The sequence below is a fragment of the Mustelus asterias genome, chromosome 7, assembly GCF_964213995.1.
Source record: "Mustelus asterias chromosome 7, sMusAst1.hap1.1, whole genome shotgun sequence".
Lineage (NCBI taxonomy): Eukaryota > Metazoa > Chordata > Chondrichthyes > Carcharhiniformes > Triakidae > Mustelus > Mustelus asterias.
The window spans coordinates 68,652,335-68,724,423 of record NC_135807.1 but is presented as its reverse complement, the minus strand read 5'-3'; the positions used below and the strand labels follow the sequence as shown (position 1 = coordinate 68,724,423).

At 42.1% G+C, this 72,089-nt stretch overlaps 1 protein-coding gene across 1 annotated transcript; it reads left to right on the top strand.

The window, feature by feature from the left end:
• Positions 1 to 26,241: 26,241 nt before the first annotated feature.
• Positions 26,242 to 53,631, top strand: bpnt2 (3'(2'), 5'-bisphosphate nucleotidase 2). The gene is made up of 5 exons (XM_078216201.1): positions 26,242 to 26,846; positions 33,676 to 33,838; positions 45,078 to 45,173; positions 47,707 to 47,868; positions 51,526 to 53,631. The coding sequence occupies exons 1-5, from the start codon at positions 26,499 to 26,501 to the stop codon at positions 51,798 to 51,800; spliced, it is 1,044 nt and encodes a 347-aa protein (XP_078072327.1). The 5' UTR covers positions 26,242 to 26,498; the 3' UTR covers positions 51,801 to 53,631.
• Positions 53,632 to 72,089: the final 18,458 nt, after the last annotated feature.

Genomic DNA, 72,089 nt, shown 5'->3' with positions numbered 1-72,089 from the left:
TTCTTAACCAATGAAATGTAAGGATTGAAAATACACCAAGGAAGGGCTGAGAAGGAGAGTGAAATCATTGTCAGAAAGAGAAATAAAGATGGAGAAAGAAAGGTTGGATTAAGAGAAAGATGAAAAAGAGACAAAAATGAAAAATAAGCAAAAAATATATATTTAATTCTACGTTTTTTTTTCAAATAATTCACAACCTGAAGGGATGTCACTCTGCACTTACAATTGTTCAACTTCTGAGTAAGAGGTTGATTGGCAGTCATTAACTATGATCAAATCATTAAAAGGATACTTTTGCTGTGAATTACTAGACTTAACATTATGTTCCAAGTTTAATGTGCAAAGGCAGCAACTTTGTGAAAATTACAGAAAAGCGAAGCACGCATTTTCTTGCAGCTAATGGTGAAGTGGTAAAAATCGACATCAAAAGGATGCATCCTCCTGGCTTTAGGTCATATGAGGAACAGTGTACATTGTTCAGATGTTGTTTTCTCTGAGCAAAATCTGGACTATTTCTCCAATGTGTTACTTGATTTACCATTCACCTCCTGACAAAATTAAAAATTAAAAATTGCACTGATCCTGATCTTGCTGACTGAGCCACTGTGCTGGGAGCAGAAAATTAGTCATACATTTCTTTTAATTAGTAATGCCACAGAAAATCAATTATATTACAATGCACTGTGTGCGCCATGGTATCTTGCTTCTTACATGTATCTGATTACGACTGCAGGTAATGGCAGTAGGAAGAAAACAATACAGACCCTTTGAAAGAAAATGTGGAAGTTGATTGTAATAAAATGCAGACTGCTCTGTGCATGTCAGCAACATTTATTATCAGTTATCTGCTGAAGCACGTGGCCATAACCTCGGAGCGATGAGTGATCAGAAGAATAAACTAAATAGAGTATACCTAACAAGAAATAACTCAACTGTCTGGCTGGAATGTGATCCACAGAAATATTGGCCAGGAATATTAGAATCTTTTTCCAAAATAAGTCTTTGGCCTTAATTTTAAGTTCCTGATATGCTGGATGGGAACCCAGTAAGATGTGAGACACTGAAAGTACGTTCAGTGCGCTTGTCTGTTTCTTTGAACCCAACCACTGCATTACTATGTTATTTGTGTTTTCCAACCAATTTGCTTGAGTGGGTGTGATGACAACCCACACAAGTTGATTTCAACTTCAGTATTTAAAAAAACATTGCCAACACAAAATTTAGTTGAGTCTGGAGTGGAGAGAAATATGATGGCCAGGATTCTCCCAAAACAAAACTAAGTGCTCAACAGATGGGAAAATGGGAGAATTTCCTGTCCGTTTCTTGGGCATACTTAGTTGAACGAATCTCCAGCACTATGTGCATCACAGAGTGCCTCAGAGAGATTCACGCTGGTAAGGGGGGTAGTGGGGCCTTATCCGGTCAGAGGCTGGCAGCATGCGCCAATCTGTCAGTGCAGAGATCAACACATGTGCACTGGCTCCCCCATCGCCTGCCTCCCGATTGCTGGCCTCCTGATTTCTTTTGCAGGCCCCCACCCCCTGATCGCTGGCCAACCCGACCAACCCTCATGGCCAGCCCCAACTACTGATCGCCCCCAGTGGGCCCCATCCCCATTGGGCCCTTCCTCTTCTGGCCCCGCCCCCTTGGCACTGCCCAGTGCCCGATGGGTAGTGCCAGAGTGCCAGGCTACCACTGCTATGCTGGCACTGCCCAAAGGGCATCCCCCCTGCCCTCGACCTCCCAGGAGGGACTCAATGGCCCCTGTACCCACCAGTGGGGTGAGCGTACCTGTTCCCCATTGTTGGGGAACAGTTGATACCCTGCTGCTGGGAACCTTTCCTGGCAGAGGCGGGGGAGACACTAGCGGGCCTGCTAATCATATGGAAATGAGCCCAGCGACAATTTACGGTGCAGGGCTGATTATGTCAGAAAAAAGAGCCTGCAAGTCCCGCTACAGGCCTCCTGCTGATCTCTCCCAGTCCGCTACGCTACGCGAGCTGGGAGAATCCTGGCCGATGAATTAACAGAATTAAGTGCAAAGGTTGAACCACATTTTGGTGATGCCTCACCGGATCGATGTTAGGCATTGTAAGGGCCTGCAAGGAGAAAAGTGTTCCTGAAAGATGAGAAGATGAAGATTGCCAATGAAAGGAAGAAGGTATGGCTGGAGGTTGCCCATGAAATCAGCCACACGCTTGTGGATTCCAGGCCGAAGGAAGTTTAATGACGATAAAAAGACAGGAAATTTGAGTAGAGTGGAATATTCAGCCAAATCCAGGTATGTGTATCATCCCCTCACTCTTAACGTTTCAAGCCTACTCCAGCACATCATTCCTCATACCAAATTACCTTGTCAAGTTCAACCCATCCCTCTTTGTGCACTTCTGTACATCCCCATTTGTTGACCTTGCACTGACAGTCATTCTCCTCTTTTATTCATTCATGGGAAATGGGCATCGCTGGCTGGCCAGCATTTATTGCCCATCCCTAGTTGCCCAAGGGCAGTTGAGAGTCAATCACATTGCTGTGGTTCTGTAATCACATGTAGGCCAAACCAGATAAGGACGGCAGATTAGGGAACCAGATGGGTATTTTCGACAATCGACAATGGTTTCATGGTCATCATTAGATTCTTAATTCCTCTTTACACAATGCCATGTCTCTCCCTTATAATTACCATAAATTCTCTCCATCCATCTGTGCAACACACGCTATTACTCACACTTGTGCGGGAAAAAAGAACACCAAACATAAGGGAGAAACAGAGAACTGGAGGTGGTATTTCAACCATTTCACCACTCACAGTTGCAGGAGAGGTGGTGTTGAACATCAATGTAGTCTCAGTGTGCATGAGCTTCAGAGATGGAGTCCTCCCAGCTACCTGGTGACAGAATTAAATAGCAGATAACCAAATAACAGATATTATTAATTTTGACCAGATGGCATCTTGCACATTTTTGGTAAAATAGGCAAAATGTTTGCTCCTCGGAAAGTATCCTTTTCACTTGTGATGAATGGCCAGCATACATGCCACACAGCCCCATTCTCAGACAATAATATGAACAGAGAGGATTCTTCACTGCAGTGGATGATTTACTCCCATTTATGATGGGAGTGTTAAGACCAGGTTAGGAGAGGTAAGCTGGCTCCTCCCTTTGCCTCATGACTGGGTTGGTGTATTTTAAAAATTGATGTGATATTGTCAATTCAATATGTATTTAACAGTATGTAAGTTGGTGTAAGAGTTAAGCCAACCAGATTCCTTGAATTAACAAGTTGGGAGTTTGTTGTGTCACTAAAATTCACTCACACTTGGCCCTGTCAGTGAGTGACCTGCCCAGGTAGAAGGGTGATTGATGACTCGCTGTGAGACAAGCTGTGATGCTGCGCAGGTGCTGCCGAAGTCTGACTCCTGCCTATCTTCTGACTGCACACAGACGCCCAGGCTTATGTCTGAGTGAGGGTTGGGGGCAAAATCATTTGACTCAGTGCTCTGGGGGAGGTGGGCTGGGCCAAGGGTTAAGTGGGTAATGAGGCTGTCATTCCAGGCTGTCGGTCCATATGGATCTCCATGGCCCTCACTTTTGAGATTGCTTGGGGGGCCATTAAGGATGCTGAGTACAGATGGGGTAGGAAACTCCCTGTGGGAAACGAATCAAAGACAGAGGAGCTGTGGCTTTGAGGTGCAATATTTTTTAATGCTGCTTATTTACAGTGCGAATAACCCTATCCCTAATGACTGTGTCTGCCTTCACCTGTGCCCTCTTGGTACCCCTAGATCTTCTTAATCTTGCATGGCCTGGCACTACGTCTAGGTGGCCCCCTAGGATGCACATTGGAGGTGGAGCTGGCCTGTTGTGTTTCGTGCCCTGTGGCCTTTGATGCTCTTAACATGTGTCCTCTGATGGACCGGGACCTGGGGGACCCCCGTCGACCTTTGGGTGTCATGGATGCAGCCATGCAATCCTGTTCAGACCACTGCCTGTGAGATGAACCATTCACCAGGTCCCCGTTGGTCCAGACCTGTTGTAAACCCCACCATCGTGTCAGTGGCAGGGGGGTTCCTAATGTGGGGGGATCATACTGTCGGGAAGCCCGCTAAAGAGGTGTAAATAAATGGCAATGGAGTTCCCGACCTTACATTGTGGGGGACAGGGACAATCTGAATGGGCAATCCCACTGGCTGGGGACTCCTGTTGGATTCTCTCTTCCACTGGCTTTCCCCTTTGCTCAAAAAGGGATGGAGTATCCCAGCCTACATTTTAAATATTCTGGAGCTCACTTCTAGAGGCAAGATTTCTAAAATAAAAATAGGAGTAAACAGACTTATGATTCTAATCCCCTCATCTCATTCTACCCCTGCTCCTACTCTCCAATCTCCATTCCTCTCTCCACATGTCTTTCCCACTCCATCAGACCCTGGAGCCATCTCAAAATATTGATAGACCTTGGCACTCAATATTCCGGTCTCTGAGGCCTCTTCCCATTACTCCCAAGTTCCGATGCCATTTCCAGTGTTAACTAAGTCACGGTAATGCTTGGCCATGGTCATTTTTTTTTGCATAACACCAAAGTCCTTCTGAAAACCTTTATGAATAATGCCATGGGAAATCTATAATTTATTTGTCAAACTGACTATAGAAATGTCTGAGCTTACATTAAACAAACTTGTATAACAGGGTTGGGGTTTAAAACTTGCAGTGGTGTTCGTTCAGGCAACAAAGCATACTTGTTGGCTGCCAGCTTTTTGTATTATGTGGCCAAGGAACAGATGTGGTTTAGGAAAGCTAAACAATTTCTTCTGCCATTGGTCTGTCTATGTACATATTTTGTCAACCCATTCTCTAATTTTTGAAATGCTTTGTCTCATTTCATTGTCCCTCTTAGTTGCTACATTGAGTGCCAAAGTTCAGCAGTTTACTTTGGGTTGCTGAATCCAAATATTTTGTGCCACAAAGAATTGGCTGCATAAAATAGACTACTTGGCCCAAATGGTTTAAGCTCATGAATATATTCCACATAAGCCTCTTTCCACTCTCAAGTAAATCTGCCCACCTGGCCCGAGAACTCTCTGTTCCTTTTTCCCTCAGATATGAATCAAGCCCTCAAATGTGTAATTTATTAGATTTATTGTGTCATAATAACCCTATTCAGGAAGATGACAGAAGAGACTGTTCCTTGCTGTTCCAGCAACTTGTTTTGCCCAAATGTTGAACAATGTGATATTGCCCCTTTGAAGAATGGTTTGTCATTTCTCTCCCTAATTGATCAGCATTCCTGCTTCAGTTACATATTGTGTTTATACTTGGCTAAGTTACCGTTAGTTTGAAACGGACAATTGTTTCTGAAATAAAACGTCAATAAGAGCCTACACTTGAATATTGAAAGTGCTTTATGCATGGAGCTACATTCAAATGCAAAGGAAAGCAATGTGTCATTTTAATGAATAGTTTATCTGAGATTAATGAGAGGATTCTCATTTAGTGGTGGCTCTTTATGAAACAGCTACAGGGAATGTTTGAATAAATAATCTCCATATTATATTGATTTCAGCATTTTGGGAGTAAAACAGCAAACATTAATATAAGCAATATTGACAAAATTGCTTGCTTATCCACAGTACATGGAAAATGCCCATATGAGTAATTTATTGCATGATTGACCTGTGCTCATAATGCATGAATGATGAAGCTGCAATTGCATTAGGTTGGTCAAGGCACAGCTGAAAGAGCTTTTAGAAACAATAAGAATCATGTAACATCCCATTTATTCAAATCAGTACGGAGAAATACAGATACAGTGTGGGTTTTATTTAGTATTTTGGACCATTTGTTTAATATTAAACATTTTCTTTTGCTGAATTTATATTCATTAAGGTTAGGGACGCCAGTGCTGGGAAACAAAACAATTTCCTATTTGATTCCCTTGGTGTTGATATCAAGGATTCTAGAATCAAGAACAACTTGGTTGGTTACAGGATAAAGATCTCTGTACTTTCCCCCAACAAGATGTCTTAATCACATTCTCAAGTGTATGTTTTCTGCTGAATCTCCCTGAAAGTAAATTTTGCTTGGGAAAAAAGTAATAGGATTCAGAAACTGTCCTACATGAAATGTTTGAGTTGGAAGGCTTGCTTTGGTGTCTGATAAAATGTGCAATTAATGCAGTATGGAATTGTTTGGCTGTTCTTCTGCAAGAAAGACAAATACAATTTGACTAAATATTTTAAAATTCATCCCCAGCCATTTTCCCTTCATACGTGCGGTGCTTATACTTGTTCACATACCATTTTTATCTGCCATTGGTCTTTCCACATACATGTTGTTTCCAACTCATTCTATAATTTCTGATTACAAGTCCTCTGATATCATTCCAAGTTTGGGTATTTAATACTGAAGTTCAGCCATTTGCATTGAGTTTCCCTCTTGTGGGAGAGTCCAGAAGTAGTGGGCACTGTTTTAAAATTAGGAGGTGCCCTTATAGGACAGAGATGGAGAGAATTTTTTCTCTCAGAGGTTTGTGCGACTTTGGAATTCTCTGCCTCAGAAGGCAGTGGAGACGGAGTCATTGAATATTTTCATGGCAGAAGTAGATAGATTATTGTTGGGCAAGGAAATTAACAGTTATCCGGGGTAAATGGGAATATGGAAGTCAACACAAACATTTCAGCCTTGTTCTTATTGAATAGCGGAGCAGGCTTGAGGGACTGAATGGCCTACTTCTGATACTATCTCGTATGTTCATATGTATGTTGTATGTTCTGAATCCAAGTAATGAGATAATTTATAAAGAACAGTGGCCCCAACTCCAAGCCTTGGAGAACCTCTCTTAAGTTATTGGCATTTGTTTATAATGATTACTCTTCTCATTATATTTTACATGGACCCAGATCATCCGGTTTTTGGATGGTTGGAGAGTGGACATACCCCAGAAAATGCACAGAAAATTGGCCTCTTGGAAGCCCCAGCACAAGGGCTCCTTGGGAATTATCTGGGAAGTTTAAACCTCTGATGGGCAATTTGCATGCTCCCCGAACCATCTGCAAAAGTCTCCAACACTGAGTTAGAGTCGGAGACGTCTGATGATTTTGACTTACTTGCCTGGATAGTTACCCAGGAAATGTCAGACTGAGAAAAACCTAGTCTCATCCCTGGGTATTTATACAACTGACCATCCCCCCCAATCACTCACACTGATCCCCTGACACTACCTCCCAATCCCCCTTACCTGACCTGACTAGCCCCCAACCTGACTTGACTAGACCCCACCATCCAACTCCCCCCACCAGCCCCCCACCGACTTGAGACGACTAGCCCGTTACCCAACTTTACTAGCCCGCCACAAACCGACAATCCCCCTGATCCAACTGGACTAGGATCCACTACCTGACTACTCTCCCATCTGACCTGATTACCCTCCTGTTATATATTAAAGTGGTTGCAGGATTGCTTTAAGAGCAGGTCACATGATTTGATGGTGATGTCATTGGGGTTTTTCAGAAGCTCCTGCTTTTAATTTCAGTTTCTACTCTGTACCGGCCAGAGCTCTTAGAATAAACCTGTTATGTGTTACTTTGAATCTATGTTTACAAACTACATCTTATTTCTTTTTATACAAAACCCACAACCACTGACCTGACAAGACCTCCGGACCTGACCACCCTCCTACCCACTCACCCTCCTGCCACCCTTCCGACAACACAACCAGCCACCTACCCACCAGTCACTGTACCACCTTATCCACCTACCACTGTAGCCAATTGCTACTCTATCCACCTGTCACCCTACCCAGTTAACACCCTTTCCATTATCCTGCTACCCTACCAACCTGCCACTCCATCCTCTTATCTACTGACATTGCAATACTCTTATACCTTGGCATTGGTGACCATTTGCCAATCCTACCCCCTCCTTCATCCTATCCCTTATCCACCCTAACCTACTTACAAACTTACTAGGAAATCGGGATTCTGACCATGAATGAAAGATTCAGGCCACAATGTGGAATTTCATGCAATAATGTACATGCTTTATAGCTAAGTTGTGTGTTATGATTTGCACTTCCATTTGTTTAAGTTTATTTATTAGTGTCACAAGTATGCTTACATTAACATTGCAATGAAGTTACCGTGAAAATCCCCTAACCGCCACACTCCGGCGCCTGTTCCGGTACACTGAGGGAGAATTTAGCATGGCCAATGCACCTAACCAGCACATCTTTTGGTCTGTGGGAGGAAACCAGAGCACCCAGAGGAAACCCATGCAGACATAGGAGAATGTGCAAATTCCACATAGTCACTCAAACCAGGAATCGAACCCAGGTCCCTGGCGCGGTGAGGCAGCAGTGCTAACTACTGTGCCACCGTGCCGCCCATACCTGAAGTTACAAAATTGATGGAATGGAAAGGAGGAGAGATATCCTTTATTTATGGGGACCAGGAGGTCCTACAGGTACAGGTTTAGAAGGAAATGAGAGCAGACAGTCACCAAGGACAATGCTAGGAGTCAACCTCAATGCAGTGCCACAAGAAATTCAATGAACTCACATGAGCGGCAAAGGTCAGTGAATACATCTTCAAATTCAATTCCTACCACGTGCACTGCTAGCCATTGCTCAAACCTTCATAGTGCCATCACTCACTTGCCAGTCATCTCTGGCAATCAGCACTCATGGTCCACAGTCATATATTCCACCATGCTCTCATACACTTTAAGAGCAATGCACATGATTTGAATGCGATTTCATTGGAATTTTTCAGAGGCTTCTGCTTTTAATTTCAGTTTTTACTCTGTACCAGCCAGAGCTCTTTGAATAAACCTGTTATGTTTAAGCCTCACACTCACAATTCACAGGTTGAACACACTGACAACTATTCCACCAGCTAAATCACCCAAACAGATTCATGACGCTCCTGACACCAACCCGCCCCCCCCTCCTCTGTTGCAGAGCAAAGTGACATTACAGTGTTCATGTAAGCCTACTTGTGACACTAATAAATAAACTTAAACAAATTGGCCAGAATGAACAACAGACCTGAGGATTGGGAGCAGTTCAGAATTCAGCAAAGGAGAACCAAGGGATTGATTAAGAAGGGGAAAATTAAGACAGGAAAAAGTACGAGAGTAAGCTTGCAGTAAACATAAAAACTGACTGTAAAAGTTTCTATAGTTATGTGAAGAAAAAAAGGATTGGTTACAGTCAGAAACAGGGGAATGTATAATGGGGAACAAAGAAGTGGCTGATTAACTAAATATATACTTAGGTTCTGTTTTCACAAAGGAGGACACAAATAACGTACCAGGAATGTTGGGGAACATTGGGTTTAGTGAGAGGGAGGAACTGAAGGAAATCAATATTAGTAGAGAAATGGTGTTGGGGAAATTGATGGGATTGAAGACCCCAGGGCCTGATAATCTACATCCAAGGAAGTGGCCTTAGAAATAGTGGATGCATCATTGGTGGATATCTTCCAAGATTCTATAGATTCTGGAACAGTTCCTACTGCTTGGATGGCAGGTAATGTAACCCCACTAATTAAAAAGGGAGGTAGAGAAAAAACAAGGAATTATAGGCCAGTCAGCCTGATATCAGTAGTGGAGAAAATTCGAGAGTCCATTATCAAAGATTTTATAGCAGAGCAATTGGAAAACAGTGGTAGAATCAGACAGAGTCAGCATGGCTTTATGAAAGAGAAATCATGCTTGACAAATCTACTAGAATTCTTCGAGGATGTAATTAGTAAAGTTCTTGGGGAAGAGCCAGTGGATATTGTTTAGTTGGACTTTCAGAAGGCTTTCGACAAAATCCCACATAAGAGATGATTGTGTAAAATTAAAGCGCATGGGATTGTGGATAGTATATTCAGATGGATAGAAAACTGGTTGGCAGCCAGGAAACAAATGAACAAGTCTTTTTCCAAATGACAGGCAGTGACTAGTGGGCTACCGCAGGATCGATGCCCAGCTATTTACAATATATATTAATGATTTAGACGAGGGGGATAAATGTACTATCTCCAAATTTGCAGATGACACAAAGCTGGTTGGGAGCATGACCTGTGAGGAGGATTCAGAGATGTTTCAGTGTGATTTGGACAAGCTGAGTGAGTGGGCAAATGCGTGGTAGTTGCAGTATAATGTGGATAAATGTGAGGTTATCCACTTTGGTAGCTAAACCAGGAAGGCAGATTTTTATCTGAATGGCTATAAATTAAAAGAGGGGAATGTGTAATGAGACCTGATTGTCTTCGTAGACCAGTCGCTAAAGGAAAGTGTGCAAATGCAGCAGGCGGTAAAGAAGGTAAATAGTATGTTGGTCTTCCTAGTGAGAGGGTTCGACGACAGGAGCAAGAATGTCTTGCTGCAATTATACAGAGCCTTGCTGAAGCCACATCTGAAATATTGTGTGCAGTTTTGGTCTCCTTATCAGAGGAAGGATGTCCTTGCTATAGATGGAACGCAGCAAAGCTTTACTGAACTGATTCCTGGGATGGGGGTACTGACATATGAGAAGAGATTGAGTCGGTTAGGATTATATTTACTGGAGTTCAGAAGCATTATGGAATCCATAGAATCCCTACCGTGCAGAAGGAGGCCATTTGGCCCATCAAGTCTGCACCGACCACAATCCCACCATAACCCCACATATTTAGCCTGCTAATCCTTCTGACACTAGGGTCAATTTAGCATGACCAATTAACCTAACCTGCACATCTTTGAACTGTGGGAATAAACCGGAGCACCCGGAGGAAACCCACGCAGACACAAGGAGAAAGTGCAAACTCCACACAGACAGTGATCCAAAGCCGGAATTGAACCCGGGTCCCTGGAGCTATGAGGCAGCAGTGCTAACCACTGTGCCACCATGCCACCCCAAATGAGGGGGCATCTCATAGAAATCTATAAGATTCTAACAGGATTAGACTGGATAGATGCAGGAATGATGTTCCTGATGGCGGGATGTCCAGAACCAGGTTTCATAGCCTAAGGATACAGGGTAAACCTTATAGGACTGAGGTGAGCAGAAATTTCTTCACCCAGAAAGTGGTAAGCCTGTGGAATCCACCCACAGGAAGCAGTTGTGGCCAAAACATTGTATGTTTTCAAGAAAGAGTTGGATATATCTCTTGGAGTGAAGGGGATCAAAAGATATGGGGAGAAGCCGGGATCAGACTACTGAATTGGGTGATCAGCATGGTCATAATGAATGGTGGAGCAGACTCAAGGGCCGAATGGCCTACCCATGCTCCTATTTTCTGTGTTTCTGTTTCTGGAATGTATAGAAGAAGGAGACCAGTCCAAAAATCAAGGAAAGAGCAAGACATTAAAATTAAGATGCCCCTTTAATGAGCTCTGTGCCTAAGCTTCAAACTTGCGCACATTAACTCATTTTAATAAGATAAGTTTGACCAAAATCTACTTTCTCAGTCCACCAGTGCCACTGTATACGAGCACTGCAATTGTGGTTACATTTCCATGCAATCTTCTGCTTGAGTATAACCAAAAGCTTGCTTGATCAACAACCTAATCTAACAGTAAACCTCATGTATCTCGTCTTAGCCATGGCTTTTATGCTCACACACAGGATACATAAGTCATTAGTACTTCGTATATGGTAGCAATATAAATATGACATGCCATTGTAAAGCACAGGCATATATCTTCATATGTTAAAGTTTAGAATGTATGAATCTAAGAAGATCCTAGTTATTATGCATGTTGTTACAACAGCTAATAGGTGAAGAATATTAAAAACAAAAGCTTAACTGATGATTTGATTTGATTTATTGTCACATGTATTAGCATACAGTGAAAAGTATTGTTTCTTGCTTGCTATACAGACAAAACATACTGTTCATAGAGAAGGAAACAAGAGTGCAGAATGTTGTGTTACAGTCATAGCCAGGGTGTAGTAAAAGATCAACTTAATGCAAGGTAGGTCCATTTAGAAGTCTGATGGCAGCAAGGGAAGAAGCTATTCTTGTGTCGGTTGGTATGTGACCTCAGACTTTTGTATATTTTTCCCGATGGTACGTGGGGTCCTTAATTATGCTGGCTGCTTTGCCGAGGCAGCAGGAAGTGTAGACAGAGTCAATGGATTGGAGGCTGGTTTGCATGATGGATTGGGCTACATTCATGACATTTTGTAGTTTCTTGCGGTCTTGGGCAGAGCAGGAGCCACACCAAGCTGTGATACAACCAGAAAGAATGCTTTCTGTGGTGCATCTGTAAAAGTTGGTGAGAGTCGTAGCTGACATGCCAAATTTCCTTAGTTTTCTGAGAAAGTAGAGGTGTTGGTGGGCTTTCCTAACTATAGTGTCGGCATGGGGGGACCAGGACAGGTTGTTGGTGATCTGGACACCTAAAAACTTGAAGCTCTCGGCCCTTTCTACTTCTTCCCCGTTGATGTAGACAGGGGCATGTTCTCCTTTCACCCTTCCTGAAGTCGATGACAATCTCCCTTCGTTTTGTTGACATTGAGGGAGAGATTATTGTCACCGCACCAGTTCATCAGATTCTCTATCTCATTCCTGTACTCTGTCTCGTTTGAGATCTGACTGACTACAGTGGTGTCGTCAGCAAACTTGAAAATCAAGTTGGAGGAGCATTTGGTCACACAGTCATAGGTGTATAAGGAGTATAGTAGGGGGCTGAGAACACAGCTTTGTGGGACACCGGTGTTGAGGATGATCGTGGAGGAGGTCTTGTTGCGTATCCTTACTGATTGTGGTCTGTGGGTTAGGAAGTTCAGGATCCAGTCACAGAGGGAGGAGCCGAGGCCCAGGCCATGGAGTTTGGAGATGAGTTTCGTAGGAATAGTGGTGTTGAAGGCTGAGCTACAGTCAATAAATAGGAGTCTGACATAGGTGTCTTTGTTATCTAGGTCTTCCAGGGTTAAGTGCAGGGCCAGAGAAATGGCGTCTGCTGTGGACCTGTTATGGCGGTAGGCAAACTGTAGTCGATCCAGGCATTCCGGGAGACTGGAATTGATGTGTGCCATGATTAGCCTTTCGAAGCACTTCATAATGATGGATGTCAGAGCCACCGGCCGATAGTCATTGAGGCACGCTGCTTGGCTTTTCTTAGATACCGGGATGATGGTCGTCTTCTTGAAGCAGGTAGGGGCCTCAGATTGTTGTAGAGAGAGGTTGAGAATATCTGTGAATACCCTCACCAACTGATCCACGCAGGATCTGAGTGCTCATCCGGGTACCCCATCCGGGCCAGTCACTTTCTGACCTTCAAGGAAGCTGCTCTGACACCTGCAGTGGTGACCTCAGATACAGGTTCATCCAAGGCTTCCAAGGTGGAGGGCATGCTCTTGCTGACCTCTTGTTCAAAACGGGCGTAGAATGCTTTGAGCTCATCAGGGAGGGGGGCGTTGGAGGTGGTGATTTTACATGCCTTCTTCTTGTAGCCTGTTATGTCTTGCAAACCTTGCCATAGTCGGCAGAGGTCTGTTTAGCTAGTCTGAGACTCTAGCTTGGTCTGGTCCGGTCTTTTGGTGATGATTTTATTATCATAATGGTATTTTTTTTGTTTTGTGAGACAGAAAGTTGTTTTATTTGAAGTATGATTTGAAGTGAACGCTTTAAATTAACAATACATTTCTCATTAATTTTAATTTTTAATCCAGTCGTCATGTTTTCAAAAATGATCAATATATTGACACAAAATACTTTGCTGAGTGTGTTACATCATTTAAATATCCATATCTAAATCAGTTATTGATTTCAATTAGCTGCCTCAGTAAACTTAGTCCATAACTTCACACATACTGTCATGTCACTGTTTTCTTTCCCATCAATATTGAATCTAAATAACACTGACCTTAATTTCAAAGGGAATCTGCAGTACAGCTACAACAAAAACTTACGTTTATATAATACTTCTCACATGTAAGTAGATGATCCAGACTGTTTTACAGTAAAAAAAAAGTTAAATTGTAGGCACTGAGAATGGGTAAGGGGGAAATAAATGGAGAGGTTAGGGTGGAAACCTACTGACACAAAAGGGTTTCCACAAAATCTTTGAATACAGGAAGAAAGATGGCTGCTGGAAGAGGGGTGGCTGCCTGAGAGTCCTGGAAGTATCCAGCTCAGCAGATATCAATATTTGAGGTGGATTTTCATGGAATGTGGGCCTCACCGGAAAGGCATGCCTTTATTGTTCACCCTTAATTGTTCTTGAGAAGGTGATTTTGAATCACCTTCAAGAACTTCTGCAGTCCTTCCCACAGTACTGAAGTAGGGTGTCCCAAGAGTTTGATCTTGCAATGATGAAGGACCAATGATATATTTCCAAGTAAGGATAGTTTGTGACACGGAGGGAAACTTGCTAATAGAATCTCATAGAATCCCTACAGAGCAGAAGGAGGCCATTCGGCCTATCGAGTCTGTACTGACCACAATCCCACCCTGGCCCTATTCCCGTAACCCCACACATTTACCCTGCTAATTCCCCTGACACTAGGGTAAATTTAGCATTGCCAATCCACCCTAATCCGCACATCTTTGGACTGTGGGAGGAAACCGGAGCACCTGGAGGAAACCCACGCAGACACGGGGAGAAAGTGCAAACTCCACACAGGCAGTCACCAAACTGAGAATGTATGCCTCTTCCTTGGATCTAATACTATCTCTAATTTCCCTTGTAAGCCATAGTTTCGCCACCTTTCCCATCTTACTTTTGCACCAGACAAGAATGAACAATTGTTGCAGATCCCCCATGCGCTCCGTGAATGTTTGTCATTGCCTATCCACCATTGTCCCTTTAAGTAACATTTCCCATCCATCATAGCCATCTCATGCCATCATAGTTTATTTTATTAAGATTCAGGACCCAAGTCTCAGAATCAACTACGTCACTCTCCATCTTGAAGAATTCTATCATATGATGGTCACTCGTCCCCAAGAGGTCTCGCACAACTAGATGGCTAATTATTAATTTCTCATTACACAATACCCAGGATTGGTATTGGCTAGGATGGTCTGTTCTCTCATTGCCTCCTCAATGTATTGGTCCAGAAAACCATCCTGTACACACTCCAGGAATTCCTCCTCTATGGTATTTTGATTAATTTGATTTGCCCAATCTATATGTCATCTATAGTTACAGATGTTCCTTTATCGCATGCATCTCATAGAAGAAATCATAGAAACCCTACAGTACAGAAAGAGGCCATTCGGCCCATCGAGTCTGCACCGACCACAATCCCACCCAGGCCCTACCCCCATATCCCTACACATTTTACCCGCTAATCCCTCTAATCTACGCATCCCAGGACACTAAGGGACAATTTAGCACGGCCAATCAACCTAACCCGCACATCTTTGGACTGTGGGAGGAAACCGGAGCACCCGGAGGAAACCCACGCAGACACGAGGAGAATGTGCAAACTCCACACAGACAGTGACCCGAGCCGGGATTCGAACCCAGGTCCCTGGAGCTGTGAAGCAGCAGTGCTAACCACTGTGCTACCGTGCCGCTCTCTAATTATCTCTAATTTCCTGTTTAATGTCATTCTCAACATCACCACTACAGTTTGGGGATTTATATACCACCCCTACTAAAGTTTTTTGCCCCTTCGTGTTTCTCAGCTCTACCCATACAAATTCTGCATCGTTGGAACTAATATCTTTCTTCACTATTCTCTCTTTAACCAGAAATGCAACCCACCGCCTTTACCTTTTTGGCTGTCCTTCTTAAATACTAAGTACCCCTGGATGTTCATTTCCCATCCCTGGTCACCCTGCAGCCATGTCTCCATAATCCTGACTATGTCATACTCAATTACATCTATTTGTGCAATTAATTCATCCACTTTAATTGCAAAAGCTCTGTGTGTTAAGGCACAAAGACTTAAGGCTTCTCTTTTTAACATAACTTGTCCCGTTCACATTATTTTTCCTGTTTGATTCTGGCCCTTGATTTCTCTGCCTATCAGTTTTCTTATTCGCCTAACTTTTGTTCTTGTCCTTGATTCCCCTTCCTCTAACTCCTTGCATAGGTTCCCATTCCCCTGCCATGTAGTTTAAACCCTCCCCAACCACTCTAGCAAATACTCCCCCGAGGACATCAATCCCGATCCTGCCCAGGTATAACCCATTCAGTTTCTACTGGTCCCACTTTCCCCAGGTCTTAGTTCAGACCGGTCTTAATATCCCAGGAATCTGAAACCCTCTCAACTCATGTGATCTCTTCAGCCATGTATTTATCCAATATATCCTGCTAGTTCTACTCTGACTAACATGTGGCACTGGTAGTAATCCTGAGATCGTGCCCTTTGAGGTCCTACTTTTCAACTTGCTTCCTAACCCCCAATATTCTGCTTTTGGGATCTCATCCCCTTTTCACCTATGTTGTTTGTAACACGATCACTGGCTATTCAACCTCACTTCAGAATGTCCTATTATTGCTCTGAGACATCCTTGACCCCAGCATCAGGGAGGCAACATATCATCCTGGAGTATCATTTGTGCCTGCAGAAATGCCTATCTATTCCCCTCACAATTGAATCCCACATAACTATTGCGTTCCAACACTTTTTGCTCCTCAGCAGTGCAGCAGAGCCAACAATGGTGCAACAAATTTGGCTATTGCTGCTTTCTCCTGAGAAGCCATTCTTCTCCACAGTACCTAAAGCAGTATATCCACTTTGTAGGGAAGTAGCCACAGGAGATTCCTGCACTGCCTGCTTAGTCCTTATGTTCCACCTGGTAGTCACCCTTCCTGTGTGTGGAGTCTGAGCCTGCAGTATGACCACCTCTCTAGATGTGCTATTCATGATACTCTCCCTCTCGTGGATGCTCCACAGTGCCTCCAGCCATCTGCCCAGCTCTGAAACCTGGGCTTCCAGGAGCTATACTTGGAGACGCTTCCCGCACACATGCTGGCCCCAGGCACTGGGAACGTTCTCGTCTTTCCATGTGAAGACCCAATTTTCATCCATATAGGTTGCAAGCACCTTGAACATGTGAACAATTGGAAAGGCTGAGACCCCAACGCCTCTATCAGTCTATTGACTACACTGAACAATGTAATTGTACCCTTCTTTGTTCCTTAGCTCTAGCCAAATTAGTTCTTCCTCCCTCTGCGATGTCCTCTTTCTCCAGCACTGCAATGTTCTCTTTAACCAATACCACTACCCCAGCTCCTTTCCTATCTTTTCTGAACATCTTATACCCAGGAATATTTAGCACCCAGTCCTGCCCTTCCTTTAGTCAGGTCCCTTTTATTACCACAACATCATATTTCCACATTGCACAGCTCCCCAATCTTACTTACGATGCTCCATGCATTCACATACATGCACAATAACACTGATTTAGACATCATTACTTTCTCCCTTACTCTGACTTCACCTATTAATTTACTACTCTATATACTGTCTGTCCCTCCCAGTATTTTGTGTTGTGATGCTCGTGTACCTTTAAGAATTGTTTTTAAAATCATGTTCTCTGCAGCTTGTAAGCTGGCCTTTTGGTTTCATTGTGGCACTGGCTGTCTGTTAAACGTCCTTTTATTGTTGCTTCAATGGCTTAAATGGAGTTTCGTTTATTTTTACTCTGGGTCTCAAGTACTTTCTAGGATTTTTTTATGACCCTGCACTGTGAGAGGGAAGATTGATTGAGCGGGAAGATTGATTGACAAGTCAGAGTCAGATGGTCCTCCTTAGAAAAATCTAAGGATTCGTTTTCAGTTTTAATTTAGAAGGAGGTGGACAGCAGGCAGAAAAGCAGTGTTTCTCTTTCTCTCCCTGGTGTTGGAAATTCTGCCGACAAGCTGGAAGCAAGGCTTTCTGGTCTTCCTGGAGTGGAAAATCAACTGTTGGTGGTTGGCTCGCCTAGAGTCTCTCTCTCTGCCTGTGCTTCGGGAAGCTTTTCTGACCTCAAGCTGGTCTGTGTGTATATTAAGAGGGCTGCTAGAAGTTACAAGGCTGGGAAGTCAGAGTTTCAATTCTCCTCCCAAAGGATTAAGTTCCAACATCACGTGAGCATTTGTATTTGTTGTGTTAAACCTGTGGCAAGGGTTTTGTTTATGGGATTTGTTTGGTTGGAATGGCGTTTAGCTGTTCAGGGTTATACAACACCATGATTTTTTTATTTGTAATTGGTAAAAGTTACTGCTAATTTTCTTTTTATACATATTAACTGAATACTTAAATAAACTTTGTTTGATAAAAGCTGCTTAGTGGGTCAGTTGAATTATACCTGAAGTGAAGCATCTCATGCTTACCCTGGCCAAATTGAAAGTGCAAAACCTATGATCCAAGCAGACTTCATAAAACATTTTGGAATTTCTGCCCTGAATTATAACAGTGTATCCTGGTATTCCTCTCTAATATTCCTTTCTAATATATTCTCTTCGTCCCCACACTCCTGCTGAGTGAGTTCAAAGTCCCCCCAACAACACTGACAAAATAACCCGCAAGGAACTCAGTCTCAGCTCTGTTCAGGTGCAACCCGTCAGCTTGCGGCACGGTGGCACAGTGGTTAGCACTGCTGCCTCACAGTGCCAGGGACCCAGGTTCAATTCCTGGCTTGGGTCACTGACTGTATGGAGTTTGCATGTTCTCCCTGTGAGTGCATGGGTTTCCTCCGGGTGCTCCAGTTTCCTCTCACATTCTGAAAGATTTGCTGGTTAGGTTCATTGACCCGACCAGGCGCCGGATTGTGGTGACTAGGGGAATTTCACAGTAACTTCATTGCAGTCTTAATGTAAGCCTTGCTTGTGACTAATAAATAAACCTTACTTTTACTTTATAGGTACCGCCTCCCCCAGAGCCGGTCCCAGTGTCCCAGGAATCTTAAGCCCTCCCTCCTGCATCATCTTTCTAGCTACACATTCTCCTATTTCTGTGCTCACTTATATGGGGAACTGGCAGTAATCTGAAGATTACTACATTCGAGGTCCTAATTGCTAAAATTTTCTACATAGTCCCCAAGTCATTGGTACCAACATAGTCCTCTGTCTGTTCAGCTTTCCCTAGACGAATGTCCTGCAGCTGTGACATCCTTGACCCGAGCACCCGAGAGGGAACATATCATACTGGAGTCATGTCCAGGACCACAGCAATGCCTGTTCGTTCCCCTAATAAATCACTATTGCTCTTCCTTTCTTCTCCCTCCCCTCCTGTACAGCCGAGCTGCCTATGGTGTCACAAACATGGCTGCGGCTGCACTCAGGAACCAGTGCTCTCACCAGCTTTCAAAATAGAAATCTGATTTGTGAGCACAGGGGACTCCTGTGCCATCTACCTAGTTCTCTTGGACCCATTCCCTCTCTGCCTCCAGGACCTTAAACTGCAGTGTGGCCACCTCACTGAACATGATATCCATGTATCTCTCAGCCTCATGGATGTGTCACAGTGCCCTACTCCATTGCTTACGCTCTGAAATCCAGAGCTCAGGTTTCTATAGCTGGTAGCATTTCCTGCATATGTGGTTGTCCAGGACACGGGTAACATGTGACTTTGCACATATTACAGGACACGTATTCCACTCGACTAAGCTGCTCTGCCATGTCTTAATTTTGCTTCCCTTGTGTTAACTTTATTCCCCTTTGGATTACGTCTATTACCCTATTGTATTAGCCCTAACTTTCCCTTATTCCTGGCGCTTCTTAGTTAAATCCAAGCATAATTACTTGTCTTAAAATATTATGCTTTTCTAATTTCCAGCAATTTTAGGACAGTCTCTAATAACAGATTCTTACCAACCAATGAACTTATGGTTCTCCTGTGATGTTACTGTTTAGATTTTATTGCAGGCCGGTTTTGAGTATCTGACTGGTGTGCCCCTCCCAGGTAAGTGGTAAATGTGAAACATGCACAGGGAAATCAAGTTATTTAAATTAAATCAAAGAGGGTTAGTCCACCACATAACCAGCCTCATGTGCCTGCCAACACCAATAACACCTTTTTGGACAAACCGCAGTACCAACTCCAATATATAATTTCATTTTAGAAATAGGTGCAAAAATTACTGACAATAATCAATCTTAGTTATCAATTGTTCAGTGTTTCAAGCTATTTTAACCTAATAAAGTAACACATAGATCTGTTGGTTTATAAATCTTGTACCTGTACAAACATTTTTTTCATATCTTCATTGTTGTTTTTAACCAAACAATATTAATAAATCCCAGCTCTGGTGTATGTCAATTCATTAATGAGAGATATCCTTGATTCTACAATCAACAAGTTATCATATCAAGCAAGACCAGAAATGAGTTGCTTCCCTTCCCCTTGTTAGATTTAGTTCAAAAGGGTTTAGAGCTGAGAGCAAAATTACATGCTAGTTAAATGCTTATACCCGAGTGAACTTTACACACCCCAGGGATCTGAGATCAGCCAGAACCCTCCAGCAAGGCTTTGGTTGTTTACATCAGAGCAAATAGTCTCTTGTCAGGAAGAGATAACAGCCAAGCCCTGCGTGAAAAGTTAACAATATGTAAACAAGATGGGAATTTTAAACAGTGTTCTCTGTATTAATTACATAAAACAGCGTATCTGTGACTTAGAGCTGAGAGTGCTGTATTAACGTGCTCTCTCTGTGAGGGCTGATTTGCAGGTTTCTCTGGGGTAGTGCTCTGATTTCCATGCTTGAATCATGAATGAACAAGTGTAACCTGTCTCTGTGTCTCCTGTGGTTAGTTGGAAAAGGGTTCACCACAACAACCTCATATTAGGTAATGTGTGGAAAAATCTTCTAGCAAGTGCCTTTAATGCTGTGTCAATCAACATATTCAAGATGAACTTGATAAAATATTGTTAGAAGGTTATATAGATCAGTACAGACTAACGTATTATATATTTGACAAGGCAACATAAAGAAAAGAAAGTACAACTTGCATTTATATCGTGCCTTTCATTAATTCAGGATATTACAAAGCATTTCACAGTTAACAACATACTTTTAGAAGTGTGACTACTGTTGTAGAAAATGCAGCAGCCATACACATCAAGGTTCAATGAGCAACAACAGATTAGCTCCCTGAGCTTCCAAATATTTTCTTCAATAGATTAAAAAAAGGATTACAGGCCTGCATCATTTCAAGACTACATCTGGGGAAAAGCAAATGTGACAAAGAACTCTCAAACCCTTGAGACCGAACTGTGTTACATTTTGGAATCACAATCCTCTCGAGTGTGTGTGTGTTCAAGTGGGTGTGGTTGCATTTGTATTTAAATGTTGAATAATAAACATTTATCTTTCTTTTACAAGAAAACCTGCCATTTGTCTGTTCCTGGCAGTTCCATCATTCAGATGGGTTACAGCACTTTTTCTTTTAAAAACACATTGTCTTCAGTCAGTCAAGAGGTGTTAAATGTGTAGGGAATCATCCCTATCATCACTCTGCTATCCATAACAGATTGGTGGCTCAGGGACAGGATGTGAAACATTAAATGATTGAATTGGAAATGGGGGGTAAATTGATCACTGAAATTGTTAAAAATGAGTTACTGACTTCTTAACTCAATTTTGTTTTCAAATCCCTTTTGAGTTTATCCTTCATAAATCCATAATGTGTGAGCGTGTCAGAATGTTTGGCAAATCCATGCTACAAAGTTCTCTTCATCTGATTCCCATAACATGTCGAAGCTGTACAAAATAACATATTGTGAAGTGGAGCTCAATACCTTTAGAGTAACAGTAGTTTGAGCATCAATGAAAAATGTTGATTAAACTTAGATCTGTGTAACTGAGGCAGGTGCCTTTGAATTGCTATGTATTTCATGAACAATTGCAGTGAAGCAATTTATTTATGCCTGCAAAAATATGACTCTTCTGTCCTCCTGGCCAGACCCAGAAATATATTTTCAGCATATGCTCAATGATTTTTTTAAAATCTGCAGATCAGGTGGGTGCTGACTTTTCAGACAATACAACTGAGGAAGTAACCAAACATCGAGCAGCAGTGGCCTGTTCCTCCCCTACCATCAGTTTTTGATCCTCCTAATCTCTACATGCTGACTCATTCATCAGTCTTACTTTCTAATTTAACCCTTCACCTGATTATGTACCTCTAAGGATTATCTGAGGGTTGCTGCACCTGAATTTCAAATTGTCTTTGCTAATGAGCTAGCTACTTGGGAACATCTTTTTGCGTTCAACAAAATAAACAAAATCAACTTAACTTAGGGACAACTCAAAAAGGGCAGCTCCCTAAAAGGAGGGGAACCGCCCAAAACAAAAAAACAAAGTGGAAAGGAAACTTAAAACATCAAATTAAAATGTGATTTAAGGAGTCAATAATACACCCCAGTCCCTGCGCAGCCCAGTGGGCATGGAAGGCATCAGTGGTGCCCTCGGAAACTGCATACTCCCTTTCCAGGGACACCCAGCCACGAATATAGCCTTGGTAGAGGGGCAGTCGGGTTGGACAACCCCCTCGATCGCCTGCTGCCTGGACCTGTAGATGGAACGCCTTGCCAGGCCCAGGAGCAGGTTCACGAGGAGGTCCTCCTCCTTCCCCCCCCCCACCCCCCCACATCCCCCTCCCCACCGGGTGTCCATAGATCAGGAGCGTGGGACTGAAGTGCAAACAAAACATCAATAAAAGGTTTTTTAGAAAACTGAAAAGATTGTGCAGCCTATAACACATAATGTGGACACAGTCCACGGTTTCCACAAGGTTGCAAAAAGGGCACGCTTGGGAGCCCGTGAACTGGAAGAATCGCTAGCTACTTGGGAAAGCCAACAAATACATGTAGGTTCAATGGTCTGATGCAAACGAGTCCTGAAGCCCCAATATTGGTTGCATCTAGAGCCTACACATTCAGGCACAAAGATTGTTCCCTGCAGTCAGATCACACCAGCTTACCAATTCCTAGGCTGTTTTTGGATGCTGCTCCATCTTGTGTTTATCCTGTTTCATCATTGGAAAATTTTCTTTGTGCATAATAGGAGCAGGAGTAGGTTATTTGGTCCCTTGAGCCTGCTCTGCCACTCCACTAGATCATGGCTGATCTGCTACCTCAGTGCCACTTTCCCACACTACCCCCACATCCCATATCTGTAATATCTATAAATCTATCAACGATCGAGCCCTCTGCAGTAGAGAATTCCAAAGATTCACAACCCTGTGAGTGAAGTAATTCCTCCTCATCCGAGTCCTGAATGGCCTACCTGTTATTCTGAGACATGCCCCCTGGTTCCAGACTCCAATCAAGGGAAAGCATCCTTCCTGCATCTGTCATGTTGAGCCCCTGTAAGAATTTTGTATGCTTCAATACCTCTTATTCTTCTAAACTCTAGAGAATATAGGCTCAGTCTCATCATAGGGCAGTCCCACCAATGTAGGTATCAGTCTGGTGAACCTTTGTTGCACTCCCCCTGTGGAAGTATATCCTTCCTTAGGTAAAGGGACCAAAACTGTACAGGTAGGGACAGGGGGGGATTTGATTTTACCTCTCACCACCTATCCGTAAACAAAGGTGTTTTTGATTTGCTTGCCCCCTTTATAAGTGAAGGTGTGTTTTCCAACCCCTCAGTTTTGGTGTGATCCAATTTCTATAAAAACCCCATTGCATACTCATGATAGGGTGAACTGAAGAGGGTTAGTTTATTCACGCACACTAAAAACATGCGTGGGGACTGTCACTACATAGCCCCCTCTGCATTCATACAATAAACAAGGGATACAGAAAGAAAGATTTGGAGGGAAAATACCATCGAGCAAAGAACTATTGTTTCACTTGAGTCCAGATTCAAATCTCCAATGAGGAAATCCTTCACGGAGGTCAGCAGGCTAAACTAATTTTGGATAATTCACATTTCCATTACAGTTGATCTCCATGAGGAAATAGGCACACACAGGTGAATTAGTCTTGTTGGCAAGGGTATAGAAGTTCAGAAGTTTCAGTAGAAATAATGCAGATGGGGTCTAGGAATTCAAATCTGGACAGACCTCCTCTTCTGTGCTGCTGCTTAGTGGATGGCAGACTGATTTGCAGTACGGCAAGTTAGTATAACTGGTTCTCCCAGCTAGTGGCTTTGATAAAGGATGTACATTTCTTTGTCTTATTCCTAAGATTGTTTATGTTCTAACTATTAAGAATTTAAAAGGAAGGTTGAAGGGTCCTTTGTCTGTTCTCGTTGGCCAGGCTTGGCTTATGAAATGAAGATGGCCTGTGTATAATTCCCTTTGAATTTGGTCTTTGCAGGGCACAGGGATCATGAGCATTTCTTAAAAGTGATGAGGCACAAGCCTTTGGACTACTGCCCTGATAGCCATTTTGCTTAGGGTCATAGCCAGACATAGCTTCAGTCATTTTAAAGAGTCATTGTCCAGTTTATAAATTTTAGAAATTCGCCACAATATATATATATTTCATAAAATTATCTTGTGAAGTCTTAGGCCCGTTACAGTACACAATACTCCAAGTGTGGTCTCACCAAGGCTCTCCACAATTGCACCAAGACTTCTTTATTCCCGTACCAAATCCTCTTTCAATAAAATCCAAGAAGAAGATTGCTCTGAAGAAGTCATACAGACTTGAAATGTTAACTCTATTTTTCTCTCCACAGTTGCTGCCAGACATGCTGAGTTTTTTCAGCATTTTCTGTTTTTATTTATTATACCATTTGCCTTTCTAATTGCTTGTTGCACCTTCTGTTAGCTTTCAGTGCCTTTCTTAAGAGCATCTTAAAACTATGTACATCGCTTCAAGGAGATGACAGATCATGAGATTACAGATAGTTGTAGAATACAATTCTGCTGCTGTTGGCCCACAGTACCTCAATGACAGCCAGCTACGAGATCTGTTTTAAATCTACTCCATTTATCATGGACAAGTGTAAGTGGAATGAACGGCCAACAGTGTTTGTGCTGCCTGCAACTGTGAAATCCAGGCCGATGAGATATAACATTTTCAATTTTTCACATATATGGACCACTACATTTATCTGTCAATTTCAATTTCTTTTTAGGTTGCGTATTTTGTTTTGTATTTGATATGACAGCTTGCATTTTTTGTTAAATAAATGCTGACAAAATAAAAAAGCAAGTTTCTGATTTACAGGGTGACTGGAAATGTGTAAGTGCTTGTACAGTCCCCTGTCTGAAGTATAAACATTAATCGTGGCAAATAACTGGCAAATATCTGGTACGTTGGGGAGTGCATTTCTGCTGAGGTCAAACACAAATCATTTGCTGTGATAAAAGTTATACATTTTACAGTCCTGTTTACTCACTGTCATGACAAATGGATAATCTCTGTTGATGTAAAGGATGAAATTTTTTAAAGTCTATATATAGGTGAGAAAGTTTAAACGAGTGTAATTCTCATCTTCCATTAGTTATCCTGTAAGAGAGATTGAGTAGTTAAAACATGTATTCGGGGGGAAAACTATTTCCAAACTTCCAGTAACGAGTGAGGAATGGGGTTTGGGGGCTAAAGGTGGGTGGATATGCATACATTCATTCGGGATAATAAAAATAGAAAATGCTGCAAACGCTCAGTTGAAACCATTTTGACGAAAAATAACAAATCTGAAAATGTTTCCAGTGGAGTGATGTTGCCGGGCGGGGGGAGCACAGTGGTTAGCACAGCTGCTTCACAGTGCCAGGGTCCCAGGTTCGATTCCTGGCTTGGGTCACTGTCTGTGTGCAGTTTGCACATTCTCTCCGTGTCTGCGTGGGTTTCCTCTGGGTGCTCCAGTTTCCTCCCACAGTCTGAAAGACGTGCATTGACCTGAACAGGCACTAGGCAACTAGGAGAATTTCACAGTAACTTCATTGCAGTGTTAATGTAAGCTTTATTTGTGACTAATAAATAAACTAACTTTACTTTAATCTGCTGAGTATGTCCAGCATTCAGAGTCATAGAGGCCCTTCAGCCCAACTCTTCCATGCGGACCAGGTTTCCTAAACTGAACTAGTCCCATTTGGCCCATATCTTTCGAAACCTTTTACATGCATGTCTTTTATTTGAGATTCGCAGTATTTTTGCTTTTGGTAAAAAGGAATATACGCGCCAGCACGAAAATGTGACAAATTTCCTCTTACTTGTAAAGAAATTCGCTTTATGTATTCGGTATTGCAAGAAATACCACCGATAGATGCTCCCCCCCCCCCAAAACACACACACCAAACATTAACTGACTAACAAATCGGACTAAATCTCATTTAAACACACGGAGGGCTGATGATTTTCCACAGTTATGAAATACATCTTGCCATTCCGGAATGAAATGAGTTTGCAGCTGACCCAGAAACAGTTGCCGTTGCCTTTACCCTGTGACCTATTGGAGGAGGAGGAGGAGGTGGTGGAGAGGAGCTTGCGCTGCTGGATTGTAGCGAGACGAAGTTGCAGTTTGATACTTGATGTGTAGCAATTGTTGAGAAGGTGGTGAGGACCAGTCAGCGGCGCGGTGCCCGGGGAGGGGAGCTCGCGCTCGGGGATTGGAACGTGAGCCCGGGAGCGGTCCGCCTCGAGCCACCTCCATCAGCAGCAGCAGCCGCCAAGCGGCCTTTACTCTGCACCCCGCCATGGCCCCCATGGGCATACGGCTGTCTCCGCTCGGCGTGGCCGTGTTTGCCTTGCTCGCCGTTGGAGTCCTCTACCATTTCTACTCGGGCTTTCTGGCCGGCAGGATCGCCATGTTCAGGAAGCTGCCGGGCACGGACCGGGTGGACCTGAGGGAGCTGCTGGCGTTGTCGGTGGAAGCCGCCGTGCGGGGAGGGGAGGAGGTCAAGCGAGTGATGGAAGGGGGAGAACTCAACGGGAAAAGCAAAGGGAAAACTAAGGAAGGAGCTGATGAGATGCTCACCACCGGAGACTTGCTGTCACATCAGATGATGTACAATTTAATTAAAAATACATTCCCAACCATACAGGTGAGCTCGGCCACAAGAATCACGAAAGGCAATGCGGCAGAGAGGGGGAAAATAACCAAATCTTGGGGAAAGGGGTTGCACTCTATGTTTCATTCATTCGGCAGTGTAACTGCTGCCTTGAGGCTTATAACACTTTCCCCTGTTCATGTAACAATTCTACTATCTCAGAGGTGAGTAATTGTGGTGGGAGTAATTTAAAACACTTACACTTACTATCGACAACAGTGTAACAACTAATCACAGGTTTTATTTTAAAGTTCTGTAGCCTTGAGACTTATTTTTAGATCACGTAAGTTTCTGGTTTAAAATAGCATTGAGCAGAACAAGTTGGATATTTCAGAAGAGATGATTTGTTCTCTTCGGAATGCTTTAAAATGAGTAGTAACTATTCATTGTTAGCCATTTTTATTTTGCACTTAGTAGTTGATTTTTCGCTTGACATTTATCTCCTATGCCATTGTCAGAAATACATTGTTTTGGAGTCATAGGGTCACAGAAGGCCTATTTCGTCCATGCTGTGTCTCTCTGTAGAGTACTCCAGTAAGTCTCATCCCCCGTTCTATCCCTGCTACCCAACAAGTTTATTTATAAAGTATGCATTCAATTTTCTTTCAAAACTATTACTTGTCTCTGCTCCCAATATCCTAGAAGGCAGTAGGTTCCAGCTAATTGTCTTTCACTAAAAAAAAATTCTCACATCCCCCTACATCTCTTGCACAAAACCTTAAATCCATATCCCCCGACCCCCACCATCAGGGACAGCTTTGTTAACTACTCTCAATATGTACTGCTGCATTCAAAGATCCAGACACATGAATCCCAGGTCTCTGTACCTGCATACTCTTTAGACCTGTGCTATTTAGTCTGTATTACCTCTCTCTGGCTCTTCTGCCAAAAATGCTGCATTTAATTCCATCTGTCTTTTGTATGCTAGCCTATCAGTGTTGCAGTCAGTTGGTTTCATCCTCAGTTTGTTGCACCTTCAAGTTTGGTATTATTGGCAAATTTTGAACATATATCAATGGCCCTATGACAGTACCTTGCGTCCACTATTCTGCAGTTTGAAAAACAACCATTTACCATGCCTGTTTTCTGTCCTTACACCAATTTCTTTCCAAGCTGACATACTAACCTTCCTATTCTATGGGTTTTAATTTTATGAACCAGCCTTTTATATGGTACGTGGTCAAATATTTTCTTAGAATCCAATCATCCACCACATTCCCCTGATCAACCAACTCATTGTTTTATCAAAAAATTAAACTAGATTAGTTGAGCATGATCTGTCTTGTACTGTATAGATATGTGCTGCCTCTCAATTAACTCAAACCTCTCATTGATTATTGCTTCTTAAACCTTACCCACCACTGATATTAAACTGACTGGTTTGTTATTTGAAAAATACCACATGCATAGAATCACCGAATGGTTACAGCACAGGAAGAGGCCACTTGGTCCATGTGATCCATGCCAGCTCTCTGCAAATGCCACTCACTTGCCTAATCCAACTGGAATGGTGTTAAATTGGGAGGAAATCTTGAAGATGTTGTGTTCTGTTACATTGCTGATCTTTCTTTTGGGATTGAACCTCCACTACTTGGTTTTTGTGTTTTCCTTAACCACTTTTTCATAGACTTTGGAGGGAATTATTTTCTCATCTACTCCATTATACGTATTGTAGAAACTCCATTTATTTGCATAAAAAAGTGGACTTTCACAGAAGTTACTGTGGCACAACAGAAGAAGCCCCAGTGGGGCCGCAGTCAAGTTGTTGAATGTGCTAATCAGGTTATTCCCTTGTCAACTTCAGGCAGGTGTTCATGTGTGTTTTTTTTTAACTTAATTTTTCACATCAAATGTTGGACCTCCTGTTCCTTTTCCTGCACAGATGACACCAAGATTGGTGGCATGGTGGACAGTGAGGAAGGTTATCTCCAATTGCAGCGGGATCTTGATCAATTGGGCCAGTGGGCTGACGAATGGCAGATGGAGTTTAATTTAGACAAATACGAGGTAATGCATTTTGGTAGATTGAACCAGGGCAGGACTTACTCAGTTAATGGTAGGGCATTGGGAAGAGTTACAGAACAAAGAGATCTAGGGGTACATGTTCATAGCTCCTTGAAAGTGGAGTCATAGGTGGACAGAGTGGTGAAGAAGGCATTCGGCATGCTTGGTTTCATCGGTCAGAACATTGAATACAGGAGTTGGGACATCTTGTTGAAGTTGTACAAGACATTGGTAAGGCCACACTTGGAATACTATGTGCAATTCTGGTCACCCTATTATGGAAAGGATATTATTAAACTCGAAAGAGTGCAGAAAAGATTTCCTCGGATGCTACCGGGACTTGATGGTTTGAGTTATAAGGAGGGCTGAATAGACTGGGACTTTTTTCTCTGGAGCGTAGGAGGCTGAGGGGTGACTTTATAGAGGTCTATAAAATAATGAGAGGCATAGACAAGGTAGATAGTCAATATCTTTTCCCAAAGGTAGGGGAGTCTAAAACTAGAGGGCATAGGTTTAAGGTGAGAGGGGAGAGATACAAAAGTGTCCGGAGAGGCAATTTTTTCACACAGGGTGGTGAGTGACTGGAACAAGCTGCCAGAGGTAGTAGTAGAGGCGGGTACAATTTTATCTTTTAAAAAGCATTTGGATAGTTACATGGGTAAGATGGGTATAGAGGGATATGGGCCAAATGCGGGCAATTGGGATTAGTTTAGGGGTTTTAAAAAAAAAAGGGCGGCTTGGACAAGTTGGGCCAAAGGGCCTGTTTTTATGCTGTAAACCTCTATGACCTTTACCAAAGCTGGGAAGGGGATAGCAATGAGAACAGCTCATAATTTTATCAGAATATCCCTCTTGACAGCTTTCCATCTTGACCTGATGGTTTAGGCCTTTGGTGGTCAACTCTATTGTGAACAACTAGATAAAGGCAAATTACTGCAGATGCAGGAAGCTGAAACCAAAAGAGAAAATGCTGGAAAATCTCAGCAGGTCTGGCAGCATCTGTAAGGAGAGAGAAAAGAGCCAATGTTTCGAGTCCAGACGACCCTTTGTCAAAGCTAAAAGTCATAGAAAGTGGAGATATTTATACTGTAGGGTGAGGGAATGAAAGATGAGTCATAGCCACAAAAACAAGGGGAAAGGCTGCTAATGGCAGTCCATGGAGAGAATAGAAGGTGTGAATAGTCAAACGGCAGAGAAGCTGAAATCGGAGGGTAAACTGTGATAGGAGATGATGTGGGGGGAGATGGGTGGGAGAGGAAAATGGGGAGAGGTAAGGAAAGGGGATAAAGTAGGGGGGAAGAAAATAAAGATAAAGAAATAAAAGGTGAAGAACAGTTAAAAATTAAATAAAATGAAAACAAAGGGGTTGAGGTGGGGTAGAGTTAATCATTTGAAGTCATTGAATTTGATGGCTGTAAGAATTTGAAGGTTGTAATGTGCCTAGCCGGAAGATGAGATGCTGTTCCTCTAGTTTGTGTTGAGCTACACTGGAACATTGCAGCAAGCCAAAAGTTTATTTATTAGTCACAAGTAAGAATCGGCGTAAGAAACCCAGGGACCTGGGTTCAATTCCCGGCTCGGGTCACTGTCTGTGTGGAGTTTGCATGTTCTCCTCGTGTCTGTTTGGGTTTCCTCCGGGTGCTCTGGTTTCCTCCCACAGTCCAAAGATGTGCAGGTTAGGTTGATTGGCCATGCTAAAATTGCCCCTTAGTGTCCTGAGATGCGTAGGTTAGATTAGCGGGTAAGTATGTAGGGATATAGGGGTAGGGCCTGGATGGGATTGTGGTCGGTGCAGACTCGATGGGCCAAATGGCCTCTTTCTGCACTGTAGGGTTTCTATGATTTCTATGATTAAGGCTTACATTAACATTGCAATGGAGTTACTGTGAAATTCCCCTCGTTGCTACATTTGCCGCCTGTTCGGGTCAATGCACCTAACCAGCACATCTTTCAGACTGTGGGAGGAAACCAGAGCACCCGGAGGAAACCCACGCAAACCCGGAGAGAACGTGCAAATTCCACACAGACAGTGACCTAAGCCAGGTATCGAACCCAGGTCCCTGGCGCTGTGAGGCAGCAGTACTAACCACTGTGCCACCATGCCACCCCCTGCCACTGTGCGACAGACATGGGCATGGGAGCAGGATCATGTGTTAAAATGACAAGTAACAGGAAGGTCAGGGTCCTGATTGCGCACAGACCGAAAGTGCTCAGCAAAGCAATCACCCAGTCTATTTTGAACAGCGCTGGTGTTTTCCCTTCCCGCTGAGGGTTTTTAAAAAATCTCCTCTCTTGGACATGCTACTTTATGCAGATAATCTACTTTTGTAGATAATAGCAATCTTCCAGAACTTTATTTGAGCGGCCATTCTTCATGCAAGTGCCAAAATGTGAATCAAACCATGTTCTGGCTTGTTGAAAGATGTAAAGTAAAGTTTATTTATTAGTCACAAGTATCTTACAATTCACACTGCAATGAAGTTGCTGTGAAAATCCCCTAGTTGCCACACTCCAGCGCCTGTTCAGGAAAGTATAAACACGATCCTGTCCTTGACCAGTATGTATGTTTAGAGTCAGGTGTTTGCAGTACGGAATGAAACCATTGATCCTGATCTTGATGGGAAAAGATTTCATCTGCTGGGGTGGGGAGAGTTGGGTGGTTGTGGTGGAGTCTTACTCTGGAAAGTCAGGAGTCCTAAGGAGTGAGTATACACAGTGATTTTTCATGTAAGTTCCAAATTGGAAATCTTTTTGATGGACAGCCATGGCTCCTAGCTAGCAGGGGAGCGGACCACAAACCGGGCAAGAAGCCATCAGCTGCTCTTGAGCGTGCATGTGTTTGGGAGTTGGAGGGGGGTATTGTGGAGGTAGTGCTGTTGCAATCCCTAATCCTGGGCATCTGATTATGGGGTGCAAGGGAGCTTGAAAGGGTCAAGGGCTGCATTCTTGATCCACAAGCAATGTTATAAAGATACTTGCCTTCTCCCTGAAGTTGTCTTCTTCTCCCTTAAGCTGCTGGGTTTGTGGAAGCTGCTGGCCACAGTTAATCCTGCCAACCAGCTTAAATCTGAGGTTACTAAATTGTACACTGCTTCCTGGGAGGGATTTGGCTGCCTGTTTCTTGTCCCATTTCCATTAAACCCGGAATTGGATGGGTTGGATTGAGGTCAGGTTTGAGATTTTAGAAAGTTCTAACATCTCTCCTTAGCTCGACACCTGATTTTAGGAGTTAAGATTCACTCCATTGCGTCTGTGTTGGCCCATTGCTACAACTTTCTAATACTAATTGTTTTGCCAAGCTTTCTCACTATTTCTCACGTAGTTTTCTATGGTTGAATAATTTAACTAATTTCCCCTTAAATATGTCATTATTATTATGAGGTGAGAAGGTTATTATACTTCGGCATTTTAATCTTGCTTACCTTCTCTACCCCTCTGCTGTGTTAGTTTAAGAGCTGCCCCACTGCTCTGTTTACCCAGTGTCCTAAGAATGTGAACCTTTCACTCCTACTTCAGCTCTGAAACAATGCACTGGGGCCTTGTTAAATTTCTTAGCCTGGCCAACATGTAGCACAGGCAGAAATACAGAGATTACCTTCCTTGAACTCTTATTTTTTTAAAATCTAGTGCTGAACTCTGTTAAAAACCCTCTGGAAAACCTCATATATTTTAATGTATTTCATTGGTTCCAATGTGCACCACCATTATTGGTTGCTCCCACTCGATTTCTGAAATGTTTCCACCCATTCCATGATTTCCTTCACTTTGACCCCAAGGTCATGATTGCAAAAAGAAATTGACAACAAAATCTCCTTCCTTTATTGCTCCCTTATTCTTGTAATCCGTCAGTTTCTCACTTCCTGGGTCGTGTCCACTGTGTTATGTGCTCAGGACCACCACCCTCTGTTGCTGTCATTGTCTACCTCACACTAGTCCAATACTATTCACCTACTGAACAGATCATGTTGCTCAAGCTGTCCCTGCACCAGTGTGTTTTGCCTCCCTCTGCTGCCTCTGGCAATGGTCAGTACTTCTCTGCTTAAACACTATCCTTGTGGCCTGAACCATCTACCACTTTTTGGAGTGTATGATCCAGAAACCTTTCACCTTTTATGATGCAGCGGAGTGTGGCTAGTTACAATGGAACACAGAGGTTTTTTTGCTTCAGAGTATTAATTTTTGGTGTACATAGTGCAAATGTGCTGATACACTGAGGATCCATGATGGTATAAATAACACACTTCATTAAAAATCACGAGGGACACCTGCATTGTTATTCAAAAGTTTTTGACTTGGAAATGAAGATTGCTTGAATCAACTGCCAAAGCACGCGCACAATCAAATCAAATTATGTATCATCGCTTCATACAAGTATGGAAAAATTCTATACTTAAGGCTGAACTACTGATGAGGCTAAAGTCCAAACTCTTCTGTCCCTCTTGCTACAGTATCACCTGAGAGTTTAAGTTTGCATACTTTCAACAGGTATCATTGGAGTGAGATCAGCAGAGGCAAATCTGAGGCTGATTCATCTAATTTGCCTCAAACTAACCCAGATTAACTGTAGTGCTGAGTGAGATATGCTCACTTATCATAGAGCAAATATTGGATCTCCATCTAGCTCAGCATCACGTCAGGTGATGTATTTACCCATTCAGCCACAGAGGAAGCTTGTTTACATTTTGATAACATCTGCTGCATTTGTATACTGTGACTTGAACTGAAGTATCATAAGTATGAAAAGTGATGATTTCTGTAATGGAATAGCACACATTTATTGGCCAAACAAATCAATTTATGGGAGTGGCATTTGCATTAGGTATTCTCTGAAGAACGGAATGTTGGTGCCACACCAGAGATTGCTTCATGGGATCATGCAATTCCAAAGGAAATCCTGGACAAAACATCTACGACTGAAGAAGTGTCTTCTGACACCATTACAGTCTGGATTGATCCGCTTGATGCCACTCAGGAATATACAGGTACAATCTATATTTTTGAATTTTGTGTCTAGAAATTAAAAAAAAAACAGCAATGTACATTAATAAGGCAGTATTTATTGAACAGAATTATTTACATTTTGTTTGGTATTCAGGACGTGTGTTTGAATATTAGACAATAAAATGTGGTATTTAGGTTCAACATTTATGGTCTTCGCTGAACTGCCTGTGGGTGCTCTTCATAAATCGCGTGTGTGTTATTGTCACAAATAGACTTGCATTAACGCTGCAATGAAGTTACTGTGAAAATCTCCTACTTGTCATACTCCGATGCCTGTTCGAGGAAGAATTTAACATGGCCAATGCACCTAAGCAGCACGTCTCTCGGACTGTGGGAGGAAACCCACGCAGATACGGGGAGAATGTGCAGAGTCTGCACAGACAGTGACCCAAGCCGGGAACTGAATTTAATCCGGGTCCTTGGTGCTGTGAGGCAGCAGTGCTAATCAAAATGCTACTATGCTGCCCTATGAAGCTAAGAAGCAGCAGTTTATTGATATATACTATATAAAAATGATGATGCTCTTGAACATTGCAGTAGATCATTAGACGAACCGTCCTGGAAATTCCAGGTGACCAGTAGGAAACTTGAGCCTCTATGCCATCTGATGGCCAACTACCTTTTGGCTAAGATCAAGTGTTGGATCAAGCCCAAGATTGGGTGTGATGTCCTTATCTTGTCAGCTTGGATCTTGTTTGTCTCTCTTGAGGGGAGCATGAATTGGAAATTAGATTTTGATTTGGTTTTTGGAGCAAGCAAGGAATGGATTTGGTCTGCCCACTCCACTCTAAGCATTGGCTTTGTAACTTTAAGGATGGAGTAAAACATTAAAAGAAAACATTGTGACGCACAATAATTTGCATATAAAAAATTCCATTATAAATTGTACAGATTTTACATTGTAATCTTTTGCCAGACAGCAGGAGGCAAAGTTTGTGGACAGGAACTGGCTGGTAAATGCAAGATTTCTAATTAAGATCTCCCATGTTATTCCCTATTGATGGGACTTGGAGGACACGCTGTTTTAAAATGATATGGATTTTGAGAACTGTTATTTTAAAGATTCTTTTCAGCTTGCTAAAAAGTTTAAAGAATCTTGTGAAGCAGAATGAGATTTTTTTAACGAGTAGTGCAAGTCAATAGCACAGAATGGGCTTAAAAGAAGAACACATTGGAGACTGGAGTTATTTGAAATGAGTGAAAGCTTAGGGGAAAGGAAGAAAGAAAACAGAATTAAGGCTTTTTAAAAGAGAGGTTATTCTCTGTCATTTAATGCCTGCACAGAATGTAAATTAAAGTGTATTTTCCCCTATACATGGCAGTTTGCTGAGCTAGTCCAGTAATGAACCAAGATGTGCTGCACGTGTAATTTGCTATCCCAGCTTGTCTTATCATGCTTTTAGTTTCTGCTGTAATCGTGATCTTTTACTACGAAGCATTTATCATCTTCAGTGGTGGACGAGCACTTAACTTCTGAAGGGCAGAGGTAGAAGAGTGTGTGGGAGCCAGGAAAATATTTATTTGATTGGTTTGTGACTGTCTGCACTCTCAAATGTCTCCTCATTTCGCTTTTCGCTTGAGTGAGATCTTCCCCCTTCACTGGCCCACCTCAGATTCAGCTGTATGGCATTCAACAAAGATAAAAGGATCTGAAGGATTTCCAAGGCGCTACAGATCTTATTGTTTTTCATGCCACTGTTGTTGTTAGGGCATTTTTGGGACTTTGACATTGTGATTCTTTTGGTAGCATTAGGGTTGTCTGAGACTCCCTTGTTTTCTTGCGCAGCAATGACATGAGAAAACTGAACTCTGCTTCATATTGAAGGAACTGACATTTTTATGCATCTTGCCTGCCATTAAGAAAATGCAGATGTTCTAGTCCAGGGTTTCAGAATTACAAGGATGCGTCCATATGGTGGCAGCATCTGAAACGAGTAGAGGAGATATTCATTTTTATTGTGGTCATTCACTCCTGAAGCAACATTAATAGTTTGTTCCATTTGTTTGCCCACTACCAAGATATAGGGGTGGTGTGTGGGTGGGGGATGGGGCTGGGGGGTGGTGAGGGCGGGTGAGGGAGAAAGGTTGCAATTGTTCCTAAGTATTAGAAGTCTGACTTTGACTATGCAATGAATGGGACTCGCTGATGTATGATAAAGGCATGGTCAATATGAGGGACATGCCCTCTGTTTAAAAGCAGCTTGTTGTTTCCTGAAGATCTGCTATACTCCTATGATCTTTTGTAACTTGCAGAAAACAACTTTTGGAAGATGTCAGGCAATGACATGGTGGGGCTAATTTCATATGTGTGGGATGTCATTGCATGCAGCATTTTATGCTTATTTCTGTAATCTCATCGTTGAATGCCTGTGCCTGAATCGGAGGCGAGAAAGAACTGTTATCTATTTTCTGGTGAAAGAAGAACATCGGAGCCGTGAGGGAATTTGTGCATTTGGCGGATGTGGGGCTCCATTGTGGAATTTTCATCCACTACAAAGCTGCAGCCCATTCATCTAAATGCAATTCACAAGAATTCCCACTTCACTTAGTCAGTGCCTTCTTTGTCTAGTGAGAGCACTGTGCAAGTGTGCAGTTAGTCCTACAATACATAACTTGAGTGTCCGATATTGTCTCCTGAGAGTCAGTACCATATGAATCCTGTTTCAGTGTTGTAAATGATATCTGGCATGCCACTTCCAGCTTGGTGACTTTGGCCTTTGTAAGTATTTAATTGTCCATCCTGAACAGGGTCTGAGCGATAACACATCCTTTGTGCATTTTCCGTGTCACTCTGGCAACTGCAAACACCTTAAGATAAATAAATTTAAGTTGCTTTGCCTTGAAAGAAGAGGCTTGTTACTCCAACTTAATTGAATAGTTTAGCAAAGATGAGGGAATACTCAGGAATAGAATTTTGCTTGGCAGAGACTGAGGAGCCCAATGACTTTGTATTTTATGTGAGTTATGGGAAGGAAAGCAAATGGTATGGTATTTCCTATGCAGTAAGGTGCACAGTTAGGCTAAAATGCCTGTTAGTCTCACAAGGTGACCTGGGTTCGATTCCTGGCTTGGGTCACTGTCTGTGTGGAGCTTGCACGTTCCCCCGTGTCTGCGTGGATTTCCTCTAAGCTCTGCTTTCTTCCACAGTCCAAAGGTGTGTGGATTAGGTGGATTGGCTATGTTAAATTCCCCTTAGTGTCGGGGAATGAGCTAGGGTAAATGCATAGGGTTATGGGGATAGGGTCTGGGTGGGATTGTGGTCGGTGCAGACTCGATGGGCCGAATGGCTTCCTTCTGTACAGTAGGGATTCTATGATAAGATCAGAGGGTCACTTACCCTGCTTGTTTTTGGCCATATGTACTTGAAGTTTTCACAGCTTATGGCCCTGCTTATTCTAGTGAATACTTATTTCACATCAGAGGTATTCGCCTGCTGACTAGGCTGTTCAGCTCCTTTCTGGTTGACTGTTTCTCTGATGGACCTGCAGTTCTGTTTTCTTTTGCACTAGATCTTTCTGGGTTGGCACTTGACAGAGAAGAAAGCAATAACCTTTGATATGTAGTGGAAAAGCTGCACAACTTTATTTATTCTTTCGTGGGGTGTGGACATCGCTGTCAAAGCCAGCGTTTATTGCCATCCGGAATTGCCCTCGAGAAAGTTGTGCAGAGCTGCCTTCTTGAACCGCTGCAGTCCATGTGGTGCAGCTGTGCCCACGGTGCTTGTTAGGAAGGGAGTTCCAGAATTTTGACCCAGTGACACTGAAGGAACAGAGCTTGGAGGAGAACTTACAGTGGTGGTGTTCCTGTGTGTCTGTTCCCCTTGTCTTTCAAGGTGATAAAAGTCACATGTTTGAAAGGTGCTGTTTGGTGAGTTACTACAGTACGTTTTGTAGATATTACACACTGCTGTCACTATTTGTGTTGGTGGAGGGAATGAATGTTTAAGGTGGTGGATGGGGTAACAGTCAAGCAGGCTACATTGTCCTGGATGATGCTTCTTAAGTGTTGTTGGATTGCACTCTTTCAAGCAAGTGGAGAGTTTTCCATTACACTCCTGACTTGTGCCTTTGTAGATGGTGAATAGGCTTTGGGGAGGCAGGCGATGAATTACATGCTGCAGAATTCCTAACCTTTGACCTATTCTTGCAGCTGCAGTATTTATATGGCTGGCCCAATTCAGTTTACGGCCAATAATAACTTCCGGGGGGGATTTAGCGACGGTAATGCTATTGAATGTCAAGGGGAGAGGGTTAGATTCTTTCTCATTGGAGATGGATATTGCCTGCCACTTGTGTGGCGTGAATGTTACTTGCCACTTACTGCTTTGGACGAGGACTGCTTTAGCGTTTGAAGAGTCATGATTGGTACTGTTGCGCCTAATTTGCCCAAGAAAGGTGAGAGACCTCTGCATGGTAATAAACTCCTTACCGCACTCGTACTGGGGAAAATAGTATTCCAAATAAAACTTTTATTTGTTAGCCAAAACAAACAATGCACATGCTCACTTCTTGTGCAGAGTAATACCAGCCGTTCATACGGAAGTAATCAGTCTCTCATCATGGTTGTGTATTGAGTCCTGGACTTCAGGTCTTCCTTTCAAGTATTGTTCTCATCCCTGAGCACTCTGAGAGCTCAATATTTATACCTTTTGTCTACATGATTCACTATGTTCCTCAGACTAGTCTCAACTAGTTTATTCTACTATAATCTTTTCTCAACAAATTGATTCTCTTGTCTCAGCTCATTGATTCTATTATAATCTTGTCTCGCCTAATTTGATTCTATTTAACCTTCCACAGTCCCACTTACCTTTCCGAATGCTGATTAACCACGACTGGTTTTAGTCAACATAACTACTGACCTACTTCAGCTTTTCTATATCTAATGTTAGTATGATCAGGCAGAGGATGAGGCTAGTCCATAGCACTGGAGGTGTGCTGAGGCCTGCGATTGTGGTTTGCCCAGGCGAGGGTATTATAAAGGATCTGGGTAGCCAATGAGGTTAATAGGAGGCTTTGCCTGATGCAATCAGTCTTTTGGCTAAGATGAAGCATTAGATCAAGCCCGGGAGGGAGTGCAATGCCTCATCCTGTCAGCTTGAATTTTGTTTGATCAAGCCCAAGATGGGATACAAAGTCTTGTCAGCTTGGATCTTGTTTGTCTCTCAAGTGGGGACCATGATTAGGTTTAATTGGAATCGGCTTCTTTGATTAGAAATAAAGTACCGAAAGGGAGAATAAAAGAATACAGGTTATATATTAAGCTTGACCAAATTTCTAGGGCCTATAGTACTGAGCGTTGTGTAATCATAGGCAAATATGGTTTCATCGGTCAGAACATTGAATACAGGAGTTGGGACGTCTTGTTGAAGTTATACAAGACATTGGTAAGGCCACACTTGGAATACTGTGTGCAATTCTGGACACCCTATTATAGAAAGGATATTATTAAACTAGAAAGAGTGCAGAAAAGATTTACTAGGATGCTACCAGGACTTGATGGATTGAGTTATAAGGAGGGGCTGAATAGACTGGGACTTTTTTCTCTGGAGCGTAGGAGGCTGAGGGGTGACTTTATAGAGGTCTATAAAATAATGAGGGGCATAGACAAGGTAGATAGTCAATATCTTTTCCCAAAGGTAGGGGAGTCTAAAACTAGAGGGCATAGGTTTAAGGTGAGAGGGGAGAGATACAAAAGTGTCCAGAGGGGCAATTCTTTCACACAGGGTGGTGAGTGACTGGAACAAGCTGCCAGAGGTAGTAGTAGAGGCGGGTGCAATTTTATCTTTTAAAAAGCATTTGGATGGTTACATGGGTATGATGGGTATAGAGGGATATGGGCCAAATGCGGGCAATTGGGATTAGTTTAGGGGTTTTTAAAAAAAGGGCGGCATGGGCAAGTTGGGCCGAAGGGCCTGTTTTCATGTTGTAAACCTCTATGACTCTATACCTCTTCTGACCTTATGGAGGGACTGCCTTTGAAGAAACACCTGAAGATGGTTGCCTGAGGACACTGCCCTGAGGAACCCCTGCAGCAATGACCTGGGACTGAGCAGATTGAGCTTGAAACAGCCACTACCATCTTTCTTTGTGCTAGGTATGACTCCAGCCAGTGGAGAGTATCCCCCACCATGGTCCCCATTGACTCCAGTTTTGCTAGGGCTCCTTGACGCCACATTCAGTCAAATGTGCCTTGATGTCATTCCCATTCACCTGTCGACTTCAGCTCTTTTGTGCATATTTGGACGAACGCTCTTATGAGGTCAGGAACTGAGTGGCCCTGGTGGAACCCAAACTGAGCATTAGTGAGCAGCATATCAACTGAGACACATCTGAGGAACACAGCCGAGAGAATATGAACTTTGGTTTTACAAGTTAGTGTCAGGTTTGAATGGTGGATCAGTAGAAGATTGACTGTTGCAAAATCATAGCTGGCAATGGTCCTATTTAGCAGCTATTTGCTTGAGGTAGGTGTGACAATCCATCCTGGAGAGGACTGATTGCCTTCCCTAGTTAGAGTAGCTCCAATGTGAGATAAACAATACATTTTAAAAAATCTTAGTCCCTGTGGAGAATTCTGTTTTAGGTCAGCTTTCACTGTTGATCCTTTGCAAGCTCAGGCAACGTAAATAATCCTGTTTCTGGAGTTTGGAATGGAACCTCTGACTTTGGACAAGAGTTCCAGTTTGCTGCACTTACACCAGCAGAGTGGAACCCCAAGATTTTAAGGCTGTTCTTTGATTGTGAGGGTTGTTTTCCCTAAGCAGCTCATATCTATTGAAAACCTGGCGATGGAGGACATTTAGATTTCCTTTAATCACTGTGACCTTCATTGTGAATGAGAGAAATGATGCTCTGGAGCAGTCAATATTGTAGATATATATATTGAGAATTATAATTAGTTCTTCCATTATTTGCTCCTTAATCAGTATGAAGTTGAAATTTTCACCGGAGGTGCTCATTTCCAGGGTGAATGTGGGAATGGGGTACTTGTTAATTTATATTGTAATTTTGTGAGGGGTGTGGGATTAAGTCTCCCACAAAAATACAAGATGTGGAGACGTCGGCGTTGGACTGGGGTGGGCACAGTAACAAGTTGTCACGACACCAGGTTAAACTCCAACAGGTTTATTTGGAATCACGAACTTTCAGAGTGCTGCTCCATCAGGTGAGTAGGAAGCCACTCACCTGATGAAGGAACAGCACTCCAAAAGCTCGTGATTCCAAATAAACCTGTTGGAGTTTAACCTGGTGCTGTGATAACTTGTTACAAAATACAACATTTTGGGTCGAGGGATGCAGTGAGAGTTGTCATGGCAGTTCCTTGCTGCAGAAAATACTTTTGGATAAATGTGGTCAATTAATCACAACAATTACTAATCAGTAATGAATAAGACTTGATTCAGCCATTCGGTTGGTTCCTGGTTATATATCTTTGGTATTTAAATAGGGTAATTTAGTCTGATTAATCTATTATCCCGGTGAAAGTCAGTGTGTTCTCCTGGCCTTCCTCCAGCTTTCAACATGCGATGGTTCCAGATCTACCTGCTCCAACACAACAAGCACACCTTTTTTATTCATTCACGGGATATGGATGTCACTTTATTGCCCATCCCTAATTACCCTTGAACTGAATGGCTTGCTAGGACATTTCAGAGGGCATTTAAAAGTCAACCACATTGCTATAATCCCATGTAGGCCAGACCAGGTAAGGATGGCAAAGTTGTTTCCCTAAAGGGCATTAGTGAATTAGATGGGTTTTTATGACCGACAATGATTTCATGGTCATCATTAAACATTTAATTCCAGGTTTTTATAATTCAAATTTCAACTTCTGCCATGGTGGAATTCAAACCCGGGTCCCCAGCGCATTACCCTAGATTAGCCAGTGACAGTACCACTATGCTACCAGCAATAGTTTCTCCTTCTGTGTTTGCAAAGTGCTTCCTGTTCAATATGCACATGTCACATATTAATGATACCATCCGTAAATTTGGGTCCAGCTCTGACATGTTGAAAACAGGTGGAGACACACCTTTAAATTAATTATTTGCACAGTAATATGCAGAAACCATATCAGACATTGAAATAGATCTGATGCAATCTTGCATCTAATCATGTTGTGTGTCATCTCAGGCTTAATTGTGTGGGAATTAATTATCTGTCTGTCAGTCCGCAATGCAATGCCTCTAGCAAGAGCAAAGCAAAAATAGAATGCCTTATATGGGAAGAAGATAGAAACATAAAAACATAGAAACATAGAAAACTACAGCACAAAACAGGCCCTTCGGCCCCACAAGTTGTGCCGAGCATATCCCTACCTTCTAGGTCTACCTGTAACCCTCCATCCTATTAAGTCCCATGTACTCATCCAGGAGTCTCTTAAAAGACCCTATTGAGTTTGCCTCCACCACCACTGACGGCAGCCGATTCCACTCGCCCACCACCCTCTGAGTGAAAAACTTCCCCCTAACATTTCCCCTGTACCTACACCCCAGCACCTTAAACCTGTGTCCTCTCGTAGCAGCCATTTCCACCCTGGGAAAAAGCCTCTGAGAGTCCACCCGATCTATGCCTCTCAACATCTTGTATGCCTCTATTAGGTCTCCTCTCATCCTACGTCTCTCCAAGGAGAAAAGACTGAGCTCCCTCAGCCTATCCTCATAAGGCATGCCACTCAATCCAGGCAACATCCTTGTAAATCTCCTCTTCACCCTTTCAATCTTTTCCACATCCTTCCTGTAATGAGGCGACCAGAACAGAGCACAGTACTCCAAGTGGGGTCTGACGAGGGTCTCGTATAGCTGCATCATTATCCCCGGACTCCTAAACTCAATTCCTCGATTGATAAAGGCCAGCACACCATACGCCTTCTTAACCACCTCCTCAACCTGCAGGGCCGATTTTAGAGTCCTATGGACCCGGACCCCAAGGTCCTTCTGATCCTCCACAGTACTAAGAGTCTTTCCCTTTATATTGTACTCCTTCATCCTATTTGACCTGCCAAAATGGACCACTACGCATTTATCTGGGTTGAAGTCCATCTGCCACTTCTCCGCCCAGTCTTGCATCCTATCTATGTCCCTCTGTAACTTCTGACATCCCTCCAGACTATCCACAACCCCATCAACTTTCGTGTCGTCGGCAAACTTACCAACCCATCCCTCCACTTCCTCATCCAGGTCATTTATGAAAATGACAAACAGCAAGGGTCCCAGAACAGATCCCTAGGGCACACCACTGGTGACTGACCTCCATTTAGAAAAAGACCCATCTATACACACTCTCTGCCTCCTTTGGGCAAGCCAGTTCTGGATCCACAGGGCAGCAGCCCCTTGGATCCCATGCCCTCTCACTTTTTCTAGAAGCCTTGCATGGGGGACCTTATCGAACGCCTTGCTAAAATCCATATAAACCACATCTACCGCTTTCCCTTCGTCAATGTGTTTAGTCACATTTTCGAAGAACTCCACCAGGCTCGTAAGGCACAATCTGCCTTTGACAAAGCCATGCTGAGTATTCTTGAGCATACTAAACCTCTCTAAATGCTCATAACTCCTGTCCCTCAGGATCTTCTCCATCAGCTTACCAACCACTGAGGTTAGACTCACCGGTCGGTAATTTCCTGGGCTATCCCTATTCCCCTTCTTGAAAATAGGAACCACATCCGCAATCCTCCGGCACCTCTCCCGTCTCCATTGACGATGCAAAGATCATCGCCAGAGGCTCTGCAATCTCTTCCCTCGCCTCCCACAGTAACCTGGGGTACATCCCCATCCGGACCCGGCGACTTATCTATCTTGATGCCATTCAAAGATTCCAGCACAACCTCTTTGTTAAAGTCCACGTACTCAATCTTTTCAGCCCACTGCAAGCCCACAGTACATCCACCCATGTCCTTCTCCTCTGTGAAAACCGAGGCAAAATACTCATTAAGCACCTCTGCCATTTCTACTGGTTCCATACTGATTTTCCCACCTTCACCTTTTATAGGCCCTAGTCCTTCACGTCTCATCCTTTTACTCTTCACATATTTATAAAATGCCTTGGGGTTTTCCTTAATTCTACTTGCCAAGGCCTTCTTGTGACCCCCTTCTGGCTCTCCTAATTTCCTTCTTTAGTCCCTTCCTACAAGCTGTATACTCATCTAGATCCCTATCTTCGCCAAGCTCTCTGAACCTTTTGTACGCTTTCCTTTTCTTCTCGACTAGGTCCCGCACAGCTTTCGTGCACCACGGTTCCTTTAACCTACCAACTCCTCCCTGTCTGCTCGGAACATTGTCCTGTAGAACCCTAGACAGACATTCCTTGAAAAACTGCCACCTCTCTTCAGTAGATTTCCCCGAGAATACCTCCTTCCAATTTACTCCTCTAATTTGCTGCCTTATGTCTTCATATTTCCCCTTACTCCATATAAACGCTTTCCTAGCTTGCCTGATCCTCTCTTTTTCCAATGCAAGGGATCACTAATTTTTACATATTGCAGTATAACAGATACACACTACATTCGGTATATGTTACAAACATAATTTTGGAAATTGGACTTTATTTATTACATTACAGCAGGTTTTGTTCTGCAGAATATCAGGTTATAGTGCAAGAGCAAATTACTGCAGATGCTGGAAATCTGAAATACAAATAGAAGATGCTGAAAACACTCAGTGGCTTAGTCAGCATTTGTGGAGAGAGAAACAGAGTTGCAGGTCAACAATGCTCATGTTTTAGGTTCCAGTGCCTGACAGAAACAGTACATCTATTGCAGGCTTTACAGCAGTTCAAGTGGAATCCTGATGTGAACATCCTCCTCACTAAATTCATTAACTAGATGTTTACTGCTATTTGAAGAAGATAGTACTACTGCTTTCAATGTTACAGCAGACCATGTAAAATTCTTACAGGACTGAGAAAATCAAGTGTGAATTTGTCTGTAAGGCTCAGAAATAAACTTAGTTGCTGCACATAGAAAATCTTTATGCAGTCTGAGCTCCAGTTCTCACATGCCTCAATTGAACTTCTGGAATCCTACACTGAATTTCTAAAGTGTGAATTGGCTTTTCTTAAGGCATGATTTGAATATTTCCAGTGTTATCTTTAAATTCAAGTGGAAAATTAAGATGCAATTTCTGGCTACAGTGGAATAAATTGGAATTTAAAATGAATTGCATTTTGTGGCACTAAAAAAAATATAGGTAACATCGCTTTTTTTATCATCTTTGTGCAGAAAAACTTTTACATTATGTCACCACTATGGTGTGTGTAGCTGTGAATGGGAAACCAGTGATTGGAGTAATCCATAAGCCATTTGCTGATTTTACAGGTATGAAAAGCAATTCTATACGCAATTTACTGAATGTTTTTTCAATTTTTTTCCTACCGTATTTGTAGAATTATAGGTACCGTTCCTCAATTTTAAATATAGTCAGATCTCTGGACTCAGTGGTTAAAGTTTGTAAAATGTCTGGGAGATTGGTAGATACTGCATTAGCTCATGTAAAAATCAAATTTCTGAGACCAATTTTTTAGGTCAAAAGTCATGGGCCGGAATTCTACCGGCACGCCCACCCTGATTTTGGGGGCGGGCGAGGCTCAGAGAATGGCATTCTCCATTGTCCTCAGGCGCGATCATACGAAACTCGGGCAGATTTGCCGGTAGAATTCTGCTCGTGGAGTATACTTTTACGCAAAAATAATGTTTTTGAAGGATGTACGTGTGTTCTTGACTTGGGTCTCAAAAGACGGTCACAATGAAATAAACTGAACAAAAACAACACTTAATTGATTATTTAATATTTATACATTTCATCCAACACAATGTAAATACCATAAATTATCTACAAAAGGTTGAAATCTTTCAAATCACTGACCATCATTTGAATCGCCAAACAATTGGGCCATGTAACCTGATTACATAGCATCATTATACGGATCTTCTTCAAAATGGTCATCATCATTCATAGCACCGGTAACTTTGGCATCACCGTTCATCAAATAATCATCCTTTGATGAAGACACATATATTCCAAAGTCTATACATGATTTTTTGACAAGTTTGTTCGATGCATCGATGATCCATTGACATGATATTGGTAATAAGGGTCCTTGCATATTTCCACCCTTTAGTTAATGATTTTTTTGTCTTCTAACATTCAGTTGTTTTGCATCTTAATGGTACTGTTCTTCAGAGATTTCATCAACAACATGAGATTTGAACATATCCCAGATGAGCAAACTTTCTTCTTTATGTAATGCTCCTGGTCTCAAATTCCACATTCCTTTGATCCATTTCTTTCAAACATCTTCATCAAGTCGATCTTTCTCCTGAATATTGGCGACGACATCTTTTTGGAATTTCTCTGCGGGGAGCGTTTTGTGCTTGAATACAACGTCTGCTTTAATTGTGTGCTATCTGCCATATAAGATGAAATCATTGTGGACTGTGCCCTCTTGTGGCTAATAGTCTTTACAAGGAGGGTTTTTCACCACTCTTGGTAGCTGTCTTGCTGGCAGGTTCAGCAGTGTTTCAATGCAATTCAGTTGATGTACATTCTTCTCTAGATGCTGGATGCCAAAATAATGAAATTTGATTATTTTATTGTCGAAGTCAGGTGGCAGACTGTGAAATGTTTGTTCTCTGATAATGAATCGTACCTTTTCACGAATTTTGTGCATCTCCTGCGTCTAGTGCTGAATTCTGAAATACCATCTTCCTTCGCTTCTCTGAGGACATTGTCAGATGGCTTTGTGGGTGATATTATTATTTAACTGATGGTTGTTAACCCATTCTGCCACTCTTTTCTCCAGATCAGTCTTCTTTCGCTGATGCGTTTATTCTTCAGCATCTTTCCTAGTTGATTGGATATTTTTCTCTAGTCTTCAATTATTTTCTTTGGTCTTGGCGGATACTACAGTTTGCATTTCAAATTGAGCTGTGTACTTGAGTCTTTCTCAGAGGCATAGTGAATGATCATGTGATATACACCGATTGGTTGAGAAGTAGAACATAGAACATAGAACAGTACAGCACAGAACAGGCCCTTCGGCCCACGATGTTGTGCCGACCTTCATCTGAAACCAAGATCAAGCTATCCCACTCCCTACCATCCTGGTGTGCTCCATGTGCCTATCCAATAACCGCTTAAATGTTCCTAAAGTGTCTGACTCCACTATCACTGCAGGCAGTCCATTCCACACCCCAACCACTCTCTGCGTGAAGAACCTACCTCTGATATCCTTCCTATATCTCCCACCATGAACCCTATAGTTATGCCCCCTTGTAATAGCTCCATCCACCCGAGGAAATAGTCTTTGAACGTTCACTCGATCTATTCCCTTCATCATTTTATAAACCTCTATTAAGTCTCCCCTCAATCTCCTCCGCTCCAGAGAGAACAGCCCCAGCTCCCTCAACCTTTCCTCATAAGACCGACACTCCAAACCAGGCAGCATCCTGGTAAATCTCCTCTGCACTCTCTCCAGCGCTTCCACATCCTTCTTATAGTGAGGTGACCAGAACTGCACGCAATATTCCAAATGCGGTCTCACCAAGGTCCTGAATTCTGAAATACCTGCTAGTAGCTGCTAGAATTGGAGGGAAAATCTTAAAGGTTCCCGCACATGTCTTTAAATTACTGGTAGGAATTAATAATCATAATTCAGTTTGATCCCTGGAAAGCTAACATCGACTTTTACACAAGGTATATGAAAAATTCAGTTTTTTAAGGCAAAACTTAAATGGGATTTACATAGAAATTGTACATGCTGTCAATCTTAAATATTAAAAAGGCATTGTGCTACGATATAGAACAGAATCTCCTGTTTATCTGAATGTTAATTCTTTCTTTGTCTGACAGCCTGGGGAATGGTACATGGAGGATCAAATGTCAGCATGCGTAAATCGTACAATGAGAAGAAACCAAAAATTATAATTTCCCGGTCGCACACAGGCACAGCAAAAGCATTTGCCCAAAACGCATTTGGAAATGACAGTGTCATTAAAGAAGCTGGAGGGGCAGGTAAGATTGGTTGGGAAATGAGAATTTTTTAAATTGTAATTCATTAAAATATTATTATTGAAAAATTATGTTGTATCAATTCAGTAGCTGGCAAGTGATTTATGTAGTGAGATGTTAGTAATACAAACAGAAGGTGATGAATGATTTTGTTCCTGCAATTGGTCCAGAGAAAAATAATGTGTGTACCCTTTGGCGCTATAAATCTGATTAGACTTGTTGAGTTCAATGTGGCAAAACTACGTGTTGTTAGTTTGCAGAAATGCTGATAGTCAGGTGTGGGTACTATGGTCTAGATCTTCCAGTCAGTTGCCCGCAAAGTTTTCTATCACCCGATGATACTACCCATTTTCAGCTTCTGATCCTGGCCGAAGCAGAAATTGATCAATGCAGTCTCTCTAAGATAACTCCAGCCAGTATAGTAAATTTGGAGGAAGAAGACATGTCCGCTTTTCGTGACAGTAGCTGCCATATTCGGGTAAGTTTAACCGACTGAGTGGGTGTGATGGGTAGGCGGTCGTTGGGTCCAGTCATGAGGTGCTGGTCAAGGACTGTTAGTTGGGTCTTGCTGAGGGGTGGTGGGTAGTTGGGGTCTGGTTTGGCAGGGAGCGGGAACACAGAGCATTAATGCAATGGGGACACAGCATACTATAGTAAAGGAACCAAGACAGAGGGAGTTCAGTCATGTTGGGTTCCAAGGGAGTAAGGTGAGGTGGATGGCCTCTACTTTAATGTTAGAAGTATTATAGGTAAGATTGATGAGTTAACGGTTTGAATTGACTCATGGAATTGTGATATTGTTGCCATCATAGAGACATGGTTGAGGGAGGAGCAGGATTGGCAACTCAACTTTCCAGCTATAGGATCTTCAGGCAAGACAGCGAACAGTGTAAAAGAGGAGGTAGAATTGCATTATGAATTAAGTAATCAGTTATTGCAGTAAGGAAAGGCAGTATCTTGATATGGAAAAGGAAAACAATGGCCTGCAAAAAAAAAGTGTTGAATTGCAGAAAGGCGGATTTTATTAAAATAAGACAGGATCTTGCCAAAGTCGATTGGGAACAGCGTGTGAGAAAATTTACAGCAGAGCAGTGAGGGGGTGTCCAAAAAGGCAATGGGGAGAGTACAGGCCCAACATGTTACCTTTAGGATGAAATGTGGGAGTTACAAGTCTAGTGAAATCTGGATATTTAGGAATATTCAGGATTCGATAAGAAAGAAAAGAGAGACTTTTAGCATCAGGAGAGGCCTTAGTGGAGTATAGAAAGTGAACGGGGAGCTTAAGAAAGCAGTTAGGAGAGCAAAGAAAGGACATGTAAAAGCACTGGTGAGTAAGCTTGGGCAGAATCCCAAGATATTCCGCAAGTGTATTGGGGGGGGAGAGGAAAACCAGGGAAAAAGTAGGGACCAAGGGGGCAATTTGTGCATGAGGCCGGAGGACATTGGTAGGGTGTTAAACAAGTACTTCACATCTGTCTTCACCCAGGAGACGAGGATGTAGGTACAAAGTTTGGGGAGAGGGACTGAGAGGTTCTTGAACAATTTGACATAGGGTGTGAGGGGATATTAGAGGTTTTGGCATGCTTAAAAGTGGACAGATCCCCAAGTCTGGATGAGTTGTATCCCAGACTGCTGTGGGAGGCAAGGGAGGAAATTACAGGGGTTCTGACCCAAATTTTTAATTCACTTTTCAAGATAGAAAAGTGGCAGAGATGAACCAGGGAACTGCAGACCAGTGAGTCTCACATCAGTGGTAGGGAAACTATTGGAGAAAGTACTGAAGAAAATTCCACTTGGAGAGGCAAGGTTTGATCAGTCAGAATGGCTTTGTCAGAGAAAGGTCATGCCTAATGAATTTGATTGAATTTTTCAAGGCAGTGATTAGGTGTGTAGATAAGGGTAATGCAGTTGATGTAATTTATATGGATTTCAGCAAAGCCTTTGACAAGGCCCCACATGGGAGACTGATTTTAAAAAAAGTAAAAGTTCAAAGTTATGCCGGTCATTGAAACTAGAAGCAGGATTAGGCCATTTGGCTCTTCGAACTTGCTCTGCCATTCATTTTGATCATGGCTTATCATCAAATTCAATATCCTGATTTCCCCTCATATCCCTTTAGCCCCAAGTGCTATATCTATTTCTTGAAATCAGGCAACGTTTTGGCCTCAACTACTTTCTGTGGTAGTGAATTCCACACATTCACCACCTTCTGGGTGAAGAAATTTCTTCTCACCTCAGTTCTAAAAGGTTTACTCCTTATCCTCAAACTATGACCCCTAGTTCTGGACTCCCCCCACCATTGGGACCATTCTTTCTGAATCTACCCTGTCTAATCCTGTTAGAATTTTATAAGTTTCTATGAGATCCCCTCTCTCTCTTCTAAACTCCAGTGAATATAATCCTAACCGACTTAGTCTCTCCTCACATGACAGACCTGCAATTCCCAGGAATCAGCCTGGTAAACCTTCGCTGTGCTCCCTCTACAGCAAGGACATCTTTCCTCAGATAAGGACACCAAAACTGCCCACAATACTCAATTGTGTTGGCCTCACCAACATCCTATACAATTGCAGCAAAACATCCATATTCCTATACTCAAATCCTCTTGTTATGAAGGCCAGCATGCCTTCTTTACTGCCTGCATGCTTATTTTCAGTGACTTGTGCATGAGGACACCAAGGTCTTACTGAGTATCCACGTCTCTCAATTTACACCCGTTCAAGTAATAATCTGTCTTCCTTTCTTGCTACCAAAATGGATGACCTCACATTTATCCACAATATACGCATCTGCCATGCATTTGCCCACACACTCAGCCTGTCCAAATTACGCTGAAGCATCACTGCATCTGGTTAATTGGATTGGCCATGCTAAATTGCCCCTTAGTGTCCAATAATGTGTGGGTTAGGTGAATTTGCCATGGTAAATGTGCGGGGCTACGGAGATAGGGCAGGAAATTTGGTGCAGACTCGATGGACCAGATGGCCTCTTTCTGCACTGTAGTGATCCTATGATTCTATGTACACATGGGATCCAGGGTAAATTGGCAAGATGGACCTAAAACTGGCCTAGCAGTAGGAAACAGAAGGTGGTAGGGGAAGGCTGTTTGTATGACTGGAGGCCGGTGTCCAGTGGCATATCACAGGGATCAATGCTCGGTCCCTTATTATTTATGAGATATATATATATATAAATGATGTAGATGAGAATGTGGGGGGAATGATAAGTTTGTGGATGTCACAAAGATTGGCAATTCCCAGGTATATCTCATGTTGCTTCCGCAGGATCCTGACACGCATCTTCCAACATACATCCCAACTCTGACGATCCAGAGACTGGAAAAGTTTGGCCCACATTTTCAAGTGCATTATTGCTTGAGTACTCAGCATCCTATTCATCTTTAATTTCTTTGAGCGTGTCGCTGGTGGCATTTGAATACCATTTTGTATACTGATTAATTGTCATGGAAAAGCAGTGCAAATGCTGATGTAGCTAAGATCAAGCCTACTGGGCAAATGTTCAAACCCTTTGCTTGAAAATAATGGAGCAAAATCCAAACCATTCAGAACTGAGTTCTTTTTATTTCATCTGCTTCAACTTTTGAGTTCATATAAAGTTTTCTGCCAGAAGAAAATTTACCAAAATCTTGTCTTTTTTTAGGTTATAAAGTGCTGTCCTTGCTGAACATACCTGATGATAAACAGCCTGACCATGCTGATGTTTACCTTCATGTAACTAATATCAAGAAGTGGGACATCTGTGCTGGCAATGCCCTTTTGGAAGCACTTGGTGGTCAAATGACTACTCTCGAAGGAAAAGCTATTGATTACACTGATACTGAGTTGAATGACGGTGGAATTGTTGCCAGTATTGGCGTCTCCCACAAGACATTGCTTGAAAGGTTGCCAAACTTGAAATCTATTAAAATCCTGTAGAGTTTCCCAACTAGTTCTTGCAATGTAAAAGCAAAAAAAGTGTTCATAATTGTCATGAATTAACTTTTATCCTGGTTCTCTTTTGGAATCGTTATGCTGATATGTGTGTGTGTGTGCGTGTGAAGGCAAGATTAGGTGTGGAAGGCAATGTAGAGCAAGAATCTAGGTTTTAGTAGGACCCAATCCTGACTTTAAAATTGCAGGTTTGGCCTGAATTTTGTATGAACTTCGCTAAATTTAATGTATTAATGTGAATGTTTATAAAATGTTTAAGTTAATAACTTATGGTTGCAGAATTATGGAACCTATAGCTCTAGGTCCATTAGATTTAGCTGATGTTTAAGCTACTGTTTAAGAACTAGATTTTTTTTCCCTCTTCTAACTCAGAGAGATGACTGTTAAGATTAAAAACTGGTTTATTTTTAAAGACCTCTACACAGACTGATATTTAAATAAACCACATAGTGAAATGTTTTTGTTTGGTATGTCATATAACACAAGCCCCATAACTTTTTGTGAGTGAGTAAAAGCTCATAAAGGATTTTCTGTTGCTGAACTATTCCTCAACACTTTCTTTTAAATGTTAAATTCTAGCAAAATCCATGACTAGTTATACGGAAATTCATTATTTGTTACAGCACTACTGCTTTGTTTAAAGGATTACTGAATATTTAGCAAGTTCCAACTAGGCAATAATGAATGAAGAGATATGTGAGCACCTCGGAGAGGGTGGTCTTAACAAACCCAGGATATCTTCTGTAGTTCCCCCATTAACTGAAGGTGCTGCTTACTTTGTGCTTTGTGATTACCTTTGGTACTTTTCACAAATGCTGGTCTTTGTGGGTGAGCCTTCAGTTTGTGACAGGCTATTAACACTTTTAGCAGGCACTTCTGAGTAATGAATAGGAGCAGGAACTTTGAAACCAGCTGTAGAACTTCTATTATTGCTCCCTTTGAAATCAGCCAACTCTGCACACACTGAGAATTGAACCTTGTACCTTGTGCTACATACCATTTCAGTTCAGTGCCATTTCAAGTGATACGTTAACACAGTAGGCCATACAAGGCACTCATCAGGGATTGTTTTGCATTTAAAAACCTTGTTATGTGGTCACTTTTTTAATATAAAAAAAGTCCATTACAGATGTAACTTGTAGTTCAAGCACAATTTTTTGACTTTGAATAATTGTTGAAAGTAAATGTTGAATGAGCAATTGCAAAAAAAAACGGGCACAAAGCTGGGAGAATTGAAGCTTGGATCAAACGATTGAGTGCGTGTCCTGGGAATTTTGTAGATCTATAATTGAGCAGAATGTTGCTATTGTTCTACTTGCAGTAGTGCCGCCTTTAACTGAATGCAGCAAATCTTGTTTTCTGACTTTGTTGTTGCTTTGTTCGTATCCTTTCTTTATTTGTGTTACTGTCGGTATGCTATTTGTGTTTTCAGACAAAGCTGCACATTTATTCACTGGCCTAGTTCTTCTATGTAGATTGAGGTGTTTGTGGCATTAGGAATAATGCTTTCATTTTGTGTGCTATTGCTAAAAATATAACTTGTGACCTCGCACCATTTTTTAAAGATCTCTTCCATACAATATCGGTTTTCATTTGTTCTTAAAGCGTTCCAACTTTGTGTTCTTGCACAGCTTAAGAACTCAAGTAGAAAGTGCTTTAGCTTTCAGCCCTTCTATTTGCAATGGTTGCATTGTGTCATACTATTTTTTTATTAGCTTAAGTTCTCTACAGTTTGAAAATAATGTTTCTTGTTCCAGTTATGTAACAGATGAACACTTCTAGTTTTGATTATACCATTGATAAAAGCTCATATCTGAGCCTTTTGAATGACTCCAAAATCATTCAGTATGATAGCCAGACCAGCAAATTCCAGGTTTGTTCTCCTGTCATAGTAAATGACCAAATTTCAGACAGACCAGTGGTTCAAGCATTGCAGTTAGCCTTAGTGACTCACTTAGTGTTAGGGAAGGGGCATGGAGCTAGGGCTCCCATTGAAAGCAAAATACGTATGAAGAAATTTGGTGTATCCACCCCATTTCCCTGATTGTGATGCTAGGCCTTACTGCTCCTGCACGGCTCCTCTGATCTCGAAGCTACCAACAGCCGCTCCACCCTGCAGGAGGGTCTGGCAGTGCTGTTTGCTGATACTGTGCTCCAGGCAGACTGCTTCCCTTAAAGGCTCACTGTCTATTTAAAGGAAGTCACCTGAAGCCTCAACTATTTACCATTTATATAGACGATCTGGAGGAGGGGACTGAGTGTAGGGTAACAAAGTTTGCAGACGACACAAAGATAAGTGGAAAAGTGAATCGTGTGGCGGGCGTAGAAGGTCTGCAGAGAGATTTGGACAGGCTGAGTGAGTGGGCGAGGATCTGGCAGATGGAGTATAACGTTGACAAATGCGAGGTTATTCACTTTGGAAGAAATAATAGCAAATTGGATTATTATCTAAATGGAAAGAAATTACAACATGCTACTGTGCAGAGGGACCTGGGGGTCCTTGTGCATGAGACACAAAAACCCAGTCTGCAGGTGCAACTGGTGATCAAGAAGGCAAATGGGATGTTGGCCTATATCGCAAGGGGGATAGAATATAAAAGCAGAGATCTCTTGCTGCATCTGTACAGGACATTGGTGAGGCCGCAGCTGGAATACTGTGTGCAGTATTGGTCCTCTTATTTGCGGAAGGCTATATTGGCCTTGGAGGGATTGCAGAGAAGGTTCACCAGGTTGATACCAGAGATGAGGGGTGTTGATTATGAGGAGAGACTGAGCAGATTGGGTTTGTATTCATTGGAATTTAGAAGGCTGAGGGGGGATCTTATAGAGACCTATAAGATAATGAAGGGGCTGGATAGGGTAGAGATGGAGAGATTCTTTCCACTTAGAAAGGAAACTAGAACTAGAGGGCTCAGCCTCAAAATAAAGGGGGGTCAGTTTAGGACAGAGTTGAGGAGGAACTTCTTCTCTCAGAGGGTGGTGAATCTCTGGAATTCTCTGCCCACTGAAGTGGTGGAGGCTACTTCGTTGAATATGTTTAAATCACGGATAGATGGATTCCTGATCGGTAAGGGAATTAGGGGTTATAGGGATCAGGCGGGTAAGTGGAACTGATCCACTTCAGATCAGCCATGATCTTATTGAATGGCGGGGCAGGCTCGAGGGGCTAGATGGCCTACTCCTGCTCCTATTTCTTATGTTCTTATAAGTCATGCTGATACAACATCATTTCAAAGTAACTCAGTAGGTACAGGAGATGGTGCATTAGTGCTGCAGTGAAAGCTCAATCTGAGGTCATAAAATCCATGGTTGCCACCACACAGGTGCAGACTGCTGCCATCATGGATGTGAATGTCAGTACTGGAAAACATGCAGGCTCTCCGCATCCCAGCAATCTGCTCCAGCAGGTAATTAGAATTGCAGAGGTGCCACCCAGTGGCACTGATCCCATGGACAATCTGACTGCTCCTCTATATCGGGATGGTGACAGTGGCGGGCGCCATCACTGTCCTTGATATTTCTTATGTTCTTATGGTGTCTCCCAGTCAGCCAGTCTAGACTGCTGCTGCCAGTGCTGAGCTGGTGCAGTCCGACCGACACCAGGCTCTTAAGGCCAGAGCTGCTTGAGGGCATGTTGCAGGCCATCTGTGGGCTCCCCCAATGAAAATCCACAGCCATCCTCAGCCAAGTGGATATCATAGTGTAGGAGCACTATGACAGGCAAGGACAAGATAGGCCCTAAAGGAATACGTAAGAATTAAAGTTTTATTGCTGTTTACATAATTGGATGTGTTATTGCATAAATATGTTTCATTAAGAATTTTATGGTGGCTTTATTCCTGAATGTTGGGCACGGGGATGTTGAGATTGTGGAATGTGAATTGGGGGTGGTAATTGGTGGTTTCACATCAAGATGGAGAATTTGTCTGAAGTTGAAGCAGAACCCCACAATGCATTGTGTGAATTCCTCCAGTTACCCCCCGCCCCCCGATTTCAAGATGTCTCCTTCCTGCATTTCATCCCTCCTCCCTTCAGAGAGCTTGACCTCACTGCCTGCTCCGTCACACTTCCTGGTGCTGTTCCAGGCCAGCGGCCAATTATAAACTTGTCAGGTAAATCATTTGTCATAATTGAAAACAGAAAAAGCTGCAAATATTCAGCAAGTCAAGTAGCATCTGTGAAAAGAAGCAGTTAACATTTCAGTTGATGACCCTTCATCAGAGCAGTCGTCTCTCATCCTTGGCAGCTGTCCGAAAGCCGCATACAACTCCTCCAGGATCCCAACAGAGAACTGTCATCGACTCTGCGTAAGGAAAAGTTACTGGAAACCATCTCGCCTGCAACTTGGGGCGTGACCCTTTAATTTGCACAGGTACAAGTTCTCTTACAGCTACTAATTCATTTTTAGTGAGGGATGCATAAATTTGTGGCTGAAGCTCTATAAAGTATATTTAAATCCTAGATTTCCATCAGCCAGTTTGGCTGCGTGATGTCAGGATAACATAGGATCAAGCTGTTTGGCATATTTTGTGTGTGCCCTTCTGCCCTCAACCCATTTGCTGGAAGCAGTTGGTGTCATGCCTAGAAAAAAGAGCAACATACCATATCTAGCTCATACTTTGAATTCAAGCTCCCTGTTACCATCTAGTGTCCCCTACTGGAAATGGACAAGTGTGGCACTCACGGCAACAGCATCGGATTCTGCTATACACCAGTGGAATAAATACCCTGTGGACACGATCAAGATTCAAATGAATAATAGCTCACTGGAATAAGGCATTGTGGAACTTTAGAGCAGGAAGAGCTCCATGCAAAGGTGATAGGTGGGTCAAAAGAATGAATAGTGAAATTGGAGAAGGGAGATTGTTCTCCATGTCTAAAGGACAATTCCCTGATTAGGTGGAAAAAGCATAATTATTTTAGTGACTAAGACTTTTATTTCACCAATAGAAATTTGTATTTTTCTCAGTGCAGGTGAACGTGAATATATTATGAAAATTTAGGTTGAGTTTGCTGAACCCTAATGTCTCCTGTAAATACCAGAAAAAACATCTTAAAATTTAATCAGCACGCATGCCAGTCGGTTAAAGGGTATGCCTTGCACTCCTGTTGGGCTGCATGTGTATGTATCACGCACACAGGATTTTCAGCAAATGTTGTGTATTTTTACACTTCTTAAAATTTCAGATCTCCACTCCAGCCAGCCAATGAAATACTTTTGGAATATAGTCACTGTTGTAATGTAGGTGAAAGGGCAGTTAAATTGTGCACAACAAACACTCAAACAGAAATGGGATGCGGACAAGCTACTTTGTTATGATGATGAGGCGTCACGGTAAATGATGATGCTGACAAGCTACTTTGTTAAGATGATGGGGTGGCACGGTAGCACAGTGGTTAGCACTGCTGCTTTACAGCTCCAGGGACCTGGGTTCGATTCCCGGTCTGTGTGGAGTTTGCATGTTCTCCTCGTGTCTGCGTGAGTTTCCTCCGGGTGCTCTGGTTTCCTCCCACAGTCCAAAGATGTGCGGGTGAGGTTGATTGGCCGTGCTAAAATTGCCCTTAGTGTCCTGAGATGCGTAGGTTAGAGGGATTAGTGGGTAAATATGTAGGGATATGGGGGTAGGGCCTGGGTGGGATTGTGGTCGGTGCAGACTCGATGGGCCGAATGGCCTTTTTCTGTGCTGTAGGGTTTCTATGATTCTATGATTGAGAAATAAATATTGACCAGGACACCAAGGATAGCTACCCTGTTGTTTGATTTAGTGCCATGGCATTCCGGGCCTCGGTTTAGTGTCTTATCTGAAAGGAAGCACATAGTGCACCCTCAATACTGCACTGAAGTGGCAACTTCGATTGTTGTGCTGAAGTGCTGGATTGGGGCTCAAACCACAATCGTCTGACTCGGGGGCAACAGTGGCCACTCCAAAAGTGGACCCTGCATTCTTAGCACTAAGAAATTTATCTTTATTGCTCAACACTAAAGCCTCTTGTATGTGAACTAGATATTGCGACTTCACATATGACCCTTGATTTTTTATTATATTCTAAAAATCATGCTGATACAAATGAGCACAATGATGCCAATTACAAACCAACCAGATAATTTATTTTACACGTCTGGGAGCAAAGTGAACAATATGACAGTGGAATTTAATTACATTTAAACACTCATAATTCAACAACACACAGAACTCTATCTCCCTGGCAAAAGCACTTTGCTGAGCAGAAATTTATCCAAAACTGACTGATACTAAACTTTCAAAGTTAATTTTTCTCTTCCTCTGGGGTGACCTTAGCAAACTGGACGGTAAGTCAAATACTTCCGTTTGTTGAGCAATAGGCTAGTGCAGCTGCTAGTTAAACCTTCCTATCTCTGGCCTCCAGACATGCATCTTGCTAAGCTCCTTTGAAAGTCATTCCCATACACTGAAAGTTTTAAACACATATCCAGTCTCTCAACCTGATCTTTTAGTTAGCACTGCTGCCTCAGCTCCAGGGACCCAGGTTTGATTCCCGGCTTGTGGAGTCTGCATGTTGTCTGCATGGGTTTCTTCTGGGTATTCCAGTTTCCTCCCACAGTCTGAATGACTTGCTGGTTAGGTGCATTGGTCATGCTAATTTCTTCCTCAGACGCCGCATTGTGGCAACTAGGGGACTTTCACAGTAACTTCATTGCAATGTTAATGTAAGCCTACTTGTGACACTAATAAAATAAACTTTAAAGCTTAACTATGGACAGGTGCCTCATCTGAATCCACTCTGTATTCCCAGAAGCTGTTTGTTTTGGAAACTCAAGGGCAATAACATGACCTGAAATTTGTTTAAGGTTAGATCATGAGACGTGACAACACTATTATCTCAAAAGGTAATAAAGGCACAAAATGTGATCTAGTGTTTTTGGGTTATAATGTTTATAAAGGTCTTGTAAAACATAATGAATTATAATTTCAATATCTGAAATGGAAACAGACCATTTAAAATCTCTGCAGAAGTTAGTTATTATGAAATAATGTCACTTTTCTAATGAAATGATTGTAATGAAACTTCAATGTTTAAAATGACTACATATTTTCTTAAAAATCACCTTCAACCTTGAGACTAGTTTTTAAATAAATCTTATCTAGTAAAACCAACCTATATAAAAGCCAAACAAACTGAAGTAAAACTATGCGCAAAGATTATGATCGTTCTCTAGCCTAGCCATTTGTGTAATTGAAGCATATTTTCTTCAACATGGTTTTTAAGAGATAGAACATAGAAAAAATACAGCACAAACAGGCCCTTCAGCCCACAAGTTACACCGGTCATGTCCCTACCTACCTAGGCTTACCTATAACCCTCAATCCTATTAAGTCCCATGTACTCATCCAGAAGTCTCTTAAAAGACCCTATTGAGTTTGCCTCCACCACCACTGACGGCAGCCAATTCCACTCACCCACTACCCTCTGAGTGAAAAACTTACCCCTGACATCTCTGTACCTACTCCCCAGCACCTTAAACCTTAGATCTTGAATAGATTTATCGTAGTTTTACATGCCCAAGGATTTGGGCAGCTGAACAGGGAATGGTAGTTGGACACATGCACAAGAGCTAGCCTGTCATTTCTAGGGTCTGGTCACTATTGAAGCTCCCATTTGTAAGAAAGATGGAAAATTTGGGAACAAACTCAACTACCACTTACAGTAAATATGAGGGCTGACAAACTCATACACACATTCTGTGCATTAATTTTATCTCTCCATGTCTGGTTAATGCTGTAAATGTGGTTAATATCAAGCCCAAGATTAGCTACAATATGTTCTTGTCAGCTCGGTTAAGTATGTCTCTTGTGGGGACCATGAATTAGATTCCACTTGAATTGTTTTTTGGAGCAAGCAAGAAGATGGATTAAGTGCTTGCCCTGTCTATTCGGCACATTGACTTTACAACTGAGAGAGGATTTTTTTTAATGTTGCCAAACTGTCACGCACCTTCACATCATTGGGTCATGCCTCAGCTATAACAACTCTGGCCAGCAATCCAGAATGCCACAAAAGCAAACAGCAACACTGAGGTGCCCACAGGGACATGGAAACTGCCTAAGATACTCAGACTAGTAAAGTTCTTGCCACTAGATCTGACATGATCCATCAAATTGCTTTGGCAAAATCTTTTCCTGAATCCCACCTCCATAGATGTGGATTAAACACCTGTTGGTCCGATGACAGTTGAAACACTATAGCTACCATCTAAAATAGGGGAAGTCGCATGCAGACTGGAATCCCTTGCCAGCAGTTTAGGTTTTTTTTAACTGTACGTATTAGTTATGTCTACATAAAGGTAACATCTAGTTGCCACTAATGCTTGCTTTAAAACATCTTTAAAATAAATTTTAATTCAGTTTTAGTGAAATAACAATGGTTTTAAATCATCAAAAAATGCATTGTTTTGTTAGTGTACTTGAAATATATGGAACAAATGCTTTAGAGGTTGGTCACTGATATGTACAAATGTATAAAAGATCATCCTTCTATAGAAACCTTATTTCACTTCCCAATTATATGTTGAATGATGCCAAAATCTCCCCCCTCCCCAAACTACCTATTAAATCTTTGAGTGTTGTTTTATTTCAGTTTTGCAATTGTTTTTTTCTAGTTTGTACTTGCTTCCCAATATCAGTCATGATTTTTTTTTTCTATTCTGTTTAGTATCTTTGATATCTCCTCCTAGGTCCCCTCTCTTTTGCCTCCTTTTTTGAGTTTTAGAATTCAGTTCTAAGTAGGGAACAATATTTGTCATTCAAAACTATTGTTAATAGGGCATTAATGGCAATGTTCCAAATTTTTTGGATATTGTTTCAGAAAAGTGATTTAAAATAATGATCTTTCAGTTCTGAACTCTGCACATTGCACTTCAAAGTACTTTATTACTATGCACTCTGCAGGAAATAGTCCACTTTTCAGTCCTATATGAATTATCATTAAGCTGAAGTTATTAACTATAATGCCCTAATTATTATTAGAAACATTACTGTTATAATTGGGGCCAGAAATACAATGTTGCCCTATGTGTTTACACAAATGTGCAATCTATCCTGTATTGGGCCACATTGCTCATTGAAAAATAGAGAAGCATAAGCATCGGTACTGTGATATTAAGGTTTTAATCAATGTTTTAAGATCAATATTGATAGAAGCTGGCTTTCATTATTACATGGATTGCATCTGTACTTCATTCTGATGCTCTTCATGCAACTGGCTTTCCTGAATTGTGTGTCCGCATAACCCCCTCTTCTGGTAATTGTAATTTATGCATGGTACATTTATACATTTTGCAACAAAGTGCAACACATCCCTATAACCTCTGTAATAACTAGATCTGATTAGCATTTCATCAACAAATTTTCAGTTCTTGCCACAGAAAAAAGGGATTAGATCTGTTAATTGTTGGATTAATATAATAGAACCCATAAATTGCGCACACAGCATAACAAAGGTGCTAAACAGTCTGAGGAAATAATAAAAACAGTACTTATTCAATACCAATCTATAAGTGTGGAGAGTAAAATCCTATCAACTGGATATGGGTTAACACTTGGGTTTTTGCATTTATGTATATGGAATCTAAGCACTTCTCGGCCTTTTGGCTAAGATCAAGTGCAATATTGACATGCTGTACTTGGTTGAAGTCACAAGGTTAGATTGTGGCTTCATTTGAAGCAATTTTTAAAAGTGGCATCTCGGCCTTTAGGCTAAGATGCAAATGAGATCAAGCCTTGGAGGAGGTGCAATGCCTACTCCAATCAGCTTGGATCATGTAGATCAAGCCCAAGACACGAGGTGAGAGCCCTGTCTTGTCAGCTTGGATCGGGAATGTCTCACTTGCTGAGACTGAATTGGACTTTGATTGGATTGAATTGGATATATAAACAAAAAAAAAGATAAGCATCTTGAGAATTAAAGTTGAATTTAAGATCACTAGCAACAGAATGCAGAGTGCACAAAGATTGGTAGGAGATTTTGTGGATGAATTTCCTTAATGGCATTTTAATAACTACATGAAGCTATGTTTTGAAATCGCTTTTCTGTTGCTCGTTGCTGTTAATTAGTGAGAGGAGAAACTTTATTTTCGAACTAACTTCTGAAGGATTAGGAAAATGGTTTTCTGCATTCGATTAAAGATTTTATTTACAAAGATAATCTATTTAGAAGCATTTATAGGAATATAGAAAAGATTACCTCAGTTATATGGAACGTTTTTTTACTGCATTCATAGAATCCGAATGGCAGACTTAGGTATTGCCCAAATCATGGTTTAGAATTTATTATTTTACAATAAATTGAAGAATTTTGCATCACTAAATTTATCGATTAAATGTTTTTTAAATGACATTACCTACCCAAATGTGTGAAGTCAAGAGTTGTGATGAATATATAGGCTGTTTGTTGCATTTTAAAACTATCTGTATTTTTATTTCACAAAGACATTTGCAAGAGTCTTTGATACTTTGTAATTAAGGATTTAGATCTCACTGTGAATGGATATACTGTTTATATTTGTGCAGCATCAATAAAATCTGACTTTAGGTGCGGTTTGTTACCATGGATGGCACATGCAACCAATGGAAATAGTATATTTAAGATTTTTGTAACATTTTTTAATAAAAGACCCTATATAGATAATTTCAATAGTATTTTGAAGCTTTACGTTTGCGTTGTACACTTTTTGCAAGGAAGTGGCCAGAAGAGTATTATGTTTTAACTGTTATTTTATGTGTTACATGTGACACCCAGAATCATTGCTAAAAAGGCATCCTACAACATTGACACTGCCGAATTATGTAATGCACTTTCAATGATTTAACTAATGAACAACAAAGGATTTATTTACAAGGATCTACAAAAGCAGCAGCCAGTTCTGGAATGCCTCTGCCTAAAATAACTCCTCTCCCTGGGTGATTCCCCACTCTTCGGGGGGAATTCTGCCGTCCTGCCCGCCAGGGGAATTGTAGCAGGCGGGGAGAGGGCAGACCATGAAAAGGTCCATTGACTACAGGTGGGATTCTCTGGTTTTGAGGCAAGCATGGCTGGGGAATCCCACCTTCAATTCTTAATTGGTCACCGAGGCCAGATAACCAATCTCTGCTGCGTTGCCTCTAAAGGACAATCACTGCACATAACAAAAACAAGTTACATTTTATAGTAAAGCAAATTACTGCAGATGCTAGAATCTGAAACAAAACAGAAAATGCTGGAAAATCTCAGCTGGTCTGACAGCACCTGTCCTGCTTTGATGAAGGGTCATACAGACTTGAAACATTAGCTCTATTCCCTCTATACAGATGCTGTCAGACCTGCTGAGATTTTCCAGCATGTTCTGTTATTGTTATGTTTATTGTGTGATGATCCTCTTAGAGGCCAATAACTTTTTTAAAAAAGAGGAATCCCCAGTGACCTATGCAAAGATTTGTACAGCACGATTTCACATTTTAAGACTTTCACTGTATTAAAACCAACTAAAATTAACATTGACTGAACATTACTCACAAGGCAACTAATATATTTAAAATACAGAAAAAGCATCCTCTTTAACTTGTTAACATTATGGAAAACCCCACCCTGCATTTATACATTATACTGCACTCTCCATAGACAGGTAGTCTTAAGTTTAAAGTCCATCTCCTGGCATTAACAGATTCCTTCTCCCTGGTGTGCCCAGGTGAATCTTCTAGTGCCCTTTTAAACCAAATCTTCTCCACTCAACCCTTTTGAGCATAATTGAATGGACTACCATTGTAAGATTCTGTCTGGATACCATGGTCTCCAACTTTGTTTCCTTGAATATAGGTTCCCTCCTTAACAGCTCTTCACTTGATTGATTAACCCAATAGCAGTCTTTTTCTTCTGTTTGATATATAGAACATAGAACATAGAAAGTCACAGCACAAACAGGCCCTTCGGCCCACAAGTTGCGCCGATCACATCCCCACCTCTAGGCCTATCTATAGCCCTCAATCCCATTAAATCCCATGTACTCATCCAGAAGTCTCTTAAAAGACCCCAACGAGTTTGCCTCCACCACCACCGACGTCAGCCGATTCCACTCACCCACCACCCTCTGAGTGAAAAACTTACCCCTGACATCCCCCCTGTACCTACCCCCCAGCACCTTAAACCTGTGTCCTCTCGTAGCAACCATTTCAGCCCTTGGAAATAGCCTCTGAGAGTCCACCCTATCCAGACCCCTGGTTGCAGTTGCTTCTCTCATATCCTTCTGTTGGACTGACTCTGTGAGTATGCAGCAGCAAGGCAGCTGTATTTTCCTTTGTGTTCAGCTGTTATGCCTTGCACCTGACTTAGTCAAATTAAATCTTATCCATTCTCCGTAACAAGTAGGTCAAATGAGGGTTGCCTCCAGGCAAAATTAGTAGGAGGTCATATGACCCTCTCCATTTTACTTTTAATTAAAGAAGACAGTTTAAACATAGCCATCTTTCAAGGCTTCACAATCATATGCCTTTAATGTCTCACACCAAACCTTAGAAAGAATGATAAAAAGTATGCCAAAGATGTGAATTTTACAGAGCAGCTTAAAAAAGGAGATAAAGTTGTTGAGTTCAGAGACAAATCCCAGAAAGTTTCTCTGAGCGAATAGATGAATGCATAGACTCCATTGATGGGTAAAGGTAGAATGGGATGCTTGATCAGGATGCAAATCCGAGGGCTGGTATAGTTTAGAGGAATTAAAATAAATAGGGATGAATGAGGTTGTGGAGCATTTAAACATAAGGAGAATTTAAATTTAAGGCACTGGAAGAATGATTATAATGTGGGATGAAATGCAGGATATAGAGTTTTGGATGAGTTAATTTTTATGAATTTCATCCAGGAAAACACGAATAATCAGATTTGGCGATGCTAAATGTGTTGGTGAGATTTGACCTGAAATAGGATTGGAATGGAGTGGGTATAGATGGGCTGTGTAGGAGAGAATTACATGAAATTGGAAGGTCCCCTGTGGGTTGAATAACCACAGAGTTATATGTCATTGGCATAGCTCTAGAAGCTGACCCTGTAAGTTCTGATATTCTTGTCAAGAAGCAGATGAGAGGGCTGAAGATGCATCCTTGGAAATTCCAAAGTCATTACCAGAGATATATTTATGATTGGATAAGTAAGAGTGAAACTGGATCACATGGAGGAAAACCATGCAGACATGGGGAGAATATGCAAACTCCGCACAGACAGTGACCCAAGGCCAGAATTGGTGCTGTGAGGCACCTTGTCACTGTGTCACCCATACTTGACCCTGGGAGTTGAGAAAGCCGGAGGTAGGTCTTGTGGCTGAGATAAGTTTGGACAAGTATTTGAGGAGATTCTAGAGTATAAGAGACCGTATCTGTTTTGGGATGAGAATACACTGCAAAAACTATCTTTGATTCCTATTACTTGCTTTCTTGCTTCTACCCATTTTTAATCCAGTTTAATAGTTTACTATTCAATCCATTATTCTATGCTCTTTAATCTCTAATGTGAGGTCTAGTATCCTAAAGTTCATTACACTGTATCCATTTCATTCTGCCATCTACCATGTCCACCAACATCTCTACTTTCTCAGGAGGCTATGGAAATTCGGCATGTCCGCTATGACTCTCACCAATTTTTACTGATGCACTGTAGAACGCATCCTTTCTGGATGTATCATAGTTTGGTATGGTTCCTGCTCTGACCAAGACCGCAAGCAACTACGAAGGGTTGTGAAAGTAGTCCAGTCCATCACGCAAACCAACTCCCATCCATTGACTCCGTCTACACTACCCACTGCCTTGGAAAAGCAGCCAGTATAATTAAGGACCCCATGCACCATGGACATACTCACTTCCATCTTCATCCGTTGGGAAAAAGATACAAAACTTTGAGGTCACGTACCAACCGACCCAAGAACAGCTTCTTCCCTGTTGCCATTAGACCTTTGAATGGACTTACCTTATATTAAGTTCATCTTTCTCTACACCCCAGCTATGACTAACACTATATTCTGCACCCTCTCCTTTCCTTCTCCCCTATATACTCTATGAACGGTATGTTTTGTCTGTATAGCGCACAAGCAACAATACTTTTCACTGTATACTAATACATGTGACAAATCAAATCAAAGTCTGTTACCGCCTCAAACAATTCTGAATTTGTCAAGGATGATTATTTCTTTTGAAATCCATTCTGGCTACTTCTAGTTTTTCTTATTATTAAAGCCCAATTTTAGCACTTGCTAAATATTGCCCTGATTTTTGAGCATCATCTACTAGTTGACAATCTTGCCCATTCATGGGTCCCGCCTTTTAGCCACTCCCTTTTTAAATGGTTAAGCTAGTAGGGTTATTTTTATGTTTTTACATTATTTTTCCCTCATACACACTATTCACTTTCCTGACTCCACACAAAGCTGTCAAATTGTAACTTTATTCTTTCAAATGAAGCATAATGTTGAAAGATGTCTTTGTTTAGCAACTGCTAGCAATTAGAATGTTTACATTTTTCCTCACTGTCAATGTAACTGGTACTAATCTACTTATAATGTGGGCTATTTGATTTAAAATTCAACACTTCCTTGAAAAATGAGCTGGTTTAAATGAGGAAAAAATGTCTCTGAGCTTAATGACTTCTGGTGCTTCTGAGAATACCAAAGGAAAGCTACAACAATCAGTAATCTTTTTGAAAATCCCAGCCTTGGTCTTTTTTCTACAAACACACACTCCTTTTTCAATGAATATTTAACATTGATTTTACTTTGATGCAGCTTTTCAAATTTGTCTCACTTTTCTTGAAATGACTTTTTTTAAAAAAAGACCAGAAATGATTGGAATGCTTTCATTATCTTCTGTGGGTGCGGGCGACTGGCAGTGATCCATTCTGGTTTATGAGGCATGTTGCATTTGTCCAGACTGCATAATTCAACTTCTGCTCTGAGCCACAGTTCTGGGTAAAACTATTGAATCCAATCTCGGGTTTTTGCAAGAAATCAAACCCTTAACATAAAGTTTAAACTAAAGTGTCACAAGTAGGCTTACATTAACGCTGCAATGAAGTTACAATGAAAATCCCCTAGTCGCCACACTCCAGCGTCTCTTCAGATACACAGAGAGATTTTAGCATAGCCAATGTATCTGACCAGCACATCTTTTGGACTGTGGGAGAAAACTGGAACACCCAAAGGAAACCCACATAGACACGGGGAGAACGTGCAGACTCTGCACAGTGACCCAAGTCAGGAATCGAACCCGGATCCCTGGCGCTCTGAGGCAGCAGTGCTAACCACACCATCTTTAATGAAGGCATTAAAAGACAAAACAAAATAGCTACCAATGGACGCACTTGATCATGTTATTGTGAAATGTGTATTTTTTTGGGTTTATTTTAAAGACCTTCACTTTGGGCATTATAAATTTTAGTTCCTAAAAAAGAAGCTGATGTCCAAAGAATGCAAACATAATATACTCTGTCTATAAAATAGCAACTGGTATATATGAAAAGAGGTTGAGACCCTTAATATCAGTAATATTAAGCACCATCTACAGGGGAAACCAAGTATTGCTAGTATTTATAATGAATTTTCAATCAAACATACTCCATACATACTGATTTTTAAAAAATGTCCCTGGGATATGGGTGACACCAGTAGGGTCAGCATTTATTGTGCATCCCTAATTGCCCTTGAGAAGGTATGGTGAGCTTTATTCTTGGACCATTGTGGTCCATGTGGCGTGGATAGAGTTCTAGAATTTTGACTCAGTGATGGTGAAGGAATCGCGTTTTTGTTTCAAGTCCGAATTGTGTGTGATTGGAGAAAAATGTGCAGGTGATGGTGCTCTCATATATCTGCTGCCCTTATTCTTCTAGATGGTAGATTTGGAAGGTGCTGTTGAAGAAGTCTTGGTGAGTTGCTGCAGTGCATCTTGTAAATGATACACACTGCTGTCGCCGTGGTAGAGGGAATAAATGTTTAAGGTGCTGGATGTGGATGTGATCAAGTGGGCTGCTTTGCCCTGGATAGGTGTTGAGTGTTTTGGTGTTGCTGGAACTGTACTCATTAGGTTGCATTTTTCTGTGGCTTCAGGGTAACCTGACTTGCTCACTTTTGCACCTTCCAAGATGCACACCCGTCTCGTGTGACTTTGCCCAGGATTTTTATCTTTTCACACAGGGTCAGGTCCACAGTGCATTTTGAGAGTCTTGATGGAGTTTGTGAGAAGTATGGATGTAGAGGTCAGCTGGATAGAGGACCTGTTCCAGTTTTCCAACACAGCAGCCTAGCCCGCAACATTGTTTAAAGGCCCCATAATTTAGCTTATGTCTTACATTGTTATTCCTATCATATATTCACATTATTAGTACATTATCACCACCCCTTCTCCCCCCACCCCCCTTCAAGTCTTTGCATTCAAAGGCTTAGGTGGCTTCATAACCCTTCCATATTCCATTCACACTGTTGTCAAAGGAGTGGTAGGCTTAGTTACTGCTCATTTTTTATAGGTTTGGAGATTGTTCTGGCATCTGGGTATGTTCCATGATATCTCTCCATTGCACAGTGGGGATGGGCAGACCAGGAAACCCCTCCTATTTCTCCTCACTGTGCCATCTGTGGTGCCAACCAGATAGGAGTGGTGTTGGTCCGCGTTCTTTCTAAAGATGGTACCTTCTCTCTTGAGGTCTTAAATCCAGACATTGTCACCTTTCTGTAATTGTGGCAAGTGTATAGTATGGTACCTTCTGTTGTAGGCGGAAGCTTGTATCTGCCTGTTGGATTGCTTTCTTGGTTACCAAGCCTGGTATGAAACTTTTCAGCAGGATTGGAAGTTTGTACGGAACTTCCTGCCGAGCAGAAGTTTGGATGAGGACAGACTGTATTGTAACGGGGTGGATCTGTTCCTGAGCGGTGCTGTGGGGAAATCCTTATTCACTTTTTGGAGGGCTTTTACTGTACAAACTCTTCTTTCACCTCCCCATTTGAATCCGTATTTTGGGGAGCCGCTGCAGTGTTGGAAGCTGGATGTGGTGAATAGTGCTCGAAGTACTGATTTGAAAATTGTGGGCCATCATCACACACGATCTCACCCAGAATGCTGTAGTTCGCAAACATATATGTATGTTCCTTAATTACTTCCTCTGGTAGTTGTATATAATTGCTTCATCTCAACCCATCTGGAGAAGTAGTCCATCACTATAAGAAATGATTTGCTGTTGAAGGTGAACTGGTCAATGCTCAACCTCTCCCATGGTCTGGAACATACCTGCACACATACGAACCCACAGATGAGAGGCAGTAGTAAGCCTCTCGGCCCCTCAAGCCTGCTCTGCGATTCAATAAGATCATGGCTATTTGATTGTATCTTCAACTCCACATTCCCACCTACCCCTCATCACCTTTCACTCCCTGTTCAGGAATTGTGTGGGGATGAGGGATTCTCTTTGGTCCTGCCCACACAATGCATACACCTGGTAGTAATGGTGTCTTCAATCGCCATGGAAGTACCTGGGCACTGGACAGCGGATTGGGCCCATACTCTGTACTTGGTGATGGCCCAGATGGTCCTGGTATATTTTTTGAAGGATCTCTGCCACAGCAAGACTGTTTCATGAGTGGATGGGGGATCTTAAATGGTGTGAATAGACACATGGGTATGTCATCCTCTCTCTTCCTGACTTGCAATCTCAATCTTGTGGATGACCTTTGGGCCTTCTGTGAGTTTCAGAGTTTTTGCTCTGCACAGTTTGCTGTCGTGTCCAATCCTGTTGCACTGAATGCATTGTGCTGGAATTGCAGGATATTGAATTCTCCCATGGGAGCACTTTGCTCCAAGCGTTGATGTGCTTGCTTTTGCTGAACTTTGGGTTGGCCTCTCCACCACAATTTATTTTCTCCCCTTAAAACAGTGCTGTGAGTTCTGACTGCCGAACTATCTGGATTGCCTTTTCCAGGTTTAGACCCTCCTTTGCTTTCACAAGGTCAGAGTATGTGTTATTCCCTACTCGTACCATTATTATGTCTCTCGTGAGTTCTGATCTTGAGGCACAACATCGAGGGCCGAAGGGCCTGTACTGTGCTGTACTGTTCTATGTTCTATGAGTGTTCATATTCACAACCTTCTGCCATCCTGTACAGATCATGGATGAATGAACCAACAGGTTCTCCTGGTTACTGGACTTGTTTGTTAAATCAAGTTATTTTGAGTATTTTATTGTTTCTTAGATTAAAATACATGTTGAAATATTTTAGCACTTCTTCAAATTTAGCAGAAACTCCATTGATTCCCTGTCTTGCAATGTCATTCACAATCAGGCCTACTGAGTAAAGCAGTATGCTAACCTGCTCTGTTTCTGACGTTTTGACTAAACTTGAAACAATGCTGTATCTTAAGAATCTTTTCCTCCAAAGTCTGCAATTAAATGATTGATCTGCGCCTTGGATTAGACCAAATAAATTTCGAAATGTGGGATTGTGATCCATGGTTGCATTTTTAGAAATGTAGGTTCTGCTTTAAGAACTTAAGATGGTGTCACCATACACCTGGAGACAAAGGGATTTCCAACACTTGCCAGCTTTTGTTGGCTCTGCTGCAATGGCAATCATGCTTAACTTGAAAATAGTTTTTTCCAACAATGGCTCCATGAATCGAGTGCCTGCAGGATTCTCTTGCTCAGTGTTTCACTTTAAAGTCGTGAACCCTGAACCTCGGCTTTCACTCGTCTGAGTTTAGAAGTCACAATTCTTCCAGTTCATATAATTATTTTTTCCCATTTCAATGCAAGGATAGACCCCGATTTGGGAATTTAGGTTTAGTGATGGGTTTTTTTTCCAAACCGTATTTCTGACTCTGAATTATTTAAAGATTTTTCAGACGTTATTGCAGCCTGGTGTTTTAAAAGATTTAGTTCACCCTGATAACCCTGGGATTTGAAGCTGGACTTTCAAAGGCGCTGCAATGAAGTCTTCTGCTGTGGTTTTAAAAAAATAATAATTTCTGCCTTAAGCTGGTAAGTCTTTCTTTAAGCTTTTTTTTGGTGAATTTTCCTCTGCACCTCTGCCATTGGATCTCCTTTTCAGGTCAGACTGCTTTTTTCTCAGTCTTCCAGAATTTTAGTTTTTCTCTGCATTTTCTGTGAAGTCTCAGTTTTTCCACAAGCTGCCACCATGTTGTAGGGTGTTGGTTACAGTTTGATAGGTTTGAAGAAGTCTTTGTCAATCATACGTAGATTAACTGTAAGTCTTTATTAGGACTATTACAAGTATGCAGTAATGGATACAAGGTAGGAGCTGTCTCCATGCTTGTGGGTATGCAAGGCTCTGTCCAACAGTAGACTGACCCGGGATGTGGGTCATATGCTTTCTTACATCACTGAGTGGGCAGTACTGTACTCAGTTCCACATCAATCCAATATTTGCCAGGCTCTAATAATGCAGTAATCACTGAAACGGCTACATGATGACATCAACAAGTTCCATCCCATCATCAGACTCACCATGGACTACTCTCCAGAATTGGTTGCATTCTTGGACACATGCATCTCCATCAACGACAGTCACCTCAGCACTTCACTGTACCGCAAGTCCACAGATAATCTCACGATTCTCCACTTCTCCAGCTTCCACCCTAAACATGTTAAAGAAGCCACCCCCTATGGACAAGCCCTTCGTATATACAGGATCTGCTCAGATGAAGAGGAAAGCAACAGACATCTACAGATGCCTTGTAAGAATGGGATATGGCGCTCGACTCATCGATCGACAGTTCCACGCACCACAGCGAAAAACTGCACCAATCTCCTCAGAAGACAAACACGGAACACGACCGACAGGGTACCCTTCATCATCCAGTACTTCCCCGGTGCAGAGAAACTATGACGTCTTCTCTGGAGTCTTCAATATGTCATCAATGAAGACGAACATCTCGCCAAGGCCATCCCCACATCCCTACTACTTGCCTTCAAACAACTGCGCAATCTCAAACAGACCACTGTTCGCAGCAAACTACCCAGCGTTCAGGAGAACAGTGACCACGACACCACACAACCCTGCCACAGCAACTTCTGTAAGACATGCCGGATCATTGACATGGATATCACCATCACACGTGAGAACATCATCCACCAGGTACACGGTACATGCTCATGCGACTCTGCCAACGTTGTCTACCTGATACGCTGCAGGAAAGGATGTCCTGAGGCATGGTACATTGGCAAAACCATGCAGACGCTACGACAACAGATGAACAGACACCGCGCGACAATCACCAG

Bases quoted from the DNA above. Each gene is read 5' to 3' on its own strand.
- bpnt2 (XM_078216201.1), top strand. From the start codon at position 26,499: ATGGCCCCCATGGGCATACGGCTGTCTCCGCTCGGCGTGGCCGTGTTT. The intron at 33,839-45,077 runs GTACAATCTATA...ATCTTTGTGCAG, and splicing joins TGCCACTCAGGAATATACAG to AAAAACTTTTACATTATGTC. The intron at 47,869-51,525 runs GTAAGATTGGTT...GTCTTTTTTTAG, and splicing joins TAAAGAAGCTGGAGGGGCAG to GTTATAAAGTGCTGTCCTTG.